This window comes from Gossypium hirsutum, chromosome A07 (genome assembly GCF_007990345.1).
Source record: "Gossypium hirsutum isolate 1008001.06 chromosome A07, Gossypium_hirsutum_v2.1, whole genome shotgun sequence".
NCBI classification, from domain to species: Eukaryota; Viridiplantae; Streptophyta; class Magnoliopsida; order Malvales; family Malvaceae; genus Gossypium; species Gossypium hirsutum.
In genome coordinates this window covers 45,407,503-45,479,591 of record NC_053430.1, presented here as the reverse complement: position 1 = coordinate 45,479,591, position 72,089 = coordinate 45,407,503, and the positions used below count along the sequence as shown (strand labels likewise).

The 72,089-nt window shown below is 32.4% G+C and overlaps 5 protein-coding genes and 1 long non-coding RNA gene across 7 annotated transcripts; 2 read left to right on the top strand and 4 right to left on the bottom strand.

The window, feature by feature from the left end:
- The first annotated feature begins 3,742 nt into the window (after positions 1–3,742).
- Positions 3,743–7,606, top strand: LOC107955237 (guanine nucleotide-binding protein-like NSN1). The gene is made up of 9 exons (XM_041118122.1): positions 3,743–3,883; positions 3,978–4,222; positions 4,607–4,706; positions 4,787–4,960; positions 5,282–5,499; positions 5,677–5,941; positions 6,480–6,659; positions 6,772–6,983; positions 7,102–7,606. The coding sequence occupies exons 1-9, from the start codon at positions 3,865–3,867 to the stop codon at positions 7,417–7,419; spliced, it is 1,731 nt and encodes a 576-aa protein (XP_040974056.1). The 5' UTR covers positions 3,743–3,864; the 3' UTR covers positions 7,420–7,606.
- A 62-nt stretch (positions 7,607–7,668) lies between these two features.
- On the bottom strand, positions 7,669–10,121 carry LOC107955238 (uncharacterized). Its single transcript, XM_016890972.2, has 3 exons — positions 9,628–10,121; positions 8,931–9,085; positions 7,669–8,026 (listed from the first exon to the last, which is right to left on the bottom strand). The coding sequence occupies exons 1-3, from the start codon at positions 9,860–9,862 to the stop codon at positions 7,772–7,774; spliced, it is 645 nt and encodes a 214-aa protein (XP_016746461.2). The 5' UTR covers positions 9,863–10,121; the 3' UTR covers positions 7,669–7,771.
- Positions 10,122–31,818: 21,697 nt separating this feature from the next.
- On the top strand, positions 31,819–35,029 carry LOC107955236 (vesicle-associated membrane protein 722). Its single transcript, XM_016890969.2, has 5 exons — positions 31,819–32,276; positions 33,575–33,716; positions 33,801–33,921; positions 34,086–34,148; positions 34,667–35,029. Exons 1-5 carry the CDS (start codon positions 32,087–32,089, stop codon positions 34,808–34,810), a joined length of 660 nt encoding a protein of 219 aa, XP_016746458.1. The 5' UTR covers positions 31,819–32,086; the 3' UTR covers positions 34,811–35,029.
- Positions 35,030–35,247: 218 nt separating this feature from the next.
- Positions 35,248–38,296, bottom strand: LOC107955235 (pantoate--beta-alanine ligase). 2 transcript variants are annotated; one of them, XM_041118120.1, is made up of 4 exons: positions 37,313–38,296; positions 37,119–37,232; positions 36,788–36,919; positions 35,248–35,587 (listed from the first exon to the last, which is right to left on the bottom strand). In XM_041118120.1, exons 1-4 carry the CDS (start codon positions 37,913–37,915, stop codon positions 35,471–35,473), a joined length of 966 nt encoding a protein of 321 aa, XP_040974054.1. In that variant the 5' UTR covers positions 37,916–38,296; the 3' UTR covers positions 35,248–35,470. The 2 variants fall into 2 exon arrangements, with proteins under 2 accessions (XP_040974054.1, XP_040974055.1); XM_041118121.1 differs by lacking the exon at positions 35,248–35,587 and adding an exon at positions 35,726–35,830.
- A 2,814-nt stretch (positions 38,297–41,110) lies between these two features.
- LOC121232347 (uncharacterized) lies at positions 41,111–43,464 on the bottom strand. Its single transcript, XR_005930729.1, has 3 exons — positions 43,167–43,464; positions 42,485–43,088; positions 41,111–42,251 (listed from the first exon to the last, which is right to left on the bottom strand). It is a non-coding gene; the product is annotated as an uncharacterized lncRNA (long non-coding RNA).
- A 435-nt stretch (positions 43,465–43,899) lies between these two features.
- On the bottom strand, positions 43,900–45,823 carry LOC107955234 (protein SULFUR DEFICIENCY-INDUCED 1). The gene is given in 5 exon segments (XM_016890968.2): positions 43,900–44,471; positions 44,688–44,843; positions 44,924–44,982; positions 44,985–45,135; positions 45,523–45,823. Coding segments are annotated over 5 exon segments (915 nt in total). The 5' UTR covers positions 45,667–45,823; the 3' UTR covers positions 43,900–44,066.
- Between the last annotated feature and the right edge of the window lie 26,266 nt (positions 45,824–72,089).

Sequence of the window (72,089 nt, the reverse complement as noted above, 5' to 3'; positions counted from 1 at the left end):
ATACCTTAAGTATCGTAACTATATATTTAACTTAAATATCCAATCAATTTTGTTTATAAATAAGTTTTTTCTCCTATGAATATAATTAAGGATTGTCGCTTGCCCATTGAGAAAGGAGGATTGGGTATTCGAAGTCTTGAAGACCAAAACAAGGTCTTCCTTCTTAAATTGGGATATAATATTATTGCTAATGCGAATGCTCTTTGGGTTCGGATTTTGCGAAATAAATATAACATACGTGGGGCTTTTCCAATGACTATTCCTCATAGCAATTTTTCATATATCTGGCAATCCCTCATGAATATTTGGCTTGAAGTTAGCAATAGTGTGTGGTCTATTGGTGATAGACGAATAATTAATTTTTGAAATGATTATTGGGTGAAAGATGTTAGTCCCCTTCAAACATATCACATAGGCAAAGGGTACATTGACGAAACACTCCGAGTTTGTGATTTGGTTGCAGGTGATGGAAATTGGAATTTGCAGTAATTAGAATTGCTCCTTCCTTCACCCATTGCAACAATATTATCACCTTCACCAGTTGTAGGCTTTAATCGAATTATATGGCAATGGCCACCTATTGGTCGGTTCTCATCTTTTGAAACCTACAAGCATTTTGTTGTAAAAAGAAATATGCCTTTGCATAGTGATGGTTCGATCATTTGGAAGATTAATGCACCTCAGCGAGTAAGAATTTTCTTGTGGCTACTTCAAAGAAATTGACTAGTTACTAACGGGGAGAGAGTGAGACATGGTATGGTCAATGATGCTCATTGTATGCAGTGTGGGGAGACTATCGAAACAACAATTCATGTTGTGAGGGATTGTTGACTATCGAAACAACAATTCATGTTGTGAGGGATTGTTATTGTTTAGAAGGTTGTTGTACCAATAAATGCTTGGACCCTTTTCTTTAGTTATCTGTTTGAACTTTTGGCTGGAATTGAAAAACGCAAATAGGGGATGTGTCACTATAATGGATGGGGAATGGCCAACATTTTTCTCTATTTTTATTTTAGTTTCTTTGGAAAGGGCAAAATGATTTTATTTTTCAGCAGACAAGTAGCAGTTGTACTAATCTGATTTTAACATGCAAGGGTTGGACACGAAGCTTCAATAATTACAAATGCATGGATTGGCTTATATACAATACTTTCCTTCGTGATAAATGGTATTCACCTAAAGAAGAATGGGTAAAGCTTAATACGGACGGTGCACTCTCTCCACAATAACATACTGCTACTATTGGTGGTAAATTGTGTAATTCCAAAGCAAGTTGGCTATTTGGTTTTGCCATTATAGTTGGTGTATGTGACATTTCCCAAATTGAAGCACGAGTGATATATGAAGGATTCTCTCTAGCTTAGAAAAAATGTTTTCGCAAGATGGTGACCAAAAGTGACAATGCTTTGTTAATTGACTTAATTGGAAGTGATTATGTGGCTAATAGCAAGCTTTGGGAGCTGTGATTAATACATGATTTATATAAGCAAGACTGGCAACTCAATTTTGACATGTCCCGGGAGATCATAATAGACTGACAGATTGTATGGCCAAAGCTGCTTCTAGTGATCTTAATAGGTTGTCGATGTTTGAATATCTACCTGCTTATCTCGATCTGTGTTTGAAGATGACGCCTACCGAGCATTAGAAGTTATAGGCCTTTATCAAACTAACTGTAATTAGTTCTTTGAACTTATCTATCTTTATTTACCAAAAAAAAAAAGAGTAGGTGATATCCCTTGCAAGTCATAACCCAAAGCAAAACATTCTGCAACCTTTTTATAATTAACATTTCATTCAATTTATTACTAGACTATTAAGAATAATGTATTTTTCGTTTCAATAAAGTGTTTTATATTTATTTAAATTTACGCAAAATACAATTTTTGATCAAAATTTTTTATTTCACAATCTTAAATCTTTAGCAAGTACTAATATTTTGAAATTTTTTTCACGCACCTAAAATTTCAAGTTTTCTAGCTAAACTTTTACAATCAAACTTAGCTTATCTTCTTCAAGATTGTTCTTGATGAAATATGAATTGATCATTAATAATATTTTATTTTTGTTGGACAAAACACGTTAGTAAACAAATATAAATCCCTGATTTAAACAATTAAATAAACTAAGATATTTGGAAAACCAAAAATCGAATAAAAGGAATTGAGTTTTACTAGATGTTGAGGCATGTTTTTACAGTTTCCTTAAGACAGTAGTACCTTTGCAGTGATCAACAACAAAATGATTGCGACAGTAGTACCTTAGCAGTGATCAACGAACAAACATTGCATTCCTTTATCATGGAAACATGAAAATAAGAAGTGAAAAAGAGAAGAATTTCTAGGAGCAAAATAAAATTCCATAGAATTTCTATGTGCGTGTATACGTGAATTCTTTAATTTTCTGTATAATATCTGTAGGCCTTTTTTGGGCCAAATCGATCTAAAAATTTCAGATCACCCATGTCATGTAGCCCGACAGGTTAAGACCTACACCCCTTGCGTGCGCTATAAGATTTTAAGCTTAGTCATTCAATTATTTTTTAAGTGGGTTCTCATTTATACATATCTCACACTTGGTATTTAACCAATATGGAATATAAGCTTTTCTTTTCCTCAACAAATATTCATAAGTGGCTTACTTTAAGCATCAATTTCTCATTTATCACTCAACCATTTTGAGCATATGATATACCGTTATAAAGGTCATATGGAGTAGAATATAAAATCATAATTTTATGATTCAACTCTCCACCTTTATCAATAGAAAATATGCTTCAAAGTTTTCAAAAATTACAAAATTTTCAACAATTTTAACTATTTAATGCAATTTTTTAAATATACATTTACAACATAATTGAATTTTTTTATGTACAAATTCCAGACTTGATAATTATTCTTCCTCAAGGTTATCAACACTAATTAAAAGTAATTTTAATAATTTTTAATTTATAAATTATCAATATAAAATTAATTATTATTTTATAGCATAAAAATTTGAAAATGACTCATGCAAATTATAGCATCTCATTATTCTTATTTAAATATTTTCGGTGTCACAACCTTGATCTTGAATTTGAATGGTTAAAGGCCTCCACGAATGATAGAAAATAATATAACATGCAACCAAATTTGTCTAATGATGGGCGTGATAGATGGAAGTTGGATTGTGATTTCAAAAAAAATTTAGTTGGGTTTATAGTAAAAAGGAGTTAATCAAAGGCCACTCCAATAACATGTAGTAGGAAATGTGGAGAGAGTGCTTAAGGTTTTGTAAAAGCAAATATACATTTGTAACTTTTTATTTTAATTATTTCTTATATTTAAAAGTTTTGGTAGAAATATTTCAATCATTTAAAATAGTCTAAGATTTTTTATGTTTTCAAAATAAGTTAAATATTAATATTTAGATATCAAAATGATTTAAGTACATGAGTAACTCAAGAATATTAATTTTGTTTATGTTTGTTATTTTATGATTTAATGTATATATAATTTAACATTTATGTAAATTAATACTTTTGCATTATATGTTTTTTAAATTAATAAATATTTAAAATTATAATATTTTAGAGCTTATAATCAACATTAAAAATAAATATTTTAATTTACATTTTACAACAATTATCTTTTTTTTTCAACTAAATTATATAATTTTTTAAATCAATTGTTTAATTAAATAATATATTAACTTAGAAAAGAAAAAGATAAACCACTTATAAAGAATTTGTTTAAATCACTCCTACTTGACCCGTTTTTTAAAAACCCTAAATAAATCTTTTAAACTAATTCATTCTCTCCATTCTCCTCTCCTCAAACCCTAAAAGAAACAGCAAAGGGGCGCTGCTTGCACTTCCCAACAATGGTGAAAAGGAGCAAAAGTAAACAAAGCTCCATTCTCTCAAATTTCTGTTTCTCATTTATTTTTCTTAAAGGAAGTATTTCTTTTATGGTTATGTTTATATGATTTTGTAGAGAGCAAGAGCAAGAGGGTTTCACTCAAGCAAAAGTACAAGGTTATAAGAAAAGTAAAGGAGCATCACAAGAAGAAAGCTAAGGAAGCGAAGAAGTTGGGATTGAACCGTAAGAGAAAGGTTGAGAAAGACCCTGGCATCCCCAGTGATTGGCCTTTCAAGGAACAAGAGCTCAAGGCTCTCGAGGCTCGTCGAGCTCGGGCACTCGAGGAATTGGAGCAAAAGAAAGCTGCCCGAAAGGAGAGGGTATTGTTTCAATATCCTTTTCACTGAAAACAAATTCGTTCTTTATACACTTTTACTTTTTTTTTGTTGGGGGGGGGGGAAGTGGCGGCGGCAGGTATTTTTTAAATTGGAATATTTCATGGATAGTGGTGTATTGAAGGAATGAGTTTGATGCCGAGGGGCAGGTTTAATTTTGAGTTTTAACACGCTCTCTAGTTTGTAGTTGATTAAGCCCGTTAAGATCATGTCTATATGATAACCTTTGACTTTTCCATTTTTGTTTTCAGTAACTTATGTTGCTTTCCACTGTCAATGTTGATTTTTTTTTATGGTTTAAGTGTTGTTATGATTCTAAATGTTATTTGAAGTTTCAATTGTTTACTTTTGAACTTTTATGATTTCCAGGCAAAAAAGAGGAAGATGGGTTTACTAGCGGATGATGACAAGGAACCTATTGAAGAGGGAAAGGGAATTAATGATTCTATTGGAACTACTAAACCCCGGGGTAAGTTGATATTAAGGTAAGAGATTGATTTGCTCTTGGTGGATGGTTCAGATATTTTGACGTTGTCTTCTTATTTGCAGATAACTCAGATAGAGCTTTCTACAAGGAGTTGGTTAAAGTCATTGAAGCATCAGATGTCATTTTGGAAGTCCTAGACGCAAGAGATCCCCTCGGTACTCGTTGTATTGATATGGAAAAGATGGTGATGAAATCTGGTCCTGATAAGCACCTGGTGTTGCTTTTAAATAAAATTGGTAAATTCTATATTTCACTTTCCCTATCTACTCAATGCTTTCCCTTGTGAGATGAATATGTCAACCTTAAGAAATTCTGGGCATCCTCCCTCTGTCTTAGAGATAATATGTTAAGTTTAAGGAATTTCTAGGCATCCTTCCACAGTTCAAATTTCACACAAGGATCATTCCACTTAACATCTGGATGTATTGTTGGATTTTGCAATGTCACTGTATCTGTATGTTCTAGCAAATATTAGGGCGTTGCTTCTATTACTTTTTCTCCTTACGTTTTTCTTTTAATTTTTCCTTGAATCTTTACAATGAAACCTTGCATTTCAGATCTTGTTCCTCGAGAAGCTGTTGAAAAGTGGCTCAAATATCTTAGGGAAGAGTTACCAGCTGTTGCCTTTAAGTGCAGCACTCAAGAACAGAGATCAAACTTGGGATGGAAATCTTCTTCAAAGGCAGCAAAGCCTAGCAATCTTCTGCAAACTAGTGATTGTCTTGGAGCAGAAACTCTCATTAAATTGCTGAAAAATTACTCAAGAAGTCATGAGGTACATTCAATTGTTGTTTTGAGGCTGCAATATAATTTTCTCTCATTGTTGATTCTTAGCAGTAATTCCATCCTTTATGTTAGATGCTCTTCTTGTTATCTGCCTGTTCAAATTCATGACTTTGAATCCCTTGTTGTAAAACAAATATCGATGCCGTTGTGTAACTTATTTTTGCAGATAAAGAAGTCCATAACTGTGGGTGTTATTGGCCTGCCTAATGTTGGAAAGAGTAGCCTAGTTAACAGCCTGAAAAGATGCCACGTTGTCAATGTTGGTGCTACTCCAGGGTTGACAAGATCAATGCAAGAGGTTCAATTGGACAAGAATGTAAAATTATTGGATTGTCCTGGTGTTGTTATGCTTCGATCTGAAGGGAACGATGCATCAATAGCTCTTCGAAACTGCAAAAGAATTGAGAAGCTGGATGATCCAGTTGGCCCAGGTATTTCAACCAGTGAAATTTGTGTTTCACATAGCTGACTGCAACTATATGCATTAAGGCATAATTTTTTGATATGAGCTTAGTTGGAAATTGGATAATTTTGGTGTGAATTATTGAAAGAACTACAAGCTAGACTTTCTGCAATGTATATCTTAATAGGAAAGGTTTTGAAATTACTATATCTTTTCTAATGCCATTCATGTCATAGAAGATGAATAAAATTGATTATGATGTGGGTGTGCTAACTTTGTCAGAAATATGCTAGAGGGAATATAGGAGAAATAAATATGAGACTTAGGTCCCAAGTTAAGATGAGAATGTAAACAAGTTGTGGAATTACACTGACATCAAATCCTTCTACATAATTAAGATTGATTAGTGAAATATGCTGCGGCATGATAATGGAAATTGAAGTGCATTGCTTGTCTGGGCTGGAATCTGTGAATAGGAGATCATTTAAGTATCCCACTATTGGTAATATCTTGACAGAAATGAGGTAGCAATACTAATTTGTAATTCTCCTATGTCAACAATGCAGTGAAAGATATTCTCAAGCTTTGTCCTGAAAGACTCTTGGTAACAATATACAAGATCCCTGGCTTTCAATCAGTTGATGAATTCCTTCAGAATGTTGCAACTGTAAGGGGTAAGCTTAAAAAAGGTGGTATAGTGGATGTTGAAGCTGCTGCAAGGATCATTTTGCATGACTGGAATGAAGGTCTGTGTGTCAATACATTTTCTGGCGGGCTGTTTTACCTGTCTTAACTTAGAAAACCCGAAAATGGATAAAATTAATTGTTTACTTCTCTAATTTATTTGGTATTCTTCAGGTAAAATTCCATATTACAGCATGCCTCCTGTTAGAAATCAAGAAGACCCTTCCGAGGCGAGGATTGTTACTGAACTTGGGAAAGAATTCAATGTTGATGAGGTTTATAACACTGAATCTTCATTCATCGGAAGTCTCAAGTCAACCGATGATTTCCATTCTGTTGAAGTTCCTGCTAGCCACCCTCTCAAGTTTGATGAGGCTATGCTAGAGGTTTGTAATTGCTCTTTTAGGACTCTTTTGTGGTTTAATCTTAGTTTTGCGTGTTAATAGATGGAACAGCTTGAACTAATGGTGTTATATAAATCTGTTGGCTATTTGCGCACCACAGGATAATGCCCAACCCTTGCAATCAATTGAAGGTGATGAAAAGCAAGAAGATACCTCTGATAATGGTGTTAATGATGAGCACATGGCTTCCGAAGAAGAAGATGCTGAAAAGGCAAAGTCAAAATCTGCCTCGAGCAGGCAAAATGAGAAGCTGTTTGCGGTAGAAGGCATGCTGAACACAAAGATGAAAAGAGCTGAGAATAAGAGAAGGAAAAAAGCCAAAAATAAATTAACCCCAGGGGATGATGCTATGGATGATGATGGTGATAATGATTATGACTTTGGTGTGGATTATGTTAGGGAAAAGAGCAAAAACTAGTGGAGGAGTTCCAATGTCAGGTGTTGAAAGTTGATGAGTTATGAGAACTAAACATAGAAAATTTATGCAGACACTGAAGGTGTTGGATCCATGCAGGATGAGAAATTTTGTTTAATCGATGTAATTCCTTTCAATGCTGTCACTTGTTAAAGCGTTATTTAATGAATGCTTACATACTTTTTAAGAACCTGAACGTATAAACCTGAAAGTTCATTTCTTTTTGTTGAATATAAAGGGAGCAGAAATAGATTCAAACAAAAAGGATCATGGGGGATTAAACACCCTGGATATTATATATATTTGGTACTGTATCAGATGAAAAGTGTGAAATACAAATAGAGATACTTTGGCACTATTCCTTTTTAGTATCCAGCCCAGGGTCTGTATTAGCAGCAGCAGGGTTGGCGGGATTATAGGAGGATGGGGTTGTAGAAACTCCGTTATTGGCAGTTGAGGGCGAAGCTTTAGCTGCAGCCCCATTGTTTGCAGTGCCACCACTGCCCATCGATGTACTTAGGGAAGTAGATTTCGGAATCAGCCCCTGTGCCTCCAATGCCTCGCGTGCTGCTTGCTCTTTGGCTTTTTTTGCTCTTTCCAATATCTCTTCCTGTGTGCATGAATTAAAGGGGATGTCATATTTTAATAAATCATCAAAATGAATGAGAAAAATGCAGCAAATTTGCAGATGAACGATTTCAATTCCAACTAAAAAAGAAAAGATCCTGATGCCCAATTTGTTATTGCATTTACTCAGAAAATAATGGTTCATCACTATGTAAACCGACAAAGGTCAGTTTCAAAAACGATGTAGTAGTTGTAAAGTTGAATTCTAGCTTGAGCCTCCAATAACTAACTAGAAGTGGAATTCAGATAATACAACTTGCTAGAATTCAAGTTGGTGAGAAACTGTGGCCATGCAGTTCATGATGAGGTTAAGGGAGAGGGTGGGTTACTGGAAATGCCATTGATACATTATATTTGAAAACCTGAACACCATAATTTTCCTCAAAAGAAAGAAAAGGGGTCTCTTTCATTAACTCTTCCTATTGTAAATGAAGCAAAAATAATACCAGCATCAAAAGAAGGCATTTAAAACAAATGACGACTGCAATTTCGTAAGGCTTCCAAGAACAGATGTCAAAACATGAAAAGAACCTTTGACTCCTCCCATTTAAATACCTTCAAATTATTGTTATTTTCCCAGTAAGGTTTGGTTTGTAAGCGATAGAACCAGTCACTTTGGGCACCATAACATTCTGATTCAGAAACACACATAATGGCCAAGCAGAACAGAACTGTATTAGAGCCAAATTTCAAATTCATAAAACTCTCCACTGGTGGCGTTTGTGCTTTAGCAAATAAGCTATTCCAAGAGCTATGAAATAAACCCAGCAAAGTGAACATCCCCCCCCCCCAAAAAAAAAAAAACAAGAAAAAAAGAAAAAAAGAAAGGGCCACGACATGAATCATGAATTTATCAAGGATTAGATTCAAGAACAAAATCTGGTTACCTGGAAATCCTGCACTTGCTTTTGTTGCTCAGCCTGCAACCTTCCAACAACACTCAAAAACTCCCCAATTGTGGACTCTATTCTTTCATTCAATGCTTCGGCTACAGCCTTCCCTAAGAAAAAAGCATCCAGCACATTCCTGCTTTCATTATCACCTGCAATAAGAAGTATCCCACTCAGTTTCACAAAGAAAGGAAGAAAAAGAAACACACAGCTACAGTGTCTTATGGGGTTGGGTTCATTCCTTCTTCTCAAGAAACACTCAATTTAACCTTAATCCCACAGGTGCACACAATTGTAACCATGTTTATACCATTAGGTCTTGTTAATACTTATTTTCCAGCAAGATAAAATCCCTGCTTCATTACTCCAACTATAACCAGCTTAATGATGCTATCTTGATGAGCTCTTCTAGCATTTCGACTATCTTAATGAGCTCATTAATGTTATCACGTTGTAAATAGAAAAAAAAAATTAGGGATTTATTCATGTATAAATACACCCTCTACTGTATATTTCCACTACAAACACACACAGAGAGAAATTCTCGATTAAAATCAAAGTTCACGAAGCAAACACAAAATAAACCCAGAATAGTAGGATTTTTGAATCCCAGAAGCCACTTGGCAATGATGGATTTGAACACCAAATAAAAAGAAAAGGGAACTAACACCAAGAAACTGAAAAGGAACTAGACCTGAACCAGGAGCACCACCTCGCCCAGTGCTACTTCTGGAGATAACACTACTTCTGTGAATCAGTCTGGGGCCACCAAAGCTAAAAATTGTAAGACAGAGATCTGAGGAACATAGCTTAGTAGGAGGAGGCACAAGAGAGTTACATGGATTGATACAAGGCTTGGTTTGAATCTTAGATTGTAGAAAAGAGGGGAAAGTAGAAGTGGGGATTGAAGGTGAAGCCAGACCGCACATGCTTACTCTCTCTAACTTGCTCCTCCTTTCTCAGTTGTCAAACTTCAGCTTCCATATTTGATATTTCTGTACTTCGTTTTATGTCTTTGTCATCAGAAGAATGTAGTAGATTTTCTTGCAAGAAAAATGGGTTTGGGTTTTGGTGTTTAAAAATCAAGCAGACTGGGCTGGGGGGAGCCTTTGTTCTCGGTTGGTTGATTCTTATATTTGATAAACAGCCCTCTCCTACGGGCTACGGCTCTGCCACATCCATGGGTTCCACCTACACAATACATTTTGGCTAAAGAATAAAAATCCATTTAAACTCCTATGGCTCTTTACTATTTACTACAATATATTTGTAATATTTTGAATATATTATTAAAATTTAATTTTATGCGAGAGGATGGTATGTATTAATTGAAATATATTTCATTTTATTAACATTTTAATAAAAATATAAACATTTATTAAATAAAATGATTTAATGTGAGATTAAACTATCATCATAGTTTTATTTAAGTAAAAAGACTTTTCCAGTCCTTTTCAATTTCAAAATTGAACAATCGTTTTAAAAAAATAGAGTAATTTTGTCTCTGTTAATTTTGAAAGTAAGCAACTAAGGAAAATTAATTACGGCGTTAATGTTTTTCGTCAACTGTACATGATTTTGATTGCTATAATAACAAAATTAGCCCTCAAATTTTACACATTCTGTCAATTTGGTTCTAATTTAAGAAATTTATTCTGTAACATTTGTATAAATGTAGAGGCTAAATTTGTTAATTTTTTTAAGAGTTAAGGCCAAAATGACAAACTATATAAACCTTGAAGGCTAAATTTGTTATTATACCAATTGATGGAAGACATTAAAGTCATGGCTAATTGTTCCTAGTTGCTCACTTTCAAAATTGAAAGGGATTAAATTGCTTCAATTTTGTTGAGAGTGACTAATTTACTCAAATTTAAAATTGAGAGGGATTAAATATATCTTTTTACCTTTTATTTACAATAAAAGTTAGGAAAATACTGTAAAAAATAATATTTTTATTATAAATATCTTATTAAGTGGATGTCCATCATGACCAAGATAAAGTTTTGATGTACTTTAAATTCTAATAGTTATTAGAATTAAATCTCTACTTCTTTTATACTTCTTATGCCTATAAATAGAGACTCTAATGAAGCATTGTAATCACTCCTTTTGATCAATAAATTACATTCTCTATTGCTTTCATATTTTATTTGTTCTTTATTCTTTCCATCTCACTTTATTTTATAATGAAGAATTAAATCTCTATTGCTTTCGTGACCACACGGATGGCCACATAGGTGTATGCCGATTCACAAGGCTGTGTGCAGTTAGGAATTAGGGTTTTTGGGAAAAATTTGGTGCCATACAGTTGTGTGTCCGATTTGGGGATTTTTGTTGATTTCCACATGGTCGTGTCCCCTGGGTACACAAGCGTGTGTGTTTGGGAACTAGGGATTTAGTGATTTGGTGCCACACGACCGTGTGGCTAATTTGGGGATTTAGGGATCCTACATGGACGTGTGTTTTGGACACGACCGTGTCTAGTGGGCATACGGGCATGTGAGACCCTCACATTGCCGTGTATGCCCTGCACTCTATTTTAGCACAAATAGACAGAGTTACACGACCTGTTCACACAGCCATATCCCTGACTCACATGGACGTGTGCCTCTGCCATACGGCTGTGTGCCTCCCTCCACAGGGGTGTTTTAACCCCCATAAGACGCAGGTTTTTCCACCTGACCGGAGCACACGACCGTGTGGTCCTAAGGCATTTATTTTTTTGTTTTGTGTATGTTTTTTACCTAAAAATGTGTCTGTGTGTTTCAACCCTTGACTAAGATATAGTAAGGGTAGTTAAGACTCTAATCTGGGTTTTGGCTTATGTGTTATTTGTGACTGATTGTGTGAGATGTCTGATTCCGAACTCGGTTAGCTGAGTGTGTGTGCATATCTGTTCTGTTTAACTGACTGTTGATGTGTTCATTGTTTCTGTGAGATTGTATGCATATATATACTTGCATAAAGTAAATTTTTGGGTTGGTTGTGAAGAGAAGGGAGACTGATTCTGATCTGATCTGGTAGTTCTACTGTAACTTTTTCGTACAATTTTTTATCGCACTGTACCGCATGTATATCAGTTTTACTGCGTACTATTATTTGATCTGGCAGTTTAAACTGCAATGTGTCTGTACAACGGCCTACCGCATTGCATTGTACTGAATATATGCTAGCTCTACTGTGTATTACTATCTGAGCGGCTTAGTCCACATTCATGGTGTGTAGGGTTGGATGGGCCTTTCGAGGTCCTAATTGGTGTGTTTGGTTGGATGAGCTCTTACGGCTCTTTTAAGGTGTGATCGGGGGATGGAGAGGTTTGTTAGCTGGATGGGTGGGTTTTAGTACTTGACTGCATTCATGTGCATCTGTTTGGGGTGTAAGACTATCTGATTGTATTCTATTTGTCTGAATAACACATTTGTGTTGAGTATTCTGTGTGTACTTGGTGTGCTCTGACTATTACGTGTGTTGCGGTGTTGGTTCCGTATTTGATTTCTATTTCTGCATATGTCTATAATATGTTTTGCTTTTGAACTGCCATCTAGGGTTCACTTCTGAAATCTTTTGTTAGCCGTTTGAACTCACACTGAGCTCGTGTAGCTCACCCCCTTTAGTGTTTCTCCTTACAGGTAAACTTATGATTTTTTTACCTAGACTCAATATGCGGAGGTCTCGGACAGTATCAGTTGAAAATAATTTATCAGTTGTCTTTTTAGTTTTCATTTTGATTTACCATTTTGATTTGTAGAGTTTTATAAAAATTATGGTACTAGTTCTGTTTTTGAATTTCACTCGTAAATCTTGCGTTGTTCATAGATTAAATTTATCTATAATTTTTCTGATTAAAATCTAGAGGATTAAATGTTCTTGGCTCGTAAAATGATAAATATGTTTGAAATGGTATTTAAGATGATTTGTTTTGTAAAACTTTCCTACGATCATTTCGGTGACCAATGTGACCTCCGAAATTCGGTCTAAACTTCTAGGCCAGGTTTAGGGCGTTACTTTTAGTGGTATCAGAGCTAGGTTTGTAAAAACTTGGTTTGTGTTTCTATGTATCCGTGTGTGCACGTGGTTTTTTAAATTTTTTTTGGGAAACTTTACCATAGTAAGTTGAAATGATTTGTGTTTTGGAAATGATTTACGAAATGAGGTGTTTGAGACTCCGAAACTGGTTCAGGTGGAAATTCAAAATTGTGATACTAGAAATGTAGATTTTTGCATTTATTTTGTGTTCGTTTTCTGAAAATGTAGATATTCTAAGTTAGGCACAAGATAGATATGGATTCTGAAGGTAAGCAAGATTACGAGAAGCCGTCTGCTTCTCTGGGACATGTGCCTGTTCTGGAGTCGGAGGACAATGCGATTCCGCCAACTTCAGGTAGCGATAACCCAGAGCTTGGTATTGAGGCATTGACTCAAGTAGTGAGGGAAGTGCTAGAGGAAGTGTTTGAGGCTAGGATAAGGGGGACTAGTGAAATGCTTCAAGCTAGGTGCGTAGATTGCGGGAAGAAAAGAGATCGCAGTCCTCTAAGGTTGGAGCCTCGTTCTGCAAAGCGTGTTAGAACGCATTTGAGTGGCAAAAATGGTTTTGCTGAGTGTGCTGGTAGTAATGTGAGTGCTCCATTTTGTAAGCATTGTAAGAAGCGTCATCTGAGCAGTTGTTGGAGGAAGGCAGGAGCATGTTTTTGATGCAGGACTACAGAACATCGGATACGGGAGTGTCCTCGACGACTTTGAGTCAGGTATGGTTGTGAATGTTTCGATGTTTTGATTAGAGCATAATAATTGTGTGTGATAAGATTAATGTGTATCTACTTCAGTGGTTAAGTGTTCGGGGTGTGTGTTTGAGGTCTTAAATTTGGTATGTTACCATTCGAGTTAGAGTGTGCAACAGGAGCGTAATGGTGTAGCTTGTGTTATACCACTGTTTTTTTGAGTTGGAAATTTCGAGGACGAAATTTTTTTAAGGAGGGGTGAGTTGTAACGCCTCAAATTTTAGGGTTAGAAGTTTTGAGTTTTATGGTTAGGGTCAGTGTGAAGGTTGCGCTATTGTGTTTAGTTACGCGTCTAAGTGACAGAATGAGCCTGCTGGTCTGGTGGATTAGTGAGTGTTAGTATACATCAATGTTTTGGGTTCGAGTGATCATGTGTACGTTTTGGAGCAATTTTTTTATTTTGTTTTGTTTTTTTTGTTTTAATTTAAAATATATAATTATTCATTTATTTTTCTTTCTCCTGGATGTTCTCATCTTCCTTTTCTTTTTTTTTTTATTTTTATAAAATTTTCAAAAATGGTTTTATTTGGCTGATTTCGGGAATTTTGCTCCTCCATCATTGAGTTAGTGCCCGGGCATCTCTGATTGCGAATCATGTGTGGGTTTCATACCTTTCTAATTTATCTATGAATTTCGATACGACTTTGTGAAAAGTCAACAATTTTTGTGTGTGTGTTTGCAAATCTATTATTTTTGAAGTTGTACCGTTGTTTTATGCTTAGAACCTATTAGTTTTGGTATAATTTCGAGTTATTGAGGGCAAAAAAGTGCTTCGAGGGTGAAAACACATTTTTGAGGCTATTTTAGGTGGTTTCGTGACCACACGGGTGGCCATACGGACGTATGCTGATTCACATGGCCGTGTGTAGTTAGAAATTAAAATTTTTGGGCAAAATTTGGTGCCACACAGCCTGGCCACAAGGCCTGGCCATACGGCCATATGGCCTATTTAGGGATTTTTGTCAATTTCTAACAGCCGTGTCCCCTGGGCACACGAGCGTGTGAGACCCTCATACTGTCGTGTATGCGTTGCACTCTATTTTAGCACAAATGGACAGAGAATTACATGGCCTGTTCACACGACCTTGTCCCTGGCTCACATGGGCGTGTGCCTTTGCCACACAGCCGTGTGCCCCCTCCACACGGGAGTTTTGACCCCCACACGGCCTAGGTTTTTCCACACGGCTGTGTGGTTCTAAGGCACTTATTTTTGGTTCTGTGTGTGTTTTTTTATCTAAAAATGTATTTGTGTGTTTTAACCCTTGGCTAAACTTTAGTGAGGGTAGTTAAGACTCTGATCTCGGCTTCGACTTATGTGTTATTTGTGACTAATTGTGTGAGATGTCTAATTTCAAACCAGGTTAGCTGAGTGTGTGTGCAAATCTGTTCTGTTTAACTGACTACTGATGTATTTATTGTTTCTATGAGATTGTATGCATACATATACTTGCATAAAGTAAATTTTTGGGATGGTTGCGAAGAGAAGGGAGACTGATTTTGATCTGATCTGATCTGGCAGTTCTACTGCAACTTTTTCATACAACAGTTTATCGCATTGTACTGCATGTACGTCAACTTTGCTGCGTACTATTATCTGATCTGGCAGTTCAAACTATAACGTGTCTGTACAGCAGACTACAGCATTGCACTGTACTGAATATATGCTAGCTCTACTGCGTATTACTATCTGAGTGGTTTAGTCCACATTCCTGGTATGTAGGGTTGGATGGGCCTTTCAAGGTCCTAATTGGTGTGTTTGGTTGGATGAGCTCTTATGGCTCTTTCGGGGTGTGATCGGGGGATGGAGAGGTGTGTTGGCTAGATGGGTGGGTTTTAGTATTTGACTGCATTCATGTGCATCTGTTTGGGGTGTAAGACTATCTGACCGTATTCTATTTGTCTGAACAACACATTTGTGTTGAGTATTCTGTGTGTACTTGGTGTGCTCTAACTGTTACGTGTGTTGAGGTGTTGGTTTCATGTTTGATTTTTGTTTCTGCATATGTCTGTAATATGTTTTGCTATTGAACTGCCATCTGGGGTTCACTTCTGAAATCTGTTGTTAGCCGTTTGAACTTATACTGAGCTCGTGTAGCTCACCCCTTTTAGTGTTTCCTCTTGCAGGTACACTTCCGATTTATGTTGGTAGACTTAGTATATAGAGGTCTCGAACAGTATCGGTTAAAAATAATTTATCAGTTGTCATTTTAGTTTTCATTTTGATTTACCATTTTGATTTGTAGGGTTTTATAAAAATTGTGGTACAAGTTCTGTTTTTGAATTTCTCTCGTAAATCTTGCTTTGTTCATAGATTAAATTTATTTATAATTTTTCTAATTAAAATCCAGAGGATGAAACGTTCTTGGTTCGTAAAATGATAAATATGTTTGAAATGGTATCTGAGATGATTTGTTTTGTAAAACTTTCCTACAATCACTTCGGTGACCAATGTGACCTTCGAAATTCGGTCTAAACTTCTAGGCTGGATTTAGGGCGTTATATTTACGATGTTGATTATAAAATAAAAAATCAATAAAGACGTTTAGAAGTCTGTCTTTCCAGATTTGTTGCATTCTCCGAAGTGAATGTAAACATAAAGAAAATAAAAGATATACTCATGGACCACTAAAAGTGGGAACATAGTAATAAATAAGAGAACAATAAGAGTTCTCAAGATAACTCTTTAAAGGGTAAATATAACTTATGTTATCAATGTGATATGAAATATTATTGGCCACATATGATATTTTGTTTTTTTTAATATTATAGATAGATAGTATTTATCTTATTTGGTACTAAAACAAACAAATATTATTTCAATATTTGATAGTACAAAATTAGTCGAAAGCTCTAGAAGAGCTAATATATTAATATCTTATGATGGTTAATTTATTGGTTTTAAAAGATATTTATAACGGATCTTATATTAAGATTTTAAATGAGGAAAACATTATATTTCATATGAATTACTATTGCTATAAATATCTATTTTGAAAGGATGAAAAAGGGAGGATTGAGTTATTGATTACTCTTGTTATTAAATTGAATTGATTGTGATTATCTTCGTGATCTTCTTTTGTCATCATCCCTATTAAGGGGTTGAAAGCAAAATATTTGACTGTGAAAGATCTATTTATGAGCAATAAAATATGATAATTCTACCTAAAGCTCGTTATGGTTGGATGCACCTGAAGTTGCAAAAGTTTTTTTTAGATATTTGAAGATTTTGACATATTCCCTGAAGCAAATATTGCATATAATTGTTTGGAAATTATATTTATTTTGTTGACCTAGTGACATTATAATATTCACATTGATTTAGACATTTCCAGTAGTAAATATCATAATAGCACTTATACGTAGATACAAAGTAAATGGAATGATAATAAAATTATCAATTTGTTACAATTTAGTACAATTGAAACACATATTAAAGTAAACCAGAAGTTTACTAATACAAATGCATGTATTACTTGGCATGACCAGTTAGACTATCCTAGATCATATATGATGCGAAAATTAATTAAGAATTCATATGGACATTCATTAAAAAACCAGAAGATTCTTTAATTTAAAAAATTCTTATTAGTTGCTGTTCTCAATGAAAATTGATTCTTAGACACTCACTAGTTAAAGTTATGATTTAATGTCTTGTAATTCTAAAATGAATATGGGCCTATTCATCCACCATGTGGATGGTTTTGATATTATATGATTTTGGTAGATGCATCTTCAAAATAATCACATGCATTATCAACTCGCAACCTGTCGTTTGCGAGATTGATTGTTTAAATGATTAATTTCATATTATGTAGTTAAAACAATTTATCTTGCTAATGTTGGTGAGTTTACATTCCAAGTTTTCAATTATTATTGCATGTCAGTTGGGATAAAAGTTGAACATCCTATAGCTCATGTTTACACACAAAATGATTTAACTGAATTGTTTATCAAATGCCTCCAACTAATAGCTAAATCATTACTTATGAGAATAGAACTTTCTATTTCAACATGAGATTGTATTGATTTACATGTTGTACGCATCAAGCCAATAAATTATAAATACTCCCCATTACAATTGATTTTTGATCATGAGCTAAATATTTCCCATCTTACAATTTTTGGATATGCGGTATATGTTCTAACTGCTCTATCACAACACACAAAGATGGGTCATAATAAGATATTGGGAATGTATATTTATATGAGTTTCCTTATAATATTTGAGCTATTAATTTAAGATTTAATTATGACATGAGTTGTCAGTTTTCCCAACATTAGGGGGAGAGGATAAAAAGCAGGATTAATAAAGTACTTGAAATGAATTATCAATGTTTAATATCCTTGTACAAAGCAATGTGAACCAGAAGTTCAACAGATGATTCATTTTACAAATCAACTGCCAGATTCATTAAATCTCACATACCAGTTGAAAATGCTCCAATACGAATTAATGTCCTAATAGGACAAACTGTTAGTGCAAAAGAAAGTAATTTATGCCTGAAGCATGGAAGATCGATCGGTTCCAAATATAAAAGTCCTCGTAAAAGGAAAAGAGAAAACATTTAAGATAGTTATATAGTGGAGACGGGGGTTTCTGAAGAGACCTATGACATAACTAATTATAAAAATTAAGAAGAGATTCAGCTACTTAGAAGTGAAAATGAAAATGATGAAAATAAAGAGATCTTAATAAGTTATGTCAATATGAGAAAAAGATGGAACCGGAAAAAAAAATGTAGTTGTCGACAACAATTTTGCTTATAATATTGCTATTGAAATAATAAAAGAAAATGAGGATATTGAGCCTAGATCTATTGAGGAATGTAAAAATAGAAAAGATTGGAAAAAATGGAAAGATGCAATTTAAGCAGAATTGAATTCACTTTCTAAACGTGAAGTTTCTGGACCTGTAGTCCAAACACCTAAAGGTGTAAAACCAGTAAGATATAAATGGGTATTTGTATGAAAACAAAATGAAATTGATGAAGTCGTAGGATATGAAGCTTGACTTGTAGCACAAGGATTTTCACAAAGGCTCGACGTTGATTATGAAGAGATATATTTTCCTGTGGTGGATGCAATCACATTTAGATATCTTATTAGTATGGCAGTACGTGAAAAACTTGACAAGCATCTAATGGATGTTGTTACATCCTATTTATATAGTACACTTGATAGTGAAATTTATATGAAAATCCTTGAAGGATTTAAAATCCCAAAAAAGATATAGAGTTTATTGAGAAAATTGCTCGATCAGATTAAAGAAAAGTTTATATGGATTAAAAGAATCTGGACGTATGTGGAACAATCGTCTTAGTGAATACTTGTTAAAAAAAAAGGTTACAAAAACGATCCAATTTGGCCACGTGTCTTTATAAAAAGGTTTGGATCAGATTTTGTGATAATTGATGTTTATGTTGATGATTTAAATATTATTGGAACTCCTGAAAAGCTTCAAAATACAACAAATTGTTTAAAGAAAGAATTTGAGATGAAAGATCTTGGAAAAACAAAATTTTAACTTCGCTTACAAATCGAGTGTTTAAAAGATAAAATTCATGTTCATTAATAAACTTATATGGAAAAGACATTAAAGAAATTTTACATGGATAAAGCACACTCATTAAGTACTCTGATGTTGTACGATCATTAGATGTGAATAAAGATCAATTTCGTCCATGCAAGGATGGTGAAGAGTTTCTTGGTCTTAAAGTACCATATTTAAGAGTCATAGGAGCATTGATGTATCTTACAAACAACACAAGAACTGATATAACTTTCGCTGTAAACTTGTTAGTAAGATTTAGTTCTTCTCCAATATGTAGACATTGGAATGGAATTAAACATGTATTTAGATATCTCAGAGGGACTATTGGTATGGGGTTATTTTATTCAAATAATTCAGAATCCCTATTAGTTCACCATGTTGATGCTGGATACTTATTAGATCTACATAAATGTCAATCTCAAACATGATATTTATTTACATATGAGGGTACTGTCATATCATGGTGTTCAACAAAGCAAACATTAGTTGTTACTTCTTCAAATCATGCAAAAATAATTGCAATGCATGAGGCAAGTTGAGAGTGTGTTTGGCTAAGGTTATTGACCCAACATATCTAGAATATATGTAATTTGCTTTTATAGGAAACGATGCCAACTACTTATATGAAGATAATGCAACATGTATCAATTGAAAGGTGATTATATCAAAGGTGACAGAACGAAACATATTTCACTAAAATTATTGTTCACCCATGATCTTGAGAAAAGAGGTGATATAAATGTTCAACAAATTCGATCTAGAGAGAATTTAGTAGATCTTTTTACTAAGACATTGCCAACTTCAACATTTGAAAAACTACTACACAAGTTTGGAATGCGTCGGCTCAAAGGTGTAATGTAATTTTGCCATTAGGAGGAGTCTAAAAACAAGTTGTACTCTTTTCCTTTAACCAGGATTTTGTCCTATTGGGTTTTCCTGGTAAAGGTTTTTAACGAACGAGGCGGCTTGTAATAGAAGATTGTGTATTCTTTTTCCTCCATTAGGCTTTTTTATGCCACAGGATTTTTCCTAATAAGGTTTTAACAAAGCACATTATCTATCAATAGACATCCAAGGGGGAGTGTTATGAATATCTTATTAAGTGGATGTCCATCATGATCAAGATAAAGTTTTAATGTACTTTAAATTCTAATAGTTATTAGAATTAGATATCTACTTCTTTTATACTTCTTATGCCTATAAATAGAGACTCTTATGTAGCATTGTAATCACCCCTTTTGATCAATAAATTACATTCTCTATTGATTTCATATTTTCTTTGTTATTTATTCTCTCCATCTCTCTTTATTTTATAAACAAATTTCTAATTTTCACCTAAAATTTCTGAAAATATTGAGATTTAAATAGTATTAGATACTTGTTTGTGCTAATAACAAGTATAAATTACAAAATAAATGAATTTATATGAAGTTTAAGTAAAAAATTAATAGTAAGTTGTATATTATAAAATTATTTAAACACTACATAAAATATAAAATTTAGACACTACAACCATTATCGTTTTTTTAATAAAATTTGTAAATAATATATGTGAAAATCACTTACTTTATTAATATTTAAATAGATATAATTTATTATATTTATAAAAGAAAGTATTTGTATTCATTCATATGTAAAAGTTTTTCTTTTAAATAATAAAAAATTAAAACAATGATGTAATTTCCTAAAAGCATAATGTGGAAATTAAATAAGAAAAATTTATTTTCTTAAGTGATTACTATAAAAAATATAGGGACTAAAGTAATTAATAATATTAACATGTATTTTAAATTATGGGGACTAAATGAAAAAATTGAAGAGGCGAAAGGCTTTTTATAAAAGGGTTTATGTTGAGTATAACCCCTCCACTTTTCCCATATATAAAAGGCATTTCCTTTCTTCTTTTTGTTGGAAAAATGAAAATAAAAAACATGAGTTTGCTTCTTCTTTTTCTTTGTTTCATTTTGTTCTCTTTTAGGTTGACTTTTAAACCAATTTCCCTAGTTTCTAATGCAAGAAAGATTACATTTTTCTAAATAAAAAAAATTAAAACAAGATGTTTTTGTTGCCGAGTTTGGTGTAGATATATCATTTCTAGATAATAAAAAGTTGAACTTTTTTATTTTACATTATAAATTGATGTGATTTTAGGGTTTGATGAGTTATTTTTAACTTTAACGGTTAGGCTCCAAAGTCAATGGTGTTGTTTAAATATATTGAAAATCTTTATATTTAAAAGATATTTTTATAGAAATTTAAATATGTATATATATATATATATTATATCTTATTGTTGCATGCAATTATATTGTTTTGTGATTTGTGTTGAGATTTTAGTTTAAATTTTATTTATAATTTAATGCATGATGTTTAAAATTATTTATCATTTATTGTTATTATTATTAATGGGAAGAAAACTATATTTAAAACTTAATTAAAAAAAAAGAACTAAATGTATTATATTTTATGTTTTACTCAAATTCACTTTTATAAATTTGTATTTTAATTGAATTAATTTCCAATTCATATTTAATATATTTTTTAATATTTTGTAGCTATTTTTAATATTGACAATATGATAATGGAATCTACTAATGAAACTAGAAATGAGTTCATTGATTTAACCATAATTTTATTTCATCTTTGAGGAAAAATAATGTATATGTCACTGGGAAATTGAATGCTTGAAATTTTTAGTAGTTGCAATCAAATCTTATGTTTATTACAAGTTACTCTTTTTTTATAACCCTATTAAATAAATTTTATCTACCCATAGTTTAACATAATGCTCACTCTTTCAACCATAATTTTTTATATTTACCTATATATATATATATCTTATATCTAAATATAAAGATTGTCTAGCATTAAATTTATTTTAGCATATTTTAAGTGTTTAATTTTAATAATTTTCTTCATATATATTCAAAATATTACAAATATATTATATTCTAAATAATTTATACACATAATAATTTCATGCATCGCATGCGTAAAAAAACTAATATATATAATTTGCATCTAATAATGTTTTTATTGATGATAAATTAATTAAGTCCCTCTATTAATTTTGACTGCGTTAATTATTAAATTATAACAAATGATAACATGTGATGATGACACGTGGCATACCATATGAAATCGGTGCTAATAATATATTATCACATCAAAAAATATTAAAAATATAAATTAGAAAATATTATAGAAAATCTTTAAATTTTTTAAAAAGTGATGAAAATTTTAAAAGAATTATAAAAAATCATACGATTGAAAAAAGAAATGTTCACATTTTTCCTTTCACCTTCCTTCTTTTATTTTTCCTATGCAAACAAAGTTCGAAAGAATCTTTCCATTTCTTCTTCCTTATCTCTCTAATTTGTATCTTAAAGTTGGCTCACCACTAAAGCATCATGGTCACTTATTTTTTAAACTCAGGTTTTAGTCGTCAAAGATTTTCAGAGAATAGCCCAAAACCTATCATGTAACACCTCAAAATCCAATACAATAAATAGTAACATTCCTGGACTTGATATAGTGAAATATAAAAGAGAAATTGAAGATAAATTTTATAAATGAAGCATTAAAAGATTGTTTTGGACTTGATATGGTGAAATATAAAAGAGAATTTGAAGATAAGTTTTATAAATGAAGCATTAAAAGATTGTTTTAATTCTTAGAAGAAGAAATTTGAGAGAATGATTGTGAATATGAAATTTTAGTATAAAGGATCAAATTGTAAATTTTCGAAGAGTTAAAAATAATAGTGTAAATTGACCAAAATGGGAAATGTGAGCTATTAGTGACAAATTGGGATAAGAATAAATTGGATTGTATGTTATTGTGATAAAAAAACACTTTTGGGACCAAATTGGAAAAATTGAAAGTATAGGGACCTATAGTGAAAATTTCCCAATGATGAAAGAAATGAGCTAAAAAGGATTATAAAGCGATTTACGATCAGTATTGTAACTATGTGTAAGGAATAAGGACTTATGGGATTGAATTGAATAAAAAATAAAGTTTAGTGACTAAATCATAAATTTCCCATTTTTTATCAAAAAAGGTCCTAGAAACTATGAAAATTTTTGGGTATTAAGTGCATTTATTGAAATAAAGAAAAAGTGATAAGACAAAAAGGGGTTAAAGTACAATTTTTCACAAAAAGAGAAATATTATTTTATGAAATATTAAGATATTGAGATTAATTTGGGCCATTGGATGTGTTTAAAGATCAAAGACTCAATAAAGACAACACATTAAGTAGATATTTTTACTAAATTTTGACTTTGACTATAACTAGTTTTTTAAATAAAAAAAAAGAGAAGAAAAATATAATTTTTTTTAGCTCTTCCTGTAACACCCTTCACTCATATCAATGTACGACAAGAACGAAGGATGCTGCCAAAACACTTCCTTAGCTCGTGCAAAAATTTTCTTTTAAGAAACATCATTTAAATGCTTAATAAAAAATTCCTTTAAAAACATTTTTAACATTTAGAAAACTTGAACACATTTTAAAAAAATTATTTTAGAATATTTATTAGCGGTTTGAAGATCCCCAAAACTTGAAATAGGGTTTCAAGGGCTCAACACGATCAAAACCTAAGTTGTACAGGTGTAAGGGTTGCATGTCTCAAGACTTGGCCTATAAACCTTGATACTTAAACTTAGGTGCAAAACTGTAGATATTTGACTTTGATGTTTGTAAGTCTCAACACTTAGGTACACGTCTCAAGACCTTGGACCCCTGGAGTAGAAATTGGTTGAAAAACAATTCAAATCAATTCTAAACTTCATCAAAACATGCCAATAAGTTCGAAATTAATTTAAAAACCTATTCAAAACTAAATTATAAAAAATTATAATCATACAAATGCTTGAATAGAGTAATGAAATAGAAGCTTATAAAAGAGATATTAAAAAGGGTTTAACTTTACAAATACAATTTCAATTCTAATAAATGTCTTTGGGCACATGCCAAGATTCAAAACCAATTACAACGAAATTAATGAATTACAACCTCAGACTCAAATGGCGATGTGATGCTCCCAGGTTAAGACATCACATCTCCTTGAAAGTCCAAAACTTATGCGTTTTAAACAACTAACGTATGAGCTTAAAAAGCATAGTAAGTATCAGTGGATAAAGTTGCTTATCCTATCCTTATTAAGGTTGAGTCCCTTTTATGGATACTATGCTAATTTCATGCAAGCTCATTATAGTACTACTCATTGGTCCATTTTGGTTTACAAAGAGTAAGGGCTCAACTTACATGTTGATGGTTTGTTAATCAATTCATTTAATGGAATTCCTATTTGAGACTAATATGTATAGTTCCATAGTCTCTTGACATGTTCTTTATAACATATATATTATATAGCAAATGCTTCCTATATGAACCATGCACTTCATTTTCATTTCTTCAAACTAGAGTATGCTTGAATCATCAATTTCCTTAATATCATTAAGGTAAGTTCACTAGGCCATATACTTTTAGAGCACATTAATCATATTAAATTCTTATCAGCCTACCTATTCATGTACTTTCTTTTCATTCCACTTAGTTATAACTCTTTTATCTCCTAAAACTACGTTTTTGATTTTAACCATTTATATTCATTCTCACCATCTATCATCATCCTTTCAATTCATTATCACTCATAGTAAACTCTAGTAAAATATGACTCAGATACACGAGACTCCTCCACCACACCAGTGAGAACTGAAGTGCTAAACTATAAGATAACATAACATATCCCTTCACCACACTAATGAGATCATGAGAGCATAACTACACTACACCAAGATGCACATAAGTGTAAGGCTCGAAGGCGATATAAATTACACACGAGTTCAAAACCTCTAATAGAACTCCAAACATGCTATAACCCCTAATTGGCATACCAACCGTATCCTAACATTTCACCAAGTCTACTAGGGAACATTACAATTATAATTAACATATATCCATTAAGGCCATTAAATCTTCGTCAAAGGCAGCAAATCCTAGCAATCTTCTGCAAACTAGTGATTGTCTTGGAGCAAAAACTCTCATTAAATTGCTGAAAAATTACCAAGAAGTCATAAGGTACATTCAATTGTTGTTTTGAGGCTGTAATATAATTTTCTCTCATTGCTGATTCTTAGCAGTAATTCCATCCTCTATGTTATGTACTTCTTCTAGTTATTTGCCTGTTCAAATTCATGACTTTGAATCCCTTGTTGTAATACAAATATCAATGTCATTGTGTAACTCTATTTTTGCAGATAAATAAGTCTATAATTGTGAGTGTTATTAGCTTGGCTAATGTTGGCAAAAGTAGCCTAATTATCAGCTTGAAAAAATGCCATGTTGTCAATTTTGGTGCTACTCCAAGGGTTGACAAGATCAATACAAGAGGTTGAATTGGAAAAGAATGTAAAATTATTGGATTATCCTGATTTTGTTATGCTTTGATCTGAAGGGAATGATGCATCAATATCTTTTTGAAACTGCAAAAGAATTGAGAAACTGGATGATCTAGTTGGCTTAGGTATTTGAACCAGTGAAAATTGTGGATGCCATACAATTTCGATTTTAACAAAAAAAATCCTAACCCACCACTACACACCACAATTGGAGTTCCCTTGAACTCCAGACACCAACACGCCGGATTGTGGCTTAGCCACTATTAGTCCACAGATAAACTACCAATAGTTGTCGGTACACAACAAAGTCTTGTAAATGAAATTTACCTCTAGCTATGGATTACACAACATTTAACCCCGAATGGAATCTGCCCCTGGTTGTGGATAGACAACAAATAACTTGCAGATGGAATCTGCCACTGGATGTGGGTACACAAAATTTTTTTGCAGATAAACTGCCAATACTTCCTCCATTTATATTGTCCCACCCCATGCAATGCAAGATTTCATGCTCAAAACAGATCAATACGATAGCATTTAATATGCTTTTAACAGAACAATACAGGTGCAATCATTATGCTTATAACAATTTGATATAATAGCAAATAATATGCTTATAATAAATCTATTCAATAACAAATATCATGCTAATTATTTGTTCAATTTAACAGTAAAATAAGGCATGCTAAACGTACAATTTTAAATGTAGATACAATAGGCATATGTATTAATCACAATTCAAGAAAATGTATATAGTATTAATTTAGTCAATCTGATCATGGATTCTAGTATTATTCATACAATTAGGAACTTAATTGGATAAATTAAAACACAAAAACTAGTTTGGCAACCATTCAGGGATTAGATTGAAAAAATCATAAAATTCTGGTTAAAATTGTAAAATTTAAGAAACAGGGGCACATGGCTGAGTAGAATGCTATAGACCATTTGGAGGAGTTACACGATTGTGTGGCCAGACTGTATAATAGACTGTGATCGTATGGAAATTGCAAAATTAACCTACAAGAAAGACACGAACGTATGGTAGGAGTGTTTAGGGTTCTTGACCATGTGAGATTTGAATTAGCTTAGGGTTCTAGTGGCACATGGTAGTGGGAGAGGTCATGTGGTCCATACGCCCATGTAGTTGGCCGTGTGGCCCTAATTTGAATCACAATTTGCTCCGATTCGCTTGTAAAAGATCACACAACTGTCACTGGAATCTCGACTGACATTCTTCGCACTCAAATCTGGGTTGATGCACCTAATACGAATCCACAAAATTTATACACGAGTTAACATTTTGTTTCAAGATTTATCAAGATTATCAAGAATTTTGACAAGATTCGTAAAAGATTCATTAGTTTGAATGAAAGATTGATATCAAATGTAAATACTACGAGAATTTGGGTTTAATTATCTGGAGTGAATTGTACTAACCGATTGTTGGAAAAGATTAGGATTCTATTGACGATAGCTCTAAAATCGATGTACAGAACGATCGAATAGATGATATTTTATTCGAAATAGCAAAATATTCAGCAGTAAAGTATGTAAAATTTGATGTAAAAAAGAGGAAAGAAAAGAAAAGAAAAGAAAGAAGAAACAGAGAAAAGAAAGAAGATCCTATTTGGATTTGAAGAGAAAACAAAACCCTAGTTTAATTGGGGAAAATTGGATTAAATATCTAGGGTTTGGGAACTCTAGGGCGGCAAGAGCAGTTTTCCCAAAGTTATGGGTTGAAATTTAAAATAAAAATTTAAGAGAAAAATAAAAAGACGATTTTGAGGATGGAGTGGCTCAAACTTAGGTATGCAAAGGGAAGGATGAATGCTTAACCATTAGCTATTTCTTGTTAAGCTTTTACTCCAAATATTATATGTTCTAATGTGGTAAAGATTTCATATCCAAACACTTCCTAAATCATTTAGGCTTATGACATATCAACTTTTTAGAGAACTCATACCATATTAAACACTTGTCTATACTAATAAATGAACAGATCAAATTCATTTATCTTCTTTAACTAGATCGACTCCTCGTAATCATGTATCGACCAACATCACATGATTTTCTTCTAACATTTTTTCACAATATAATTTCATAACCACGATATCATATGTGCAAAATTTTTAATTACCTATTCTAGACCAGCTTCTGATAATCATGTATTGACCAGCTTGGTAGAACAACTTGTTGATATTGAAAGTTGTATTTATTTTGACTTTCAAGTTGGTTCTTGAGGAAGATGAGCCATGCCACTTATGCTCACCACACCAATTGTTTATACACTGAGTGGATTAGGGTAGTTGATGATGGTTCACATGGTGGCCTTGCGAAGAGTCGTTTAAGACAATTGTATGGAGGTTAAATAAGAATATAGGAGTTTTAGAGGGATTTAGATTGAGTTTCCCCTAGTAAAGGTTGTTCTTCTCTCTATATGGGTGAGAAGAGGGCTTATAGAGCCTATAATCTGGGAAATGGGTCCCTTGGGCAAGTGTCAGCATGAGGGAGCTTGAAGGATAAGTCATGGTGAGTCTCCTACATGTGTGTTTGAATGTGATGGAGCTGCTAGGTGTCTCCTTCAAGCATTCTTAAATAATATGAATGTGACTTACCTTTTGTACACTTGTAGAGCATACATGGGACTGATGTTGAGTAAAGAGACTAAGATTTGACCAAGTGGCGAGGTCATTTTGGACATGTTTTAGCAAGAGACTTTGGGCGATCTTCATCTTGATTAGATGAGGTAGAGGCTACTACAAGTTGCAAATAGAGGCTACTACAAGTTGCAACAATAATTACGCCACTTGTCCATGTTTTTTAGTTAAATTTCTATTACTAAGTGTTAAGTTGCTTAGTACATTACTTGTTTTCTCTTAAAAATCCATCTTTTTGAGGTCTCTTAGGCTTAAGGCTAACGAGAAAGAAAATATAATAATTATAATTAATATTTAATTATTTTTAAACAAAACTATTAATATTTATTTATAAGTGATAATATATCATATTATTATTTACTGACCCTATATTATACTATGCATTAAATACTAAGGTTGTGGAACTCAAAGTTTTGTGTGCAAAAGCAATAAATCTGGTGGCGCTGATTTTTTGCATCAACTGTTGTTCTTGGCATATCACCAAGCATTTGGTGGGATGGTTTATAATGAGGGTTTTTTACATAAATAAATTTTTAAAAAATTTATATACTGAAATAGGTTGTTAGCTGGATTATTTATGAAAATAGTTTTTTTAGTTGCATTTATCTGATAGGCGCAACTCTTTTTTTTATATTAAAATAATTTTTTAAATAAAATATTATTTTTTAGTTTTAGTAAAAATATTTAAATTTATATACAAGTAAAAGTACGATCAACGGGTAAAAAATACCTGAAACAAGTCACACTTGTCAGGTAGGCGCGAATGCTCCTGCCCCCCGCATTGCCCGCACAGTTGCACACCCCTCGCGCCATTTGCTACTGCATGCCCCCTTCCCTATAATAGTGATGCTTATGATCTCTTTGCTTTGCTTCTGTACCAGTTTGGTTGATGGTAATATCAAAGATTGTCGACTGAAATACTTTGTTTTACATTTGCAATGGCCTTTCTTTTTCTTTTTCCTTTTTTTTTAGTGGATTTGGTAAATCATTTGCCCAAATTTATTCAACTAATCTTATGTTTGCCTGCTAACGCCTTTAAGACCTGGTAAGAAAATGACTCGGCTAGGTTACAATCTCATATAGGACTCAAAAAAATATATTGAAAATTGATTCCAACTTGGTTTTTGGGTGATTGAAGTTATTTGAATGACTCCAATTAAGTTTTATTTTTATGTAAAAATAAATATTTTATATTTCAAATAATAAAAAATAATTTCAAATATTTTTTATATTTCTTATTTATTTGAAAATTTAATTGCTTTTAAAATATTTATAGAAAAAGGTTGAAACTATTCAAAACTCAAAGCCAATTTGTTTTGTCAAAATAGTAAAAACCTAAAATTAACATAAAAATAATCAAATCAAATCAAATTATGCTTGAAAAATTAGAACCTAAAAAATCTAATCAAACCAAATCAAACTTGGGTCTAATTAATTTTCTATGGAATATTTTTTGTTTCAAAATGTGGCCAGGGGGGTGTGCGATTGTGCGGGCAACGCAAGGGGCAGGAGCATTCGCGGCTATCTGACTGGCACGACTTGTTTGAGTATTTTTTATTCTTATTTTAACCTGTTGATCGTATTTTTATTTGTATATAAATTTAAATATTTTAATAAAAAATAATATTTTATTTTAAAAAACAAAAAAAATATTTTAAGATAAAAAATATTTTAATATTTTTAATAGACGCGACTAAAAAAATATAACATTTTCGTAAATAATCCAACTAACAACCTATTTTAATATAATTTTTTTAATTTATTTATGTAAAAAACCCTTATAATGATATACACCAATTGTATACATAATTATGTTGATAAGGGTTTATTGGTGAGGAAAACGACCATTTAGCTTAACCTTTTTTTAAAAAATTTGGTGGTTCAATCAGTAGTTTTCATGAGATTATCCTTCTTTTATCTTTTGCAAAATCGTCCCTAATAATGTTGAAATTGATTGAGAATTTTTTTTTTCTAACTAAAGCAAATAAATAAATAGAAGGCCAGAATTGCTTCTTTTGACCTGACCTTATTGTTGGAATTATACATAATAAAAATAAAGAAAGAAAGAAAGAAAGAGTCATGACGACTGCCATGAATAATAAACTTCTCAAACGAGAATCGATCAAAATGTGATTTGAAAATTATTTATTCTAGAAACACAACGCAAACCCAAAGCTAAATTGCTCTCCTTTTATATATAGGTCATATTCTGCTTTTCATCCTTCTACTATCCTCAAATTCACATTCTTTCATTTCTTTTCCTTCTTTTATAATCTTAATACTCTAAAAAAAATAGCTACGTTCATCCAATTATTAATTTTTTTGATTTAGCCACTAAATTTTCTTTAAATTAATCATTCTAGTCACGCACCTGTTTGTTGTCATTAGATGATTGACAGAAAGTTGACATGGGCTTTTTTTTTTATTGATCTAATGACAAATTTAGCCTTCTAATATTTATACGTTCTATCATTTGATCCTAAATATAAAATATTCATCAAATTTAGCACTTAATATTTTCAAAAATTTGTCATTTTAGTTTGAATTCTAACAAAATCCAGTCATATTTAGCACACGTTTTTATAAAAAATTCAACAATTTTAGTCATTAATATTTATAAAATTGCAAAATTATTTTTTTTGTGTTAAAATAAGTCATATAATTTAAATGTAGTTTAATCTTTTCATTTTAACAAAAACCAATTATAATTTGCATACGTGGGATTTAAATATGCACCAATTAGATTAGTAAAACCATCAATTTACCATTCAACCAAAGCATCATTTTAAAGCATTTTACACATTTTTATTTTAATATGTAAAATTCATTATTACCATTAATTGTATATCTGTACTATTTATTAAGTGTTTTACTGAGTTGGTGCCACCCTCAATTAGGTTACCAACTCGATTAGGAAATTTATAAAAATATATTTTCGTAATTAAGATAAATTATATTATTCAAGGGTGTTTTAGTCTTTTCATTTTAACAAAAACACATAAAAATATGTATATAATAGGATTTAAATCTACACCAAGTACATCAATAAAACCTTAAATTTACCATTTAACCAAAGTTTCATTTTAATATGTGTAATTTATTATCCGCATTAGTTGTATATATTAACAATGTTATTAATTGTAAACTTGACACTAACTCACAATTGATGAGAATGTCATGCTAAATATCTGTAGTGCATTTAGTATTGCTAATCTAATGTATTTATGTTATTAATTTCATGTGTTATTATGATTAATTAATTTTAAACCATATATTTTATTGTTTATTGTATGTTATTTGTAAATACATATCTGTGTTTTAAATCTGTGAGTTTCACACACACGCGTGTAATAAAATATCTAGTAAAAATAAAGTGACAAAAATGTGTCAAGTTAAATCATATAGATTAAAAATCAAATTTGAGATAATTAGAGCGGCCAAAACCAAATTTGACCATATATTTGTATATTTAAAAATGAAAATATATTTCAATTTCAAAGTTCAGACTCCGTGGCATGGCCGCCCCGGCCAATTAGATAACCATTCACGAAATTTGAAAAAAAAAAAAAAAAGTCTTAAGGAAACTCAACTCTCCTTCCTTTCTTTTTCTTCTCTTTCAGCAATAAAATCCTTTCCATTTCTTTCTCTCCTGTTCCCCTTCGCAAAGCAAAGAACCTCAAATCCTCTTCTATCGTCCTCTGTTTATAGAGATTTGTATTTGTTTCTATCTGATAGGGTTAAGGAGTTAGTGTGATGGGGCAACAATCGCTGATTTACGCCTTCGTGGCGCGAGGCACCATGGTGTTAGCCGACTACACCGAATTCACCGGCAACTTCACCGGCATAGCTTCTCAATGCCTCCAGAAACTTCCTGCTTCCAACAACAAGTTCACTTACAACTGCGATGGCCATACCTTTAACTATCTCGTCGATAACGGCTATAGTAATCTCTCTCTCTCTCTCTCTCTCTCTCTATATATATATATATATATATATATCTGATCTGTCTTTTTACTGCTTCATTGACACGGCGCGCAGTTGTTTCTGTTCCTGTTCTCGTTGTTGTTGATGATCGGTATTTCTTGGCTGCTTATTTGTTGTTTATTACGTATTTTTTTATTTGACTTTTCTTTTAAGTGATTTACCTGATTGATAGGAAAAGTGAAAGAGATAGAATCAGTTGGATTCTTGCTATTTCAAGAATAGAGTTGGTTAAACATTGTACAATAAATGATGTATGCATCTATTTATGTGCTATTTAATTTTGGGAAGTTATGGTTTAATTTAACTTGTAAATTAAACTTTCCGAAACTGAGTAGGAGTTAAAACTAAATGATTGAATGTTCGTTCGATTCAAATGAATTAAATCTGCGTAGTAATCTTGTGACAAAGGCTTTCTTAGCCATATGTCGAAGCAAAAAAAGCCGTTAATCGCATTTTCATATAAGAGTAAATTCATTATATTTTGAATAACTAAAAAAAAAACTTAAAAACTTCTCCAACAACGGAAACGCAGATTTTACTTTTATATAAACATTTATGCATGAACATGTTTTATAACTTAATCAGTTGCTCATTCTGATATATGTATTTTTTTCCTTTGTAAGTTATCATTTTATAGCGTTTGTTGTCTTTTGTATGCCTATGCACCACTATGGTACATAAGCCTTAAAGAATCAACATGAGCTGGAGCTAGAATGGTTAGAACCTTGCTTGGTTTCAGTTCATCCTTTTCGGTCCATGATTTCCCCTGAATTTTCTTTTGCTCAAATTATGACATGTTAAAAAGTCAACAATTGTGTATCTATCTACTTGGAAAAATATCATTTGTTCTAGAACATCCATATTCTTAAGCTCAGTTCCCTTACATGGTCACATCACAAAATCTTGTGGTCATAACAGAGTACGAGTTACATGTTTACCATTTTTCATTTCACTCAAGTGTGTTATTGTGTGCTTTCACTAATATATATATTGAACGGGATTTTACTAGTTATGTAACTTCATCACTTTAGCAAATAGTTGATGTCCTTTGGTTACATCCACTATATTTGTTGAAGAAGAGGAATGTTTGGTCCTTTAATGTTTGCTTATACATTGAAAGACTGAAAGCTTAACAGTTCATTTCCTTTTGCTTGCATGATTTTTTCCTGTTACTTTACAAGTTGTTCTGCATCCTCTATCATGAAACACCACCACCATTCCTTGCTTGAATGAACTCTCCTTCCTTTCTCTTTGCAGCTTACTGCGTGGTTGCTGTTGAATCCGTTGGCCGACAAGTCCCAATTGCCTTTCTTGAGAGAATTAAGGAGGATTTTACCAAGCGATATGGTGGAGGAAAAGCTGCAACAGCTTCTGCGAACAGCCTTAGCAAGGAGTTTGGGTATTTTATATTCCTTGAATTAAATACAATGCCTTCTTTGCTATCAAGTACATTGATGCTATGTGTTTATTATCATTGATCTAGGCCTAAGCTAAAGGAGCATATGGAATATTGCATTGATCATCCAGAGGAGATTAGTAAGATTGCCAAAGTGAAAGCTCAAGTTTCAGAAGTCAAAGGAGTAATGATGGAAAATATTGAAAAGGTGCTTGTTATTTTTCATAGTTGCTGTTATATACTTGATAAAAGGAGTGTAATTTGAAGGTTTTAAGTGGGCAAAGAGTTCCACTTCACAAATTTCTAGGTCATGAATGATAAACCATTTGGATCTTATTATTATTATTATTAACTTCTTTTTTTGTTTTGCAGGTTCTGGACCGTGGCGGGAAAATTGAGATTCTGGTAGATAAAACGGAAAATCTTCGCTCTCAGGTCAGCAAATATATCTCACACTGTACCTTGAAGTATGGGCAACGTCCTCTAAAACTGCCAAGCTTATTATTTGGACTTGTTTAGGGGACTGACTGGTAAAACCATGCTAACCCCTACTTGAAAATGAAATACAAGCATATATTTTCCAATTTTTATTTAGAAAAGTTAGAATCACAGGTTAACTGCTTTTGGTTAGATCGAATGTAGGGCAATGTTTGGGCTTCTTGTGTGACTATTTGGTAAAGCACAAAATAAAGTACATTACATGTTAACTATTACTGTTAGCTTCATGAGATAAGTCCAAGACAGGAATATGTTAATCAATTGTGCATTTCATTTCATTTATAAAAGCATTTAGCAACACCATTTCTCAGAATTTGAAGGGACTAGCTGAATAGTTGAATTCGAAAACTGGAAATTGTCTTTGCAGGATTCTTCAACTGGTGATTCAAAATTATAGTCAAGGATGCTTGTCTTAGTTTACTTATTTTCTCTAATCTATGGGTGCTTTTTGGTAGGCACAAGATTTCAGGCAGCAGGGAACCCGGATGAGGAGAAAGATGTGGTTGCAGAACATGAAGGTAAAGCTGATAGTTTTCGGAATCCTGATCGCATTGATTCTCATTATCGTGCTGTCCATTTGCGGTGGCTTCCATTGTTGAAGAAGAATACGCTCATCTGCTCGGCTATGGACTCTATTTCCTCTTCATGGATCAGAGGTATTGTTGCAGTCACACAACTGTATTGATGCTCGTCTACCTATACATTTCTTGATTACACGTTCTTTTTTCTTTTCTGGTGTAGCCTAAATCACAAGACAGTGTGCTGTATATTACAGTTTGGATTCTTTTGATTGCATTAAGTTCATTGATGTGTGGAAATTCATTATCCATCTTTTTGAAATTGGATTTTGATATATAAAATTGAATAATTATAAATTAAATTACATATCGTCTCTCTGACAAGTAATTGGGCAATATAGTATGCAACTTTAAAATTTAAGCATTCTAAGATGATCATGTATTCACGACATCATGGCTCAATGTGCTTTTTAAACTCCATTGCATTTTCTTAGGACACACGCTTCATAACTCCAGTATTGGAACAGAAAACAGAATATTATTATTATGAAGTTAAGCCAAATTATACAGTGTGGACTGATTTGATTATGGATGCTGTTCGGCTCGGTTTATAATAATAATATATATATACATATATTACCCATTAACCATAGAAAAAGAATCAAATTAAACCATTACCACCCTAACTTATTGCCCCTCCCAAAAAAATAAATAAGTGCATTAGTCTGAAGACGAAGAGTTTCATATGTCGATTTCCATGTTATCTATCAGCCTAACTTTGCCAAACCAAGCAGCAATGCAAAAAACAACAGGACCCTTAATCTCTTCCACTGACTTCAAATTCTCCTGATCAACTATCTGCGAGAACGCAGAATACGATTGAAATTAGGGAACTACCAATAGAATACGAGAACACGACAAGGGCATGGCATCTTTACTAAACACGATCCCACTTTTGACAAAGAATTTATGTGTTTACGTCTCATGACATACATGGATTGTGAAGTCATAAACTTTTATTACACCAGAAATTAGGATCATTTTCACTCACTAAACACTATATCATGGTCCTTTTAAAGGAAAAACAGCTACTCCTAAAACCTGCAACATGAAATATATATACATTGCAGCCAAAAATAAAAAATTTCTAATACACAACATTAGCATTAAAGAGGGATCGCAGTGGATGTGAGCTTAGCAAATTGCTGGTAAGAAGGTGCAAGCAAGTATTCAAACTTGATGCTTATCCTGTTTGCTGTTGGTTTCACACCATAATGGGAATGAACCGGTTGATAGTAACTTCACCGAAGTCCAACAGCACTAATAGAATATCAGAAATAATGATGACAAAAAGACCAAATAGGAAATGAATGGTTAGGAGAAAGAAATGAATGAATAGAACTAGACATGGTGGGCATTTTGGAGGGTTCATGGGATCAGATAAACTTGGGTGCGTTCTCAGCCATGCACACTACTTGAAGTTAGGCTTACAGGACAGCCAATAAAAAAAAAAAAACCCCACAAACTGTGGTTTGGACTCTGCACCATAGCCAGGGAGGGGGCCCAAACATCATTGGCACTTGAGGTGGAGGAGGGGGGCAGGACAATGAACAGACTCTCAATATGACAATAACTTCAGAATTTTTTTGTTCATATCAGCGGCTTCAAATAGTTAAGTAAGAATGCCATTTAAGCATTTGTGCTTCATTTGCTAGGAGTATTATTTTTTCAACATGTCTTAATACAGGAATTAATAATAAACTAATTTCACTTGATAACTTTTAGCCACTCACATGACTTGTTTTCAGCAAAGAAAAGGAAAAAAACATTACATTTTCTGAAGAGGTCTTATTTTTTACTAGAGTTTTACTCGTCCTTCTAATTTCAAGTTTTAAAATTACACTAATTATTGTTTATGTTATGACAAACTATTTTAATAGTCATGTAAAAATTGATGTTCTTGTGTTAATACACTAAATAACCAAACGAGGCATTAACTTTTTAATTACTCCAAGCTATATAAAAGATCAAGTTAGAACAAGAAAGATTGTAGCTAACCTCAGCATAATCAATTCTTCCCCCAGCTTGAGTTATTGTTAGGATAGCTGAATCCTTTAGTTCTCTACATTTAACTTGACCTTCTTTAGCAGCAGCTTTAGCTTTTGACAATGACCTGCTAATAGACAATGCCTGCAAGATAAAATACGAACTAAGTCACATTCGCTTGGAACCATATTTGCAGCCTAAACAAACAGGCTTTGTAATGATTAGTATAAAAGCTTAACGCATTTGATCCACTTCGCAAGGCACTACATAATGAGAGTTAAGCATCTAGACAAATATCATCTCCATCAAACAGACCATCGAATAAGGAAAATAATGAAGGAACCTTTTGCCTTTCTTCAGGGGAGAGATGCACATTTCGTGAACTCAGCGCGAGGCCATCGCTATCACGGGTTATTTCAGACCCCACAATTTCAATGGCGAAATCAAGATCTCGAACCTGTAGCAAATAAAGACACAACAGTTTAAAAATATAAAACAATAAACCGATGTTATGAATTACCATATTAAAAATCTCACCATCCGTTGTATTATCCTCCACTGCTGATAATCCTTTTTACCAAAGACAGCAACATCGGGTTCCACAATGTGAAACAACTTGGTCACAATGGTGGCAACCCCTCTGAAGAACACGGGCCTACTTTTCCCACACAATCCTTTCTCCAATCTTTCAACTCTCACCCATGTTTCATGCACACTCCCCTTCTCCTCCACACATGAAACCACCCCATTCCCATCCCCACCACCAGCACCCAAATTCTCATTTCCATTCTTATTCTTTTGCTTCTCATCACTATCATTGTTATAGTCATACAGATTCTTAGGGCAAAAAACAACATCAACTCCACCAGGAACAGACTTAAGCTTAAGCATATCACCATGTAAATCAGATGGGTATGTTGAAAGGTCCTCGGAAGGAGAAAACTGACCTGGGTTTACATAGATAGAGACAACTATGAGGTGGCTGTGCTTGTGTGCTTCTTGGATGAGAGACAGGTGGCCTTGGTGAAGGTAACCCATGGTAGGAACTAACCCAATTGATTTGCCTTGGGATCTCATCTTTCTCGACCACTTTCTCATCTCATCTTTGGCTGTTATTACTAATGGCTCTTTAGCTGCCATTAGATTGGAGCTATCAAAAGTTACAAAGTTCTGTCCCTCAGGAATTTGTCGCTCAAAAATATCAACTTTTGAGGGTGGAAGGCCTGAGGGAAATTTTCGGGCTGGCTACCCCCTTTGGTTTCTTTAGAGAAACGAAAATGGATATGCTGAACGTGGCCGCTTGTTTGGAAAAAGTGAGAGTAAAACGCCGCCTAAGATTGACGGTTGACCCAAAACCATGATTTTTACTTAATAATAGTGGTCATATTCTGCTATTAGACCCTGTACATTGTGTAAGTTTTGGATTTAGTACCTGTACTTTAATTTGATCAATTTTAGTTGTATTTTTCGAATTTTGAAATTGTAGTCCTAACCAAATGATAGCAGTTAATATATTTGGTTAAATTATGCTATTGGTCCTATATTATGCTTGAAGTTATAGATTTAATGTATGTTCTCCAACTGAATCATTATTAGTGACTATATTTTTTGAATTTTGAATTTTCAGTCTTATGCAAACGTTTGTTATTAAATCTATTAACTGATCTCTTTTGTGAGTAGTATATAGAAATAACAAGCTAATATAGTATTACACATGAGATAATATATTTAAAACATCAAAATTTGAAAATAACAGAACTTAACTTAATGAATTTAATAATTACAAGTTGGTCAAGACTAACATTTTCAAATTCTAAAAATACATGAATTGAAAATAACCAAATTAAAGTACATATGTTAAATCTACAACTTATGCAAGGTATAATGTCTAATAGTAGAATTTGACCTAATAATTGTAATGGAAGAACCTTTAAAAAAGGTAAACTACCCGATAGGTCAATCAATTTTCAAGGTGCTGTCATTTTGGCCATTTAAAAAATTCTTATAATTTTATCATTTAATTTTTAGGGTGCTTAGATTTTAGTCACTTAAGCATTAAACCTTAATCGTGGCTAAATGTACATACCAAATCATGTTTACATTTTCATTTTAATTACTTAACTTCTAGGTCTCTTTAATTCTGGTAACCAAACAATCTTTTCTTTAAGGTCTTATCCAGGTAAAAAATATTAAGGATTAAAGTGAAAAAACAGTATTAAACTAAAACAATACATTAAAATTTTATCAAATTATACTTGTTTATTCTATTGTCAAAATTTCTAAGTTTCTTTTTTCTTCGATCTTGAAATTTTGAAATTTAAAACATCAAAATCAATTAAATAAATTTTTGAAAATTTTTTATCCTTTGATAACTTCAACCAATTTGTTACTATAAAATTGAAATTAAGTGAATTAATTAATTTAATATCCTTCTAAATTTTAATTATTTTATATTTCCAAATTATTCTTAATGAAATCAACTGAAATAACTCATATTTAATAATTATCTGCAGAACTTAAATTTCTTTTGATTATATAATCTCGAATCATCCATGCTAAGCTAAAAGCAAAGAAAAAATTACTTGTTCATCATTTGAGTAAATAAGTGATGAAAATATTTTGAGTTTTGTTTGGCATGTAAGATATAATTGCTTGATCTTTGTTTTGATAAAGAAGTGATGAAAAAATTGTAAAGATTTTTTTCTTTAACTTTAGCTTAGCATGGAAATTTAAAGATGATATAATCAAAAGAAAATTAGAATTTGTAGTCAATTATTAAAGATACGTTATTGATTGGGTTTCGACATGATTTTGAATGTTTTAACGACTAGTTTTCAACTCCAAGGGTGGTTCCAAAATATATATATACACTAAAAATATCGAAACATTATAAGTCAATAGCTAAAAAGCTAAGTGTGTATTTCAGTACATCATCAGTGATATACTGATACATGGCACAATGTTCCGGCACATCATCCATGATGTACAGATACTTGGAAGCAAACATGGGCCATTACACTGTTTTGGGCTTTTTGAGCCTACCAAGACCCGTACTTGATCCCGAACCCCTCGGAGCACCCTATACTATTTCCAAATGATTTTAAAATGTTATGTTAAATTTATTTTACGAGATTTTTTATTTGAATTATTTTCTAACTGTTGTTTGCAACTTTTAATTTATTTGATTTATTATATAATTCAATAATTAATTGGATTCCCACTCGGAAACAACACACAATTAAGTCCTCAATCGAATTTAAACAATCAATTAAGTCCTCGTCCTTTGATGTCGTTAACTTCGTCACGTGGCATGTCAGTCATTTCTGATATATTTGTTTAAACAAATTAAAAATTCTAAAAAATATAAAAAAATTAGAATTTTTTATTTTATTAAAAATATTAAAATAAAAATATTTAAATTAATAGAAAATCATGTAAAATATTTTTTAAAAATAGAATTTTTAAAATTATAAAAATTATTAAAAATTAAAATTTTTAAAAATTATAAAAATTATAAAAATGCTAAAAGTCATAAGAAAATTAAAAAATGGCATACAATTTTCTCTTTTTAATTTTTGTACTATCTTTCCCCTTTTCCTTTACTTTTCCTTCTATTTTCCTTTTTCTCGTTTTTGCGATTACTATTTTGACTAGGAAAATTTGAAGCCTTACTTTTTCTCCTTGAGAAAGTAGGATGATGATAATGGTAGTGTATTGCAAAGCAAAGAGAGAAAATAGAATACACAAAATTTTACATGGAAACCCTTTTGAGAAAAACTACGAGCAAAGGAGAAAAAAGTCATTATGTTGAATTCGAATGATATAAGAGGAGAGACAATTACATCTATTTATAGGTTTAAAACCTTATTCTAATAAAAATCAAATAGAAGTAATACAGTAAGGTTAAAATACATTATTCTAATATACGGATTCCACTTGTGCAGCTTGACTTGTATTTTATGTTTAATAGGAATTTGGGTCACACAACTTGTATTTTATGTTTAATAGGAATTTGAGTCACACAACTTCTAACAATCTCCACCTTAGTACAAATTCTCAAAGAACAAGTTCTTCATCACGAACTCTCAACGAACAAGTTCTCCACCTCTTCCATAAAACCCCTTAAAGGCTTATCTTCAACAATAAACACCAACCAAGTCTAAGGAATGCTCAAACTTGGTTATAGGAAGTGACTTAGTCATCATATCTGCAGGATTATCATGAGTACTTAGTCATCATATCTACAGGATTATCATGAGTACTAATTTTGCTTACAACAATATCACCACAAGCAATAATATCACGAACAAAATAATACTGAACATCAATGTGTTTTGTTCTCTCATAAAACATTTGGTCATTCGTAAGGAAAATGACACTTTGACTATCACAAAATATTGTACTAATTTGAAGGTTTTATTAAGTTCACTAAAGAGCCCCTTTAACCAAATAGCTTCTTTACAAGCCTTAGTAATCGCTATGTACTCAGCTTTAGTGGTAAACAAAGCGACAGTAGTTTGCAAAGTGGATTTCCAACTGATTACAAAACTCAAGCCCCCCATTCTCCTTTAATTTGCATAACTCCCTTCATTCGCACCAATGAATTCCCCTCTTACCATGACCTTTTTGCCATAAAAAATTCTCACAAATACTATCCATTTCGTGACAAAGCGATTTTGGTAGTAAAAAAAATGCCATTGAATATGTCGGAATTGCCTGTATGCCTGATTTTTATAAAAATCTTTTTCCCTCCTTGCAATAAATATTTTAAACTCCAACTGTCAATTTTGCATTTCATACGGTCTTTTAATAGTTGGAATGTAATTTCTTTCCCTGTCCAATCATGTTAAGTAAGCCGAGATATTCTTTAGGACTTGTAAAGCTTCAAACATTTAAAGTTTGCAAAGCTAATTCCCTCACCTATTCAGAAGTGTTCGTGCTATATAAAACAATAGACTTTTCATAATTCACACATTGTCCTGAAACATCCTCTTATACATTAAGGATCATCTTCAAGGTTTATGCCCCTTTGTTGAAGCCTCCCAAATAAAATACAGTCATAAGCAAACATTAAATGAGAGATCTGCGGACCTCATCGATTTACTCTAGCCCCCTCCACCAAACCCTCTTGCCTAGCCAATCTTATTAATGACGAGAGACCCTCACTACACACCAAAAATAAATATGAGCTTAATGGATCCCCTTACCTTAAGCCTCTAGTAGGATGAAACCCCTCTCCCTGTTTCCCATTAACCACGATAAAGTACAAGGTTGAGCTTATGCAATAAATAATGAACTCCACCCACGAACTTGCGAAGCCCATCCTTAACATCATTTGACACAAAAAAGACCATTCAACTCGATCGTACACTTTGCTCATATCCAATTTTAATGCCAAAAATCTTTTTTTCTTGTTCTTTTTTGCTTAAGCGCATGTAGAACTTGATAAGCAAGAAGAACATTATCAGTAATCAACCTGTCCGAAAAAAAGACATTTTGAGCCTCATCAATAGAGCATTCTAAAACTTGTTGGAATCGATTAGCAACAGTTTTAGAAGTAATTTTATAAAGTACCGTACAAAGGATCATAGGCCTAAACTTTGACAAGTTCATAGGTTGAGCAATTTTCAGTATGAGAACAATATTTGTAACATTGAGAGATTCCAGTGACATACTTTTATTCAAAATATAAAGGCAAAATGTACTCACATCTCTACCGATAATGTGCCAAAAATGCTATAAGCAAATCCCCGGAAAGCCATCACTTCCACCCTAGAAAAAATATGCTCCGTATTTCCCACCCCTTTCGTGGAAAAAAATATTCTTGAAATAATTCAGAGCAATTTCCTCCATTTCACACTCATTATTTGTTATATCTCCCACATCATTTTCCAAGACTCTAATCCGGTTCATGTGTCTCCTTTGGGAAGCAAATTTATGGAAAAATGCGGTATTCCTATCTCTTATCCTCAACCAATTTGCCTGATCCCTCTGTTCCCAATACGTTTTTTCTTTTTCCATTTCCAAATTTAGATGTAATTTACATCTATAATTTCTGCAAGCGTCTCATCATCCATTTCCGCTTCGACCAAATATTCCAATCTTCTATTCAAATTTTTTGATTCAACACCTCGCTTCTTTTTTATGCTTCTTTCCCATTATTGCAAGGCAGTTTTGAGAGCATCCAATTTTGACAAAACATTACCCGACGTTGATTCCCATATTCGTCGCACCACTTCTTCACAAGAATCCTCTAGAACCCATTAGACTTCAAATCTAAATTTCCTCCACTCCCTCCTTTTATTTACCTGATCTGTTTGAATTAAAAGTGAGCAGTGATCAAAGAAAGAATGTGGTAGATGCCTAATTGAGAAATCAGGAAACGAATTACCTTAGAGAAGGAAGAAAATTATACTTCCATTATACTTTATTCTGCTTCTTATGTGGATGCTTAGGCCATATGACGAGTTTTGTCCTGTTAGGTAGAATTGGGGGAGAAATGCTATGGAGTTTGGATGGATTTGAATCTAAAAGTGCAACCGAGGAGAGCCTGGCTTCGTGAGGAAGGTGATGATGATTTTAAGGAAACAAATTAAGGGATGAAACGAGGAGTGATTTGTGGAGAAATATTAACCCTGTAATTGGGTTTTAATTTGGAAGGATCTCCAAATCATGGCATTTTGAATCAAAACGGATTTTCTAGTGGAACGGGTCGGATCAATATGGAACATGAAATTGAGGACAATCCAATTGAGAGCGTGGAAGGTAATTAAAGGCCTAGAACTGATTTGTTGGACTCTAATGTTTATGAATTGGCAGATTAGTTAGGGGCCTTGGATGAGCCATCAGTTATTGACGATTGCCAATGGGCAAACCGATCGGTGCCAGATTGAGCAATACGCAGGTTGTAAAGAGATTTTGGTTTACGCTGAAGGCTAAATCCCAAATTATCTTCTTCTTGATGAAGACTAAATTGAATTTGACTTCTTTTTTTTAACTTAAATCAGTTTTGTTCATCTTATTTTTGTGTAATTTAAGTTGTCGTCGGAATATAATGGATAAATTTATCTCTTCCTCTTAAAGAGCGTTCACCTAATTATTTAATGCTAGTGGATTTTACAATATTGATGTAAGGGCCTATTATTAAAGGCAAATAGGTTCTAGAAATAAATGGCATCACTATTTACAGCACACCTTATCCCTACATATCTAAAAGGACTAATCCAACCACAATTGTATTAAGTATAAAACAACCCCATTTGAACAACCAAAAGACCAAATATAGTTGATATTAACAAGCCAACTGATCTCTAAATGAGGAGATCTCTTCAAAAATAGGCAGTCTCTTTGATCTAGCTGGTCCCCATTCATTCGTCAACAGTTGAAGCCCATTGAGGAAATCATCATCAAGGCCCAGAATATCTGATACGTCCGATGGTGGCGGCTCGAAGGTATTGATTTCCATTAACAATTCCGCAGCTCTATTCCTGGCTCTAATTTCTTCCGAACCTGGGATTTTCCGTTGCGATATTTCTTCAAGCACCAACCGTGCATCATCGTATCTGCCTTGTTTGATCAAGCAAATTCCCAAGCTGCAGGCCTTGTTGGCATCTGGGTCGATCATCTGGGCTTTTCGATACACCACCTCTGCTGTCAAGTAGTTTGATTTTTGCATGTAAGCCCACCCCAAATTTCCCTGTCATACTTCATCATTGAAGTTTCAATTGAGAAAGAAAAGACATTCGGGGAACTGGGTAAAAGCAACAGTATGGCAAGACAAAGGGATTCTCATGAAAAAGGGCACTTCTTTGTTTGACAAAAGAGAAGAAAAAATCAGGGTAAAGCGGGAATCACTAACTGCTATGGTTGCTGGTTCAATTAAAGAAACTGGGAAGCAAAATCAAAAGCATACCAGTAACCTAGAAGTTTCTTGCTGAACTGAAACTTGGAACTTCTTGCCATGGGAGCGTGCAGTTTTGGTGGGTTTTCCGTTAAAGACCTCTCCTCGGTATATTAATCTTAGCTTTCGTTTTAATAACTCAATCTGCTCGTCTACTTTCCCACATTTCTGTCAAGTTACATTTAATATGTGAAGACAATAGATAGTCTTAAGAGGGACGTCAAATCAATCATCCATATATACCTTACCTTGTATAAGTCAATGAGAACATTGTCAAGTGATTCCTGAGCTTGTTTGGGGCAACGGCCCTGAAAGACTTGATGGCTTCAATTGCTTCTTCAGTTCGGTTTAGTTGCTTCATCACCACCGCCATGTCTTTTAGTGCGCTCTCTACTCTATCCCCGGCGTTTATTGCCTTCCAAAATAGTACTATCGCTGCTTCTGGATCCTTTTCTACCAGCTGCATTCGTTCAGAAAAGTACAAATAAGTGATTGTGCATATGAAAATGGAGAAATTGTAGATATGGCTTCCACAGTCAACTATTTTTTATTAGTTGATGAAAATGACTATGGCAATGACTTGATTCTTTATGCCATGCTAGCCTAGCATGGCATGCAACAGCCAATTAGGGTACATTCTCCATCCATCTTTCATTAAGCAACTGTCAAAAATAGAGGAAGTATCCACTAAAGGAAAACAAAATAGGGTTAGCTATATGTGTAGCAACATCACACACATACACATATATATACATATAAGGAACTTAAGAAAACCTAATAAAAAGTGAAACTTGTTTGTTGATTACTTGAATGTTCCAAAGGGAAAAATATAAAGAGAGAGACAAACCTGAGCATGTTTGGCTTTAACATAAGGAGTATCACCTTGAGGAATTTTATGAAGAATATGAAAAAGTTGGTCTTTTTCATTATGTCTTGATGAGGAGCTGCTCATCATCATCATCATTTCATTCTTTGATGATGAGCTCATCATGCTTCCCCCCTTCTCTTTAATTTATCTGAAGGAAAAGGAGGAGAAATAGGTCAATTGAACTGAGGTGATGATGAGTGAAGAAGACTAGAGGTGTTTTGGGATGCATAGACAATATTAAGGGATGAGGGGGACGGCTTAACCACAAAGCCAATAGGTAAGAGGCAAATATAGAAAGGGGGGTTCAAAATCAAGTGAATACATATGAATGTGGACGACCTTGCGTCCCTATTCTCAATTTTATTATATTACTTCTCTCTCTGACATGATGAGACTCCATAACGTCACTCGTCTTGTTCCACTGTCAACATTAAACCTCCAATTACGTTTTTTTTCCTTTAAAAATTTTTTAAGCGGTGCTTTATTTTATTATTATTCTTTCTTATCATTATCTTAGACCTGTACTTCGTTCGGGGTAGATACATTATAGTAAATGATTAATTCCAAGCAGTTTGTTCTGTTGTGAAAAAATTTCGAATTAATTTGACTAAAATTTATTTTTTCACTTATATTTAATTTTTTAATTAAGTGACGTGAAATTAAAAAATTAAATATTTTAAATTAAAATATTATTATAGTATAATTAATTTTTTATTAAGATACGTAAATTTGAATATATATATTTAAAAAAATTAAAAAAAAATTAGAAAAAAATAATTTAGTATGATAAACTTGAATCATTAATTAATTTATTTAATTCAAAAATTATTATTTTAAAATTTTTTTATATATTTTTTTTAAATGTAAATTTTGGAAGTTTGAATTTTTGAATTTTTTTTGTAATTTTTATTGAGAGTGTAACTAATTTGTTCATTTTAAAAATTCACAGTGATTAAAAAAGTATTTACATCAATTTTTTATTCGAGTTATTTGAATTGTAAAATTCAACTCGACTCGAATTTAAAACTCGAATTACTTATTTGAATTGACTCGAAAAATTAGATAACTTAATTCGATTTACTCAAAATTTAATTTTTTTTTCAAATTTTATTACTATAATCAATTTCAGTTTAATGTTTTAATTTCATTTCGGACGAAATGTTTGGTACTCATTCTTTCAGTAGTAAATTAAGATAATTAGTTTTTTTTACCATTAACACCAATTCTTTTCTCCAACTTCGATCATACCAATTATTGCATAAATAAAATTTAGAGATGCAAAAAGCTTTCAAATTTTTTTTAAAAAAGTTATTAAGTCCCTCCATTTTTCTATAATAATCAATTGAGCACTTGAACTTTTAAAATGCATCAAATCAACCCTCAAATTTCTTCAAAAAAAGCAATTAAGTTCCTTTTTTTTCAATTAATTGGGTATTTGAACTTTCAAAATGCATAAAAAAGACCCTCAAAAATTTTCAAAAAAGCAATTAAGCCCCTGCTCTTATTAAAGATTAGAAAAAATTATAAATAATAATAAATAATAAATTTTAGAAAATTTAGAAAATTTATTAAAAATCATAAAAAAATAACAACTCCTAGTTTTTTCAATTAAAGTCATCACATGTCGCAACGCAGCATGATATGTGGCAAAAAATAATAAAAAAATAAAAATTAATAAAAGTTATAGAAAAATTAGAAAATGCTTCTTTTGGTACGATAATTTTTATAAAAAAATTTTACAAAATTTATATTTCTTTACATTTTGTATAATTTTCTTATGATTTTATAAAATTTTATAATTTTTTTGTATTTCTATATATTTTATGTATTTTATTTATTTTATAATTTTACAATTTTTTATATATTTTTACGATTTTTATATTTTCTAATTTTTAATATTTTAATTTTTTATTAAAATTTAATAATATTTATAGCTTTTATTGATTTTATTTTTTATAAATTTTTTTCTAATTTTAATAAAAGTAATGACTTAATTGATTTTTTTAAAAAAGTTTGAGAGTCATTTTGGTGCATTTTGAAAGTTGCAAAAAAAAATTAGGGGCTTATTTTTTTTTGAAAAGATTTGAGGGTCTTTTTGATGCATTTTGAAAGTTCAAGTACTCAATTGAGTGCAAAAAAAAAACTTAATTGCTTTTTTTTAAAAGTTTGAGGGCTTTTTACACCCTTAAACCCATAAATAACGTTAAAAAAATATACTATTATTTTAATTACCGCCACCATAATACATGATGAAAACTTCTTTTGGGTAGAAAAAGGAGATTACACAGACAAGTACCATGACGAATATAACGAAAACCAAATCGATCTCCAATGATGAACTTCTGAATGCCTTGGGGTGGGTTTTGGGCAAAATTCGAAAACCAAACATGATTCTCCTAATAATCCATGTTAAATTTGATGAATATATCAGTTTAAAAAAATTAAAGTGTTGGATCGATTTTTAGGATTTTTAAAGAAATAAGTCGATTTTGGAGAGAAAATAAAAACCATTACAGGAAAACAGACTTTTAGCGGCGTTTTTTTTTTGCCTAAAAGCACCGCTAGAACTATTTGCGACGTTTTCACAAGCGCTGCAAAAAATGCCGCTATAAACAACACCGCAAAAGATCATGACTTTTAGCGGCGTTTATCAAAAATTTAGGGATGTTGATTGAAACTTTTCAGAGTTAACAAATATACTTAACTACTATGGAAAATGTATGTTACTTCGACAATAAGACTTCACCGTGTCTGCTGATTCTTTTGGGGAAATTTAAGGATTAGGAGAACTTGGGGAAATCTGTTTTAGGTGGGGGGGGGAATGGCTAAGTGTTGGGCATGAGAAAAGGATAACATTTCAGAAAGGAAAACGACGTCGTTTAGGTAAAAAAAAATTGACCATTTGTGGCGCTTGCGAAAAGCGCCGCTAAAACTGATCTATTGCGGCGTTTATAAGGTAGCACCGCTAATCCCCTAAATCTCCAATTAAAACGATGCCGTTTTCGTTAAACTATTATATTTTTTTGCTGCGTTTTTTAAAAAAACGCCGCTAATGCCCTAATATTAAAATGCTTTTTGCGGCATTTTTTCAAAAGCGCCGCTAATCTCTTAGTTTTTATATTTCATTTTTATTTGTTATATTGCATGATAACTTTGAACTTTTAAGTTTAAATTTGACTTAAATAAATTAAGTGTAGAGGAATTAATTTGAATTGAATTATTCGTTGAATTAATTCTTTAGATTAATGATTTTAATTATTAATACTAATGATAAAAGTTAATATGATGATAAGTTATAATTTAATCCTTACACACTTATGAGAGGAACAATAGGTGATAAAAGAGCTTACATCGAGATATATATGAAGTAAAGTTTAAAAGATTTTTCTCTTGCTGATATATGGTACATACTAATCATGTTTTTTTTTTATCCATATCAATTTGTTACTTTTTTTATTTATTTATCAATGTTTTTTTTAATCCCAATATTTAAATATATCGAATGGTTTAGATTAAATATTTTTAATATATCAAATGGTTTAGATTAAATATTTTTAGATTAAATCATAAACCATTTAATATATATAAAGTTTATTTATTATCTCTTAAATAATTTACACTATAATCATAATTTTAATATATTAAAATTAATATTGTCTCTTTTATAATTATATAAGAAATAGTTTAATATTTAAATTAAAAAACACTAATTAATCTAAACCCTAAACCTTTAACCCCTATCCCCTAAACCCTAAACTTTAAACCCTGAATCCTAAACCATAAACCCTTAAGCCCTAAATCACAAAACATAAACCTTCGACTCTAAACTATAAACCTCTAACCCTTAACCCTTAATCTCTAACCCCTAACCCTTAACCCTTAGCCCCTAACCCCTAACCCTTAAATCTTAAACCCCAATTGTTAAACCATAAACCATAAACCATAAACCCTAAACTATAATGATAATTAATTCAATATTTTAAATTTAATACTATCTCTTTTATGATTATATAAGAAAATATTTAATATATAAATTAAAAAACAATCAGTTATATACCAAAAAAACTTTAAAATTATTTTAAATAATAGTATTTTAATTTTTTTCATTTTTAAAAAATATTTTCTTATGTTTTTACTTTCAAAATTTTTCTACGTCTCATTTTTTTTTGAAGAATTTAAATATTCAGTTAAAAAAATTATACTTCTTTGCGGCGCTTTCTGAAAAATGCCGCTAATGCTCGACCTATTGCCGTGTTTTTCAAAAAAGCGCCGCTAATGCTCGATATATAGCGGCGATTTTCAAAAAAGCGCTGCTAAAGCCACTAAAGCTCAGCATAAAACGATGACGTTTTGCTTAGTTTTTTTGCGACGTTTTTCAAAAAGCACCGCTAATGGTTGACCTATAAACACCGCTAATGCCACTAAATCTCAACATAAAACGATGTCGTTTTGCTTAGTTTTTTTTTGCCTTTTTCAGAAAGCGTCGTTAATAATCGACCTATAGCGGCGTTTTTTAAAAAGTGCCGCTAATGTTCTGTCTATAGTGGCGTTTTTAAAAAAGCGCCGCTAATGCTCGTTCTATAGTGGCGTTTTTTTATCAAAATATCGCTAAAAATGCCGCAAAAAATCTGTTTTGTTGTAGTGAACGCATCTTACTCAACGCGCTTTCGTCTAACTAGGCAACGGTAATATCCCCATCGGTAAAATTTTCAACAACTACAAATGGCTAGTTTATTTGCTATATAAACCAAAATCATTTTCTCCTTTTTGCATTCAAATCACATTCTCTCAATTCATCTGTTTTCTCAATTCTCTAAAGTTTTTAGTTATTAATTTTCATTAAATTTCTTCCAAATTCTTATTGTTTTAATTTTATATTTCGTAATTTATTCGTTTTAACTTATTTTTATAATGACAATTCTTCTTATTTGTGTTGATGATAACCACATTTTCAGTGTTTAATTGCAAATGGTAAGAAAATATTTTTAATTAAGTTCATTATTAAGTTGTTAAAATTGTTAAATTGATATTTTTTTATGTTTATATAAGCTGGTCGAAGATCACATTTTGGAGAAGTACATATACAATCTATCTATGAGGGCACCGTATGTACATAAACAACACTTGCAAGAGGAAGGATTCTTGCATATGTATCATATGCTCGAGGGTGTAAATTGGATCTCACACTTATCAACGCCTTGGTGGAAAGATGGAGACCCAAGACACACACATTTCATTTTCTAAGCGGTGAGTGTACAATCACACTAGAGGACGTAGCTTTACAACTCAATTTACCAGTGGATGGTTCAATCATTATGGGGTCAATGGTAGTTGGCGATTGGAGCGGTATTTGCGAGCAACTATTAGGCAAGGTGCCAGAGAGGTTTTTTGGTAGTCGTATAAAGATAAAATGGTTGGAACAAAATTTAAATTATCTCGACAACTATGTGAGTGACCTTGAAAGAGAACAATATGCTTGAGCATTCATCCTGAGGTTAATCGAAGGAATTTTAATGCTCTATAAATCTCGAACTCTGGTACATTTAAGATGGCTACTACAACTTGTCAACTTGAAAGAAGCGAGCTGGCTTAGTTGGGGATCAACCATGTTGGCCACATTGTACCGAAAGATGTGTCGGACGATGCAACCTCAAAAATTTAAAATCAATGGTTGCATACTTCTTTTGTAGTCATGGGCATTGTACAAGCTACCATTTTTATGTCCCTAAGTCGATGCCCCTTATACTTTCTCATTCGTAACAAGATAAAATTCATTTGATAATATAGTTATCATAATATTTATTATTATATTTTTGAAATAACATATTATTTGAATAGGTGAAACAATCAGGCTAGTCATGTGGCACTAAAGAAGGAGTTTGAAGATATCCAATTACTGTTAAATCAACGATAGGAAATCAAGGTTAGTTTTTGAAATTTTCAATTATAATATTTAAGAAAGTATTTGAAATTTAATATTATGTAGATAATAAAATTTATAATTTCATATTATTGTTTGAATGGATGTCATACGCCGATCCAAAAATTAAAGAATGCATCCCGATCGACCTTTTGGCCCATTGCAATATCTAGCACGTCAAGGTGCCATTGATAGTTTACGCGATGGTAGAGATACACGAATCCGATCAAGTGATGCGATAATTCGAGTTTAGGCAAACTATTCCATCGTCACCCTAAGATATTGAAGAATTGCACCAGGTCAACTTGCGGGGGAGAACTGACGAAGATTGGTCTAAATTCCACGAGCAATATATCAATATTTGGGAGTATAGGTACAATTTCATACCTATGTGTGAACCAATTCTCGCACTGGAATTGGCGACCTCTCCAGAGAACATGCCATGGTTCAGATATCATGACAAGCCATATCTATTACCGAAGGAGGTAAAGACTAGCCAACATCATAATAGAAGGCCAAAACGACCTCGCATCATTTGTAGGTCGAGATTGATACCTCAATAGAGTCATCATCAATTCCAACCCAACACGAGGCACTGAACAGGTCTTACAATAGTTAGAATGTACACTGACTAAGTGTGTTACTTGTTCGATGTCTCTTTTAAAAGAAGAAGCATAACAATGGTGGCTAACTGCCACTCGTCATATACCAATAAATCAGATCACTTGGATATCTTTTTGTCTAGTTTTGAAAAGAAGTATATTGTTTAATTTTATTTGGAAGATAGAAAGTAAGAATTTATGATGTTGAAGCAAGAAAATATGTTAGTAGTCGACTACGAAAGAGAATTCTTGCGGGTAAGCAAATATGCTTTTGAGTCAATGTCCCAAAAGAGGAAAGTTGTTAGTGATTCCTTCTAGGATTGCAAGATAAACTTTGAATTAATTTAGTCTTGCACAAAATAAAAGAGTTTGCTAATTTAGCTTAACGAGCGAAATTGGTTGAACAAGCCTTAGGCGTAGATAAGAAAGATGAGTCTCTTCAAGAATTTGGAAAAAGAGTTGAGATTATTAATTCACAATCTCTTCCTAAATGACCTAGAGAGTCTCGAAGTTCTTGGAAATCGGCTCCATCAGAAGTTGAATATGAGAAAGACCAAGTTAAATAATTGTCAATGTCTATTGGCAATGTTGAGAACTCGAAAAAAGACGTAAGTATTCCGAACTTTGAACCTTGTGGTAAGAAACATAGAAGTGAATGTTGGAAGAAAATGAGAGCATGTTTTCAATATAGATCTTTAGAGCATATCGCTCAAAATTTTCTGAGAAGTGTTAATGATATTTCTACTGCTACCCAGAGATCTGCTCATGTAGCTAGAGGTCAGGGAATTGACTATGGTGGCTCAGTTGAGAGGGGTAGTCAAAGAGGAGAAATCCATTCAGTAGCACATCTTCCCCATCACATTTCAAGTAAATTTCTTCTAGCTCTGATACAAACTGTCATGAGGCTATAACTGTAGTTTGAAAAACCTCATAGCCTTAGGTCGTCGTTGTCGAACTCATCCGTGCTACCATCACGCTCATCTGAGACAACCCTCATCTCATTCTCTCTTGATGTGGATGGACTTGTTTGAGTGGGCTGGGTAGTGTCGAATAGGTCACAGATGGAGATCCCTCATTAGGGTCTAGATCATACACCCCACATTAATCTTCCATCCTTGCAAAATGGCATCCAAGAGAAGAGCACGATCATGGGTAACTTTCGTGACATGCTGTGCAGGAAAAAAATTACACAGATAAAATATATCCACATTTTAACCTCTGGGTCATTATTGATTGTTGAAATTGTAATGGTTCTCGGGATACCAACTTTTAGAACCAATTGCCTCAACCTTTAATTAAAAAGTTAATAATCTCATCATAATCCACATCATTTAAATCTTCATAAAAAAATCAGAGGCATAACGAGGTGTTTTATAAATAGCCTTGATCGGGATTGGAGAGGCGTCTACGTACACACTTCTCACAAAGACCTTGTTGTCTTGGGCTTCAAGAAAATTTGCATAGAATTCATGAAAAATAGAGAAGATGGCCGATTTAAGAGGTTATCAGCAAAATATGTTCTACTGTAAGTAGTCGACCTTTGTAATTATAGGGTCATTGAATAATTTTATGGCAAAGTCGAAGCCACATTCCGAGATTAGTGGTTTATCGAAGTTGCAAAAACTTTTGGTCGTTTCATTTGAGATGAATCGCCTCCTTGGATCATTTGGTACATTGCGTTTTGCAGTTCATCAAGATGTCGTTCGCTTTCGAGATGACAAGCTACCCAAATTCTGATATAATTTAAACAACCAATAGCACAGTATAATTGATTCAAAACAAATTTCATGTTCAGTAATCTATTTATAAAAAATCTAGCACGAATATTTAAAGATTAGCAAAATATTAAGTATCACTGAGCTTTTATGTTTTCGAAATGTTAGTGTCATCGTGCTTTCCTGTCGACCACTGTCATTTTTCATCAGAGGAGAAGTTTGTTGAAACTCAATGAAGGACTAGTTTAATTCGAAAATGGAAAGAAAAATGATGCAAATGGAGTATTAATAACAGAGAAAAACTAAATAAGCTGAGGGGTTGAGGACATGGAGGCAGAGAACGACGAAAAAAAAGAGGAAACTCTTTAGGGCATCTGATTAAGGCTTGTCGTGACGAGGTCCTTTTATAATCATTGCCTTGTCACGACGTCACTTCTCCCATTGTCCTCACATCGCGTAGCCATTATGAGTTCCAAGCCTGTTATGTCACGACTTGTTACGACGTGGATAACCCTTTGTTATGATGTGGAACTGCTCGTTGGGTCGACAGACATTCCTCATCTCAACGTCACCATCTTTTTGGCCTTTTGTTGGGCCAGCTCATCATGACAATGTGAGGCCACATTGGGACGTAGGGTGAGCTCGTCGAGATGACTTGACATTTCGTGTCAGGACGTCACTCGCTGTTTTAATCTTCCCCGTGCGCGATGTTTCACCTTCTTCAACTCTTTGATTCTTCCACTTCCTGAACTTAGTGACCACTATAGAAAACACGTAAAAACATCTAAATTAAAACTTTAAATAAACAAAACAAAAATAAACAACTACAATTAAAATTAAATTTTAAAATAAATTTAAACAAGAAGTCCTTTTTCTTACTCGAGACAATCCATGTCACCACCAAAAAGGAACTTCTAGCTGGTCCTTGACACTTTAATTCGTCAATTGTTTTTTAGTCGAGAAATGTAAACCAGCATCTTCAGTCCATTCCAATGATATTGCCTTATTTTTGAAATCCGAGCCATTTGGTATTGAATTCGAGCCAACCCCAAATTATTTTTTGGAGTATTATTACCTTGAGCCTCTTCACCTCCATGTTGCATGAGACTTTGTTAACTTGAGCTTTACCTTCATCATCGAATGAGAATGAGATAAACTCGTCGGTTTCTTCTATTAACACCTCCTCAGTTTAGGTCAGACAATGTATCGACTTATCTACACTTTCATTCGAAATTTGGTTAAGCTTCATGTTAGTGGTTAGATCTACTTCTACAGCTACATCTACAACTATGTCTATCTCTCTGTTAATTGGATCAAAGATGCCTTCGACTATATTCAATGGTTCCTCGTGGTCTTCGGTTCCAAACTCTTATTAACTATCATCTAATTTAGAGTGGTTAACGATGATACGGTGGTTCCCGTGATCAGAGTTGGGAACATCATGTTCAATCTATTCCAAAGAACTCTATGCCTCCCTTTTTTGTTTTAGTGATTTTATCATTTGCAATATTTATGCCAACAGTTCTTTTATTTCTACCATATCCGTTGTGCAGGTTGACATAGTGGCTTTGCACGAAACTGCCTCATATGAATTACAAGTGAGATTTGTTGCATATTCGGATGTCTTTAATTGGTCTTATTGCCTTTGGACTTCCTATAATTTAGCTTGGAATTCTATCTTGAGGTGAAATGACTTATTTTCCTTTGACTCCAAAGGAAATTTGTATGAATCTTCGTAATCTTTTTACATTCGATCGTGATTATGTTGGTTTGTTTTGTTGAGGCTTTGTTAGACAACCGTGATCTTTGATTGTTCCTCTGTTGCTCATATAAATCTCAGTATACCTTATCATCCATGATTAGGTCCAATTCTTTGGGCTGAATATCCGGGCACACCGTATTCTCCATCATAACTCATCGATATCCCATACAACTCACCAAGAGGTTCAACTAAAGATTTTGTCACATTGTTACCTTCATCAAAACTCCAGTGGTTTGTTGAAGTTCCGATTGCCTAAATCGGTCATTCATTACAATATCCTTCATCATTGAACCACGCAGACATCTCATGTTCCTCGTCCCAACTACTATCATCATCAATTTCATCATCAACCGTATTCATGATTAAATTAAATAATCAACAAGGTATCTAAAAAAAATTAAATAAATAAAATAACAAAATAATTAAAAATTAACACACTATCTAACTCGTTTATCTTTCGACTAGTATTATTTTACAAAGCAATTAAATTAATAACAATTTTCATTGTTGCAATCCAAAGCAACAACATTAACAACTTGATCGCCACCAAACATGCGAGCGTCCAGATAGGAAATACTGCAACAAAAAGATATAGAATAAAGCAGCAGTGTTCATAAGTATACAACTCAAATTGTAATATAGTAAACTGTTACAACAAAACACTCCGAGAAATATTTCGAAGATTGTACCCAAGAGATTGTAGTTTGGAGAAAATTTATTATTAATTTAATTACCAAAAATAATTACTAATCTAATTGAGTTACAAATTAGTAGTGTTAATGTAACACCCTTAACCCGTATCCACTGCCAGAACAGGGTTTCAGAGCATTACTACCATTTGCAGATCACTTAAAAAATTTTTTAAATACTTACCGATTCAATGCATCATATAAATAAATATATTACCATTCAATCAACGGTTTGGCACTTGTATAAGCATCAAACAGCAACATTGTTAATATACTTGCACATATCTCATATAAATTCAACATTGATATATCTATTTTCTCGACATATCGCACTTGAGTTTAATAATAGTCTCAACTTACATAATTTCCTTGTATCAGCATATCAAAGATAATCATATATGTACATGTCATGAAACATATCATGCTCTTACCGTTTCTTCATAAGCATATATCATTCATTTCATTATATCAATATTTCATGCTCCATCATTTCCATATATTTTATGTATATTTATTCCGGTAATAGCTTATATCTTAACATAAATTATATTCCATGTACTTATACTTATTTCGTTTATCTATCTTCATAATTATTTCATATAACTATTTTGTACATATATTTCCATATGACCAGTTCTTGTAAACATTTTACACAACCATTTCATATAATCATTCGTCATCTGATACACATTACCTGAATATCAATTGTTCAACAGATGTCATAGCGTCTCCCATCCACGACCTTATTTATCTTTGACATGATGCCATAGTGTCTTTCAACTATGGTCTTACTCATTTTCTGTCATGTTGCCATTTTATCTTTCAACCATGGTCTTGTCCATTCCATATCACGTTGCCATGGTATCTTTCAACCATGGTCTTACACATTTCATATCAGGTTGCCATGATATCTTTCAACCATGGTCTTTCACATTTCATATCAGAGAGCACACTCTCGCGAACCTCATCCTTACAGTGGGATTACCAGTCCAGGCTAAATCCCCTATAATATAAACTCATAGAGTATTGTCGGGATTACCAGTCCAGGCTAAATCCCCTGCAACGACAATTACTCTAATGAGCTTGGATCTGAATTACCAGCCCAGGCTAAATTCAGACCCTAATTCGGATTACCCGTCCGGGCTAAATCCATTTTACACATATTCTTCGGGAGGGCTATATCAAGATAGGATCACCCGTCCGGGCTAGATCCTTTTTACCGTCAATTCCTTTTCAGAGATCTATCGAAATTTCCTTTCATTCAACCGGGGTTTCTTCCCCTTTTATCAAATATATCAATGTTTCATTAATTTTCATACAATGAACATTCAAATCTTATTCACATCAATAACATACAATCTCAAGCATTTAAGAATATAATTCAAGTTACACGAACTTATCTCACTGCTTGTTTGTGTTTATAATTTCATTAATCCGATATCTTTTCTTTTCCACGATCAAGTCTCATATTTGAGTCGTCTAGATCTTTATAAATAAATTTGATCATCATTTTCATTCATTTCATATATTCTAATGCATTTAATTAATGCTCTAGGCAAAATTACCATTTTTCCCCTAAACTTTTAATTAATGACGATTTCATCCTTAAGGTCAGGAAAATAAAATTCTTGCAATTTAATCCTTATTTCCAGCTATTATTCTCATATATATTGATAACAGTCCATGAATTCTATAAAATATCAGAATTTTCCATAATTTCAACACTTTTTAATTTAATCCCTAAAACATGTTTTCCCCCGATCTTGAACTAAATTAATAATTTCATTTAAATTTTGTAATTTAAATAATAAAATAATCCATTTCATGCAATTTGGTCATTTCTGACATTTTTACAAAATTTCCCATAAAGTTTTACTTTTATTCAATTTAGTCTCTAAGCCTAAAATATACAAATTAGCCATGCTAAATGAATATTCATACATATTTTTCCTCCTCCTCCTCTCCATTCCACATCCTTAATGTAGATAACACACTTGTAAGTAACATTATCCATAATTTTTATTATTTACTTTTATGAATATTCAAGCTGTCTATCTGCGTCATAGTCACTAAATTATTTATATCTGGAGCTATAGAACTCCAAATTAAGATCCGCAAATTTTCCCTGAAACTAGACTCATATATATTCTTACCATAAAATTTCAGAATTTTTGGTTTAGCCAATAAGTACAGTTTATTCTTTAAATTCACCCCTATTCTGCTGTCTGACAGTTCTGACCCTTCTTCACTAAAAATTAATTATCTCACAGTACAAAACTCGGATAATATTCCCGTTGATTTATCCTGAAAATAGACTCATTAGGATTCTAAACATATAACTTAAAGCCTATAATTATTTTTCTCCAATTTTTGGTGATTTTCCAAAGTCAGAACAGGGGAACCCGAATTCATTCTGATCTTGTCTCACAAAATTCATTATATCTCATAATTTACAATTCAATTGCTTACACCGTTTTTTCTATAAGAAACTAGACTCAATAAGATTTAATTCCATATTTTATTCATCCTCAAATTCAATTTCTAAATTTTTTTCTGATTTTTCAAACTTAGACTACTGCTGCTGTCCAAAATAGTCTTAGTGCAAAATGTTGATTTTCTACTTTTAATTTCAATTTAATCCTAACTAAATTCACTTACTTTTCTATCTTAATTCATACTTTATTTCTACTCAATTTTTAACCAAACTTAGACATAATTATCTATTTTTCATCATAAAACCATAATTTCGAAATTCTTTCAATTCAGTCCTTAAAGCATAAAACTTATGAATCACTTTACAATTCAATCATTATTTCATTTCTAACTTGAATTTCTATCAATTTAGCCCTTAATTCATCTTTTTGTTCAACTTAATCAACACATAAAAATTCATTAACTTCCTAACTTTTGATATAATTCATGTAGTACTCTTCTTTAGAATTCCATAAACATCAAAATTGCAAGAAAAGGGATCAAATTGACTTACCTAGTAAAGCTTAAGGCTTCAAAAACCCCAATTTTCCTTTTATTTTTCTTTCCTTCCTTTCTTTCCCCTGTTTCGTCTCATTCTCTGTTTCTTTTTCTTTCTTTTTCTTTTGTTTTACTTTATATATATAATATATAATAACAATAATAATAATGACTTTATTAAATATCTACTTAATATCAAATATTTATTTTACACTTGGGCACACATATATATTATTACATTTGTATTTCATCCTCACCATACACTTGTCATTTTACATTTATTTATCATATAAATATATTATAATATAATTATTTATTGAATAAATATCTTTCACTAAATAATAAATATCCATTTAATATCAAATACATATATTACAAATGTATGTATTTTTTTTATTAATACATTTGTACCAAATCATTACCATACAGTTGTATTTATTTAATCTATTCATCATATAATATCAATTTAATAATAATAAATATATTAATTTTTTACTTAAATAATAAGTAAATACATACATGTATTACAAATGTATGTATAATACTTATTACACATGTATTTTATTTTTGCCATACACTTGGCACTCCTTTGGCTTATTTATTTATTTAGTCCTTTCAATTTCTTTATCCTATAATTAAACTTTCACACTTCATTCAATTTAATTCTTTTATCTAATTATCCTTTATTTAAGCTAATTTTCTTCATTAAACTTTAATTAATCACTCTCTTAACTTCGTAAATATTTTTAATAAATATTTACGAATCTATTTTTCAGAAACGGAGACCCGAAAATGCACTTTTTCGATAACTGTAAAAATTTTCAGGGTATTACAGTTAATGCAGAATTAATTTACTAATTAAACTAATGAAATTAATTAGTCTAAAATAACCTAATGGTATTTAATTAACCTGATATATCTTAATGGAATTTCCTATTCTTAGTGTCAATGATGCGAGCTCCCGGCCTATGATTGATTAAATCTCTAATTATCAATTAAGTCACTAATTATCCTTAACTAAGTTATTTACCACCCTTAGTTAAGAATACCCTTAGCTAAAAATACCCTTTCAGTCCCATTTTCACTAAGGATTACCACCTAAGTCACTCTTTCGATCTCTACCTAAGCATATAGATACTCTTTCGATTTCAATTTTCTAGATATTCTACTAGGGGTGTCAGTTCCTAATATACTAAGTACTTTTGAATAAACTCCCAATTTTAGATAAATAATTACTTAATCAATAAATAAATTCCATAATCAAATCATACAAGATATAAATTACACACAAGATTTTATCTCAATATTCATAAAAATGTTAGTTGATCAAGTTAACGAAATATAAATAACGGAATAAAAGAATAAAGGAAAAGAGCATACTCATTAATAATTAATAGAAGCACAGTTTCAGAAAAATCTCTTCTCACAATCGTCTCTACATTAGAATAGAACGATTTCGATTAAGCGAACATAATAAAAGATAAAGTAAAAACTAAAGAAATCTGAAAATTAAAAGTATGAAAATATCGTTCGATGCTTCCCGAGGTCGACTACTTAAAAACGACTCCTTAACTTAGCCTAACTATTACTATTTATAGGCAATTGTGGTTGCCCTACTTAGGTCAAAAACAGACTTTAAAACTAATAAAATTATATTGTATGGATGGAAATACCCCTAGCTTTGTAACACCCTTAACCAGTATCTATCGCTGGAATAGGGTTACAAAGTATTACTGGAACTTTCAGAACATTTTCAAATAATTCAAACATTTAATATTCATTCCTCAAGATTTATTCATAACGTCCTTTAAATGGACCCTCGAAGCCCAAAACGAGCATTAGAATCGAGTTGGGACTTAATCAGAAACTCTAAGAATTTTTCGCGAAATTTTAAAATTTTTCCAATATGCAAAGCTTATACGCTCGTGTGGTCCAAGGGATATGCCCGTGTGACCCTGGGACACGTCCGTGCTGCAGGCTGTGTTTGACCCCGTATAACTCTCTGACTTGTGCACACGGCCATGCCACACGCCCGTGTGCTAGGTAGTGTAGCACACACGGCTGAGACACACGTCCGTGTCTCTGCCCAAGTGCTCAATTCTAAGCATTTTGTTTCCTCGAATATAAGGTGCAAGGGACGCACAGCCTAACTACACGCCTATGTACCAGGCCATGTGCCACACACGGTCTAGATATACGCCCGTGTGTCTGCCCGTGTGGACAAAATAAAGCCATTCCTAACTTCATTTCTCACCCAAAATCATACCAAATTCCTACACCAAACTTACATCCAAACACCAACCAATCCAAGCATTGAATTTTAGCAATTTATAACATTTGTTATGATATATTGTTACATGCACTCATGCTTTTAATCTTACCTTTTATAAGCATACTTATTTTAATCTTTCTAAATCAATCAATAATAAACAATTAGTTATCTCTATAAAATAAACTTAAATACATATATATATGTACAAAAACATAATCATCACTAGCCATTCCGACGGCTAGATTACAATAATCATTTACATTTACATGCCAATATGACCAATATAACCTATACATGCCATTGTAACCATAATTGTTTTACCATATTGTACCGACATGGGCCGATAGATAGTATGCGTGATCTCCGCTAAGCTTCCAATCCAACGAGCTTCTGATTTACTCTAAAACAGGGAAATAAAAACTAAGTAAGCATAAAATGCTTAGTAAGTTCATATAACATGGTACTTAACTTACCATTCATTCTATTTTGAGGTGACTATGTAAGGCATATTCAATCAATTTGACCTCAAGCCTTACACACATCCTCATTGCCCTTGTTAGCCATATATTCCATAATAACATCAAAATATATATGGGCTCAACAACAATCAAGTTTCCATGCACATATGATTTCCAAAACATGTATTCATTTAACATGTATAAATCATCTCTTTATATTACAATTATAATTATAGTTCATCTCGAGTTCAGATTATTTCATGTCAGAACTTTACTCATATTATTCGAAATATCAAGGTCACACGAGTAGTAGTACACTCAAGGTGTAAGAGTCTATAATCAAGGATAAACATTCTCATCAAATAATTTCCATATACAGATATCATCATCTCATACTTTTATATATCATTTGTCATGCATCATCATTTTCTTGTATTTCAAATGGATATGTGTAATAACTCATTTTATTATTCATACCTTCTCATGTCTGGATTGTCACCCGTTGAATTTTATTTAAAATATCGATGGATACACAGTTGTACACTTAAGGTGTACAAATCAGGATCTGTCAATTCATATTCGATGGTACCCATAAGGTCAGAGAATACACTCTCGAGCCACACATGTATACAACAGAATTACCAGTCTAGGCTAAATCTTTTTTATGACATATGCTCTAGGGAACTTGATCTGGATTACCTGTCCGGGCTAAATCCAATCCATAAAATATGCTCGAGAGGACTTATATCAGGATTACCTGTCCGAGATAAATCTTTTCTGTAATGAGGTCAATAGGATTACTCGTCTGAGCTAAATCCCGTCAGCAACAAATGCAGGACCTCATTCATTTCAGGAAATCACATATCCATCGATTTTCCATTTATTCAACCGAGATTTAAAAACCGAGATTTAAACATTTTTCAAGCATTATCGGGCATGTGATTATTTCATACATCCATAACACTCATATAATTCAAATAAACACATTCCACATTCATTTCAAGCATAAAAGTAACATTTTTATCATTTATCATTTTTCGGACATTATCGTTGATCGGGCTTTGTCAGATACGATACAATTTCAATGTCACATATATATGATATTTATACAATTCACAATGCAACATTTAATTCAAACATATAAATATACACAAATTAGTTATACGAACTTACCTTGACAAATGTTCGTGTACGTAAAATCTACTAATCCGACATTTTCCTCTTTTCCTCGTTCTAGTTCCAAATTTGGTCTATCCGGATCTATACGAGTAAATTTTACATCAATTTATCACATTTCATATTCAATTGAACTCAATTTACATCCTAGGCAAAATTACCATTTTGCTTCTAACTTTTTCATAAATTCCTATTTATCCCTAGACTTGAAAAATGAAATTTATGCAATTTACTCTTTATCAACAACCTTTGTAAAACCACTTTGTAAAAGTTGCTTATCTATCAACAACCTTTCATTTTCTACCATAAATTTCAAATTTTCAGCATATACATCCATGACCTAATTTTCATACTTTGATAACTCTTCAAATTGATCCCCAAATAGATAGATTAAGCTATCCCGATTTCAAAAATATCAAAATTACTAAAAACGGGACAAGAAAACTTACCCAATTTGGCCAAGAAAGTTTCTTCTCTCTCTCCTAGGGTTTCCATGGAATATTTTCGGGAAGAAGATGATAAAAATGATTTTTATTTCTATTTAATTAATTTATCATCTTTAATAATTTTGATTTCCAATATAGTCCTTAGCCTTTTTCTAATTTTCCATGGATGAATCATCCAAAAATATCTACTAACTTTTTTATTAATGGTCTAATTACCATATAAAGACCTTAAGTTTTGAATTTCATAGCTATTTGATCCTTCTAGCTACTATAATTCAACTTTTGCGTCTTATGCGATTTGGTCATGCACGTAATTAAACACATAATCGATAAAATTTTCATATAAAAATTTTCACATAACATTTCTATCATATTACAAACCATAAAATAAAATTAAAATAAATTTTATTTTTCGGCTCAGATTTGTGGTCCCGAAACCACTGTTCTGATTTAACTGAACTTGGGCTATTACAAGTTTAATTTTGCCTTCCGTCGCTTTGGTGTCGTGACACTGTACTTCCTAGGTGACTTCCTTAGCTTCGAAGTGTGGTGTTGCTACACCAAATGCTGATGTCGCGACACTGCCATCGTTCTTTGCATTTTTAGCTTGGAAAGAACGTTCTATACACTAAATCGACATGTTAGTCCTTCCCTAGGCCCGTACTGACCCATTAGATCATTCCATACCCAAAAATCATGTAAAAACACTTATTTTACTAAAATTAAACATAAACTACTAAAAACAAAAAACATAACAAAATAATCTAAAACAACTAGAAAGCAAGCTCGTTAAATGCCGAAAGGACTCTAATTTGCCACAACAATTTGTGGCAGTTTAGTTCCGTGTGCAATGATCACGGCCTTTGATCTGCGACCCATGACACGAATACTTATATATAAAAGAAAGGTTCAAAAGACTTTCCTTCTTTGACACTAAAGGTGTTTATGGGCCGGGCCGGGGTTGGGTTGTGCTTAAGCATGATATTAATATACTTTATGCTTGCCTAAGCCTGGCCAGGCCTGAAATATGAGCTTAATTTTTTCCCTAATTCCGGCCATATTTGTTAAAGACTAACCCAAGCCCATTTATGCCCGCCCATATTATTTTTAATTTTTAAAAAAATATTTATAATATTTTAATTTAATATTTAATAATTTTTTATTTTTTATATAGGTATCTTAACATTATTTTAATATTTACATTAGAGTAGTATTATATATTTACTATAGGATTATTTTTTTAATGTATTATAAATTACATAATATATAGAATAACATAATATAAAGTATTATAAACATAAAAAAAGGCCGGGTTGGTTCGGGCTCGGGCCCTGAATGTTCAAGCCCGAGCCAAACCCATATTTTAAACATGCCTAATTTTTTTGCTCAAGCCTATTTTCGAGCCTAATATTTTTATCCAAACCCTCCCAAATTTTGGGCAAGTCTAGGCGGGTAATCCGACCCATGAACAAGTTTATTTGACACATGTCTAGCCATTCATGCATTTTTTTCCCTTTATTATATTATGTTTTAAATGGTTAAATTTCAATTTCAGTCCCTCTTTTTTTAGGTTATATTTCTCCTTTTCATTTATTTTTTGCATTTTACTAAAATGGTTAAATTTCAGTTTTGTCTCATATAATATATCTAAATTTGAGATTTAATGTCTAAAATTTAATTTTTAATATAAATTGGTCCCCATATTTTTATAATGTTATTAATTAGTTCAAATAGTTAAAATCGTTAACTTTTTGGTTAAAACATTAGGTTGTTATATATAATTTGAATATCCTAAAAGTCTTACATTCTTATGTCAAGGGACTAGAGCTTTAATCTCATAATTCGTGTGGCCTTAGGAGATTATATCGTTCCAAACATGCCTAAGTTAGCCTAAATCCCACAAAGTGAAGATTCTCGTAGAATTCCTCCAAGGGACCAATTTATATAGCAGAAGCAACACAAAGCCAAAAGAGTGCTCAAAAGAACATAATAGCCACAAAAAATAATGCACAAAAGGTGTTTGAGTAAATGCTCTCAACTTAGTATTCACTCTCAAAGAATACAAAACAATGAATGCTTTAAAACTGAGGAGGAAGCTCTCTATTTATAGCTGAGCTCCCCCAAAATCAACGGTATAAATCTAATTACATCGATGATTAAGATGAAGCTTATCACTACAATTAAGGGATTTACAAGATTTACACAATCAAATCTAATCTAATCTTATAAGATATTATTCCCCTCGATCTTCTAAGATTAGTTTCCCTATTTACTAAGGTAGTCTAACTTTCCATATCTGCTTCATTGGGCCACCAGTCTTTAAATAGACAGGCTTCTCCATCAGTTTTTTGAATCGGGCCACTCTTCGTGGGTCAAATAATCCCCATCTAACCAATAGACCTCCATAGGATGGATTTTGTGTGATGATCACGGGCTTTGCACCTTGGCCCGTGACATTCTCCCACATTCATTCTCGCAACGCCTTCATTGCATTCTAAGAATGGAACTGACTTGATTCACCTTGGAACTCTCGATGCCTTCACTTTTTCCTAACTAGTCTCACTCTTGGGTCGTCCCGCCTTTTGAAACATTTGCCTTGGATTTCGTTGCTTCTTAACTCGAACCATTTCACTCTCTCGTACATCTCGTTCACAAAAAGTCATCATTTTCACTTGCTCACATTGTGACTTGTCTCGATCAGGATCCGCTTGGTCCACAACACTAGGCTTCGGCACCCCTACGTTGAACACCAGGTTAACCTTGAGCATTCCTGCTAACTCAAGTTTGTAAGTCCCTCCGCTTACCCTTTCCTTTCTAAACTCTGAAAGGGCCTTTGTGTTCTCACCAAGCCAACAAGTTAGAATGTAAAACACTACCAAAGTGTTAAAAATGTATCTTACTTATAGCATTTACTCATCTTGACTGTCCAGTTTGCATCACCACTTTACCCCTAAAGTTTGATGCATAACCCACCTTTCCCATAGGTGGTAGCTCTACTGATATCTCAACAAGATTTATATCGATTTCATGCTCCACTAGCATTTCCGAAGGTACTTTCTTAGCACTCTGTTTTATTGAGTCAATGTTCCTCCCATATGAAAATCCTGGACTAGTTAAATTGCCGACAACACCTTGGTCCCAACCTTTATATCTTGATCCATTGACATAACAATTCATGATAACTGATCATCAACAATATGAATTTGATCGACAAAAGGAAAAATAACCACCTTAATCCTGTCAAGGAATTTTAAGCCAAGCACAAAATCTTAATCTTCTAAATGGATTACCTTAAAATCTTTCTTATCGTTCCATTCGTTGATTTGTAGCTCCATACCTTAAGCTACTCCTACAGTTGGGGCCTCCTCGAAATTTACCGTCTTGATCTTCTCATTCGATTTCATAATCGAGAGACCAATTTCTCGCAAATTTTCCCAAAATGAATAAGTTCGATACTTCCGTATCAACAAGAGCACTCTTTTTTTGGCCTGCGATGTTAATGTCCACAAGCATCAACCTTTTCACTTTACAATTCCTTTTTGCAAGAGTAAGTATCATTGAATTAAGTTTCGATGCCTTCCTCTCATCAAGCTCAGTTTCCTTCCCCTTATTGGTCGCGAATGACTTAACTCACTCTGGATAGTCTCACATCTCATACGAACCACTACAAGAGAAGCACTTCACTGGGTTCTTTTTACTCTGCTTGGCCCTATTGGCTTCGACTCTACTCATGATTGAACCAAGCTTCATGGTTGCTTCTTTTGACTTATCATCACTTCTGACAGTAAAAAATATAGATCACTTTGGATAATACCTTATCATACACAATCTTTGACAAAAGTAGCATTTTATCCTACTCCATTTTTCTCATTCGGGCTGTTAGGTCTCCACTTTCCATTTCGTGGTTTCCCATTACCACCGTCACTACTACTACTATCGTTTCCATCATTGTTGTGTCTCTCTTCATCTTCTTCATGGTCCCCCCCACCATTTCCCTTCTCATTCGGCTTGAAACACTTGAACTTATCTTTCCTTAGAACAAGCTCGATCAAATACTTAACTACAATCATGGCTTTTGATAGTTCTTGGACCCTTCAACATTCCAATTCTTGTTTAACCCACGGCTTCAACCTATCCATAAAATAGAAGAATGCTTCCTCCTCGCTTAGATTGGAGATTTGAAACATCAACTTGCTGAACTCTTTTACATACTTTTAGATTATGCCTCGTTGCGAGAACCAACGCAACTTAGACCGAGCCTTCTTCTTGGCATATTTAGGGTAAAACTACTCGTTGAACTCATTCTAGAACTCCTCTCAAGTTCCAATCACAGCCTAACCATGTTTTTCACTTGTGGACCTACGACTCCACTATAAAAAAGTAAAGTCAGTAAAATATCAGGCAACAGTATTTACCTTAGCATCATCATCATTGATGCCATGGAACGAAAGTATTGTTCCATCTCCCATAAGAAGTTGTCCACTTCACTTGTGGACCTTGCCCCATTGAACTTCTTTGGTTTGGGGACATCCATATCGCGATTGAGTGTCGCACACAATACTCTTTTACCACAACAGCTCGGCACAAAGCAAGCTCCCCTATAATCTCTTCCACTCGTGTGCTTAAAGTCCTTATCGTGGCTATTTTTTCCTTTTTCAAAGTTATTGCCATGGCCTTGAGAGCATCATCTCTCTTCGTCAGCTTACCCACATGGTATTGAGCATCCATCGAACCTTTTCCACATTGGAACTAAGAGATTCCAATACCAACTCCTTGAGTTGCTTTTCTTTCGAGTTTAACACCGTAATGCATCCTTCGATCATCTCAAGAGTGTCCTTCACTTCACCCATGGGCTCCTTCAGCTTGACCACTCATTCTTCCAAAGGCAACATGTCCCTCAAATGGTTTACTTTTCTAGCCTTCTTATGGGTTTCTATTGGCTCAATCTAATCGACAACTTTTTTCGACATCTCTACGGTGCCTTCACAACCAAAAATCGTATACCAACTGTGACGGGACTAGAACTTTAGTCTCGCAATCTGTGCGGCTTTAGGCGATTCTATCGTTTCAAACCAGACTGAGTCAGCTTAACTCCTACAAAGTGAATATTCTCACAGAAGTCCTCCAAGGCACCAATTTATATAGCGGAAGCAACACAAAGCTAAAAAAGTGCTCAAAAGAACATAATAGCCATAGAAAAATAATGCACGAGAGGTGTTTGAGTAAATGCTCTCAGCTTAGTATTCACTCTTAAAGAATATAAAATAATTAACGATTTACAACTAAGGGGGAGGCTATTTATTTATAGCTAAGCTCCCTCAAAATCGACGGTATAGATTGAATTATATTGATGGTCGAGATAAAGCCTATCACTACAATTACGGGATTACAATATTTACACAGTCAAATCAAATATAATCTTATTAGATATTATTCCCCTCAATCTTCTAAAATTAGTTTCCATATTTACCAAGATAACCTAACTTTCCATATTTGTTTCATTGGGCCACATAGGCTTCTCCATCAGTTCTTTGAATCGGGTCAGTTCTCATAGGTCAAATGATCCCCATCTAATTGATAGACCTCCATAGGATGCATTTTGTGCGATGGTCATGGGCTTTGCACCTCAGCATGTGACACTAACACGTGGTTTCCTATTTCTTTTAGGTTTGTGTTTATCATACCTTATTTTTTTGCAAATTTAGAAAAATGATTAAATTTTAATTTTGATCCCTATATTATGCCTAAATATGAAATTTAACTACTACACTTTAATTTCTAATGTAATTTGGCCTTTGTATTTTTACAATATTATTATTAGTTGAAAGAGTTAATATCATTAAATTTTTTATTAAAATATTACGTGATTATATATAAATTTTTTAAGTGGGAGTAGAATATATTTTAACTTTTAAATTTATATTCTATATTTTGACGCAAACAAATAATCAATTCAATATACAAAGCGAGGGAATCATACTAATAATAACATTACACAGTTAAATTATTCTTATGTTTATTTAAATAGTATTAATTTAAATTATTTATTTTTTATATTATTTTAATACTAATAATTTACATTTTAAACAAATAGTAATAGTTCAATTTCAATACACCTTAGATAGTATTAAGCACGGAAAAAGGCATGTAAAGGGAAAGAAATAGTTATTACAAATTTCTTTTTCTTTTCTTTTTTTTTAATTAAAAGATAAAACACTCCTAGAACTTAGAAACGAGTAGAAACAGTGGCATCTTCATGCAAAGAACTATGGGCATCCTCTTCAAGCAGTCGTAGTATATATTGCAGTGGACCTTCAAAGAGAATTAATTGGTTTAGCTCCCAATTGTCACCTTTGCCAAAAAATCCGCTACTTTGTTACTTTCTCGTAGAGTATGCCTGAACTTTACCTTCCAATCCTTGTTACACCATTCATGTATCAACCAAACTTCAAGAATGTTGCTAGTGGTACGAAACCATTACGAATAGTATCAACAAGCAGCACATTATCACAATTAATCTCAACATGTTTATACCCTTTTATCCAAACCAGTTGTTGCACAATCGTTAGCAAACACACAGTAATAATAAAATATTAAGTATATTAATTTAAATCAAATAAATCACAAGATCAAAACAAGAATAACAAGTAAAATATTATTTAAAATAAATGTTTACTGTAAATAGGTTGGAAATCGATTCAGAGTTGAGAACTGTGGAACACAGTCTCCTTAAGATAGATTCGACCACTCTTTTCGTGCTGGAGAAACGTCAGACTATTATCTCCCAGGATACAACAACTGGATGAACACCACAATAGCGCAGCTGCGTGATCAATGAACTAGGCTTGTCTTCTTTCTATCACCGAAAAATAGTTTTTAGGAAAGAAAAATTTTCAGAAGAAATTATCAGAATTCTTGTCTCTCTATGTTCTGATTATTTCCGGTATAAAAAGAGATTATTGGAAACTTTGACTAATTTGGAATTATAACGTCTTGAATTAAGGCCATCAAATCCAAATTAATGTCTGACATTGAGAAAAGAAATAAATACGTATTGGGCTAAAATATCCATAGGCTTATGAAGGGCCCAACTAGTCTGAACATTTCATGGTGAACATTGTGCGGGTGCGCATTTGCACCCTCTTGCGCATTAAGGAAAGCATTAGTTTTACATATATATACAAGTTCCACACTTGATTCCCAATCAATGTTGGATTAATGCTTTTCATTTTCCTCAACATAATTTACAAGTAGCTTACTTTGGCCATCAATTTCTCATTCACCACTCAACCATTTTGAGCATATGATATCTCGTTATAAAGGTCTTATAGAGTATAACATAATATCATAATTTTATGATTCAAAACTCCTCATTTACTAATCGAAAATATGCCTCAAAGATTCCAAACTACTTTCATCCATTATAGCACTTGCTTCCACCTGTAAAATCTTAGTCATTCCTATTACCACGGCAAAACCTGACAGCGACTGCCCATTATTATCCCGTATAACTCCTCCGATCGCTGCTTTAGTATTACTATTTGCAACGGAGCCATTTTGTCCAAGCAAGAGACAAGGCAATGAGCTCATGACTACTACTGCTAGTATTTCTGAAAATTAAAGCATAGTGATTAGTATAAATTAAAAGCAATAAATTTAAATAAAAAATTAATGAACTTTTAATTCTTTTTAAGATTTAAAGTTTAGAGTTTATGATTTATCAATAATTTTTATTTTTGTAATAATTAGTTAGTTTCACATTGATAAACCCAAAACGACATATCAAATATATTAATATATACCAATACCAAAACAAAAATATACACTTAGGGATACAATGATTACTCCTTGATTTTTGGTTTATTTCCTTTGTATTCCTCAACCGCAACTATCCATTGTCCGGATGTTTGGTGGTGGGAGATGTGTTTACAATTTTTTAAAATAAACGCATTAATAAAAAAACATTTAAACTAAATTATATATATTGTAATTTAAATTATTAAAAGGTAGAACCGAGATCATGAATAGGGGTGTTCAAATTTCAGTTAAAACTGAATTAATCGATTGAACCGATCTAATTCAGTTAATCTGTCGATTAATCGATTTAATTCTGTTGGAGGTCAGTCAATAATTTTTTGAAAGTTCAATTATTAGTTAATTCAATAATTTTTGAAAGTTCAATTATTAGTTAATTCGGTTTGAAATCAAATAATTAACTGAATTATTAATTAATAATACAAATTATAGTAGTTTTAATTCGGTTAAATTGGTCAAACGAACATTATTAATTTATTTATTATATATGTTTTATACTTGTTTTAACAAAAAAAATAAAAATATATAAATTTTGGATAATTCGGTTAACCGATCAAATTAACCAAAATATTTGGTTCAGTTAATTTTTTTAAAAAAATTTAATTCGATTAACGATTAAAAAATTAAAAAATTTAATTAATATTAATTCATTTTGAACACCTACATATTCCTAATTTTTTATATATATCTGCAGTCTGCTGCTTAAAATTTTTTAAAGCAT

Excerpts from the sequence above, each read along its gene's own strand:
- LOC107955236 (XM_016890969.2), top strand. The coding sequence starts at position 32,087 with ATGGGGCAACAATCGCTGATTTACGCCTTCGTGGCGCGAGGCACCATG. Across the intron at positions 33,922-34,085 it reads TGATGGAAAATATTGAAAAG|GTTCTGGACCGTGGCGGGAA; the intron begins GTGCTTGTTATT and ends TTTGTTTTGCAG. Across the intron at positions 34,149-34,666 it reads CGGAAAATCTTCGCTCTCAG|GCACAAGATTTCAGGCAGCA; the intron begins GTCAGCAAATAT and ends GCTTTTTGGTAG.
- LOC107955235 (XM_041118120.1), bottom strand. The coding sequence starts at position 37,915 with ATGGCAGCTAAAGAGCCATTAGTAATAACAGCCAAAGATGAGATGAGA. Across the intron at positions 37,233-37,312 it reads GGAGGATAATACAACGGATG|GTTCGAGATCTTGATTTCGC; the intron begins GTGAGATTTTTA and ends TATTTGCTACAG. Across the intron at positions 36,920-37,118 it reads CCCCTGAAGAAAGGCAAAAG|GCATTGTCTATTAGCAGGTC; the intron begins GTTCCTTCATTA and ends TTTATCTTGCAG.
- LOC107955238 (XM_016890972.2), bottom strand. The coding sequence starts at position 9,862 with ATGTGCGGTCTGGCTTCACCTTCAATCCCCACTTCTACTTTCCCCTCT. Across the intron at positions 9,086-9,627 it reads AGGTGGTGCTCCTGGTTCAG|GTGATAATGAAAGCAGGAAT; the intron begins GTCTAGTTCCTT and ends TTCTTATTGCAG. Across the intron at positions 8,027-8,930 it reads AGCAAGTGCAGGATTTCCAG|GAAGAGATATTGGAAAGAGC; the intron begins GTAACCAGATTT and ends TCATGCACACAG.
- LOC107955237 (XM_041118122.1), top strand. Across the intron at positions 4,223-4,606 it reads AAGCTGCCCGAAAGGAGAGG|GCAAAAAAGAGGAAGATGGG; the intron begins GTATTGTTTCAA and ends TATGATTTCCAG. Across the intron at positions 6,984-7,101 it reads TTGATGAGGCTATGCTAGAG|GATAATGCCCAACCCTTGCA; the intron begins GTTTGTAATTGC and ends TGCGCACCACAG.